This window comes from Lactuca serriola, chromosome 5, assembly GCF_051521515.1.
Source record: "Lactuca serriola cultivar US96UC23 chromosome 5, Lser_US96UC23_V15, whole genome shotgun sequence".
In the NCBI taxonomy this organism is placed as follows: Eukaryota; Viridiplantae; Streptophyta; class Magnoliopsida; order Asterales; family Asteraceae; genus Lactuca; species Lactuca serriola.
The window spans coordinates 312268874-312331111 of record NC_136412.1 but is presented as its reverse complement, the minus strand read 5'-3'; the positions used below and the strand labels follow the sequence as shown (position 1 = coordinate 312331111).

Here is a 62238-nt window from a genome sequence, read left to right as displayed (position 1 = left end):
AACGCTACAGACTGGGCCGAAGGGTCCAACGAGCTATGACCGGACCAGAGGGTCCAACGAGCTACGGGGCTGGAGGATCCCGCTGAGACACATCGACCGGAGGGTCATACTGTAGCCTCGAGTGGCGTATGTGTTGTATGTGGTATTTTGAGGAACTCACTAAGCATTCATGCTTACAGTTGTTGTGTTATGTGTTTCAAGTCCTAGTGATGATCGCGGGAAGGCTCCGACATGATCCATACACACTTGTGGAGTTTATGTTTGAGATTCTGGGATATGTTTTGTGATGATAACATTTGATACATTATGTTTTGACATTATTTTATGAGTAAATGTATGTTTTAAAAATGAAAAATTGTTTTGAAAATTTTACGTTGTTACAAATTATTAGCACATAAGATCACATATACATAGAATAATATAATAGCATAAGTCACAAAGACAGTATGCATGGTAACACATCTCAGTATGAACAGATAAGACTCTCTGATCAATGATGTACTAAGACTCTCCGGTCAATAATGTACTAAGACCCTCCGGTCAATAATGTACAAAGACCCTCTGGTCAATAACACGAATAAGACCCTTCGGTCACACATAAATTACCATACTGGTAAGTATAGTGAAAAGACTCACCTCGCAGAGTAAAAGCAATGTATCCCACACTCGAGCTACTGATCTAGACTCCACCTACACATATCACAATCATCTCTACTTAATAATTTTATGAAATGTTAAGCTAACTCTTCTATTAAATCTCAGAAAGGGTGTAAGATCATTTTACCCCTCCATGTTCTCCAAAGTCCACATCTTGACCCAACCCTAAAAGTCAACGAGAGTCAACACTCAAGTCAACAGTCCAAGTTGACTCAACTCGCTGAGTACAGATCATGAACTCGTCGAGTCCCTCAGAACTCAGTAAATCGCAAAAACCCAAGTCAACTCGCCGAGTTGCTAGCCAACTCGTCGAGTCCATGCATCGTTTAGAAGACCAGGAAAAACCCTAACTACTCGTCGAGTTGTCCCATCAACTCGGCGACTTCACTCTGAATCCAAATATGGGCAAAACCCTCTCAACTTGTCGAGTTGTCTCATTAACTCGCCGAGCCCGTAACACGTCTAGACCATAGGGGTAAAACCTAACCAACTCGTCGAGTTGGTTCACCAACTCGCCGAGTTCCTTCAACCATAACTCTCATTCTGATATCTTTAAGCTAGACTAAGGACCCAACCTCTAGATCTAGCCTCCTAAGGCTGAGATACCACGTAAAGCTGCAAGCTTTACGTCCATGTATGGTCTAGAAGGGCTAAACTCATCAAAACAAGGCTTTACAGGGACATTAGCTCATGTAGGTTGTCTTAAGCTTGGTAAAGCTTGTGTCTTTCGGTCCAAGGGAACTCATATTGACCAGATCTGAAGTCTCATCTCCATATCATGCTCACAATCATAAATGACTCAAGAAGAAGCTAGAAAGGCCATAAATTCATAAATAAGGGGATCTAATGTTAGAGTGATCAAGGTAACGACTTGTTACCTGAAATAGGATGCCAAAATGAAGTAGTTAACAGATCCTCAGCCTCATCCTTGATCCAAGCTTCTGAATCCTCAAGCCTCTTCAAGAATCCCACCAAAATAAGCACCTTAAGCCTCACACACACACTCAAGATAGGGTTTAGCTCACTAGGGTTTGTTCTCTGGACGTGGAGAGTGACGAGGGAGGCGGGTTGGAGGCTTAGAGTCCTTTAAATAGGGTGCAAAACCTGAATAATTAGGGTTTCCTCAAACAGATCCAACTCATCGAGTTGGCCTCTCAAATCATCAAGTTGGTCATAAAACTCACGCGACCAACTCAACCTTTACTCGACGAGTCGGCACCTCCAACTCGTCGAGTCACCCTACTAAAATTGAATATATAAACAATATAATGTGTACCTATAGTTCGGGATGTTACATTATGTAATACAATATACATATAAATAATAACAAAAATAATGTAATTGATATAACTATTAGAATATTAGTAGAAGCATGCATAACGAGTGATTCTTTTAAATGAAAGGTCTTGAGTTCTAGTTTCACTAGAAAACATAAGTAGCATTACATCATGATCAATATTCAATAGTACTTCAATACATATAGGGTTGTAAACGAACCGAATGAACACGAACCAGAATTGTTCATGTTCGTTTGTTTAAGTTAACCGAACAAATGAATGAACACGAACGGTTAAACGAACGTGTTTTCTTGTTCATTTTCGTTCGTTTAACAAATTACATTGTTCATGTTCGTTCGTTTATGTTCATGAACATGCTAAACGAACATAAACAAATGAACAAAGATAAACAAACATATATGAACATATAATATGGTAATGTAATCAAACACAATTAAACATATATGAAAATAAAAGGAACTTATATGAACGAACATAAACAAACGTAAAGGAATAATATAAACAAACGTTCACGAATATAATTGAGTGAACAAGATCATTTTTCATGTTTGTTTGTTTAACTAAACGAACGAGAATTTGTGTTCATGTTCGTTCATTTATTAAATAAACGAACATAAACAAACTTCCGGCCGAACCGTTCACGAATAGTTCGTTGAACGTTCAATTTGTTTACAACCATAAACACATACGTACATACATAAAAGGAATATATATATATATATATATATATATATATATATATATATATATATATATATATATATATATGCATGCATTATTTGTTGATCATTAGCTTCGAAGAGGTGTGAATTATCTATCTAGATAGTAATATTATTGATAATTTTGAAGTGTCTCTTGACTCTAGCATACATGATCACTCATATACAAATTGAGGTGTGTGCCATGATAGGTGTGGTTCATATAAAATCTTTTTTGTAGGCCACACTCTCAAATTATTGAAGGTAATTATGAATGATAGAATGTATGTAAATATACAACATGGCAGATATTTCATCATAGATCGAGCCCATATTGGTGGTCAAGCTTAATCAACTGGAAATAAAGGATAAAATATAGTCGAATGATTGTAATTTATTGAATGACTAAATGATATCAACCGAATGATTTCATTGGTTTACAAATGGTTATTTTCGACTAATTGAATTTGCAAGAGTAAACACTAATAAATAGGGCTAATAATAGAAACAAAGAAAAAATAGCAACATCCCTTTTCCAATGTTCAAGTCTTCCACATGCCTTTTATTTCCTAATTACTTGGTCAACCATTGACTAACATTTATCCCCCTCAATGTTGACCTTCTTCTTCAGATCTTCAACACTAATGAGTGCTCTCATTTCAACAAAGTTTATTCGAGGCATTGCCTTTGTTAATACATCAGCCTTTTGTTGATCCCCACTTACATGCTCCACATGAATCTATTCTCTTTCAACACACATACGAATAAAGTGGTACTTTGTGTCTATGTTGTTACTCCTCCCATGGAAAAACATGTTTCTTATAAGATTAATGGTGGATTAATTTTCTATAAGAAACTTTACCTTTTGTGGTCTCTTCCCAACCAGGTCATACTGAACAAGCATCTTAACCACAGTCCTTGACAAGCAGCTGCAGTTACAGCCATATACTCAGCTTCACACGAGCTTAGGGCTACTATTTTCTGCTTCTATTAAGCCCATGTTATTTAAATTTCCTGAGTAGTAGTAAGCCAATCCTATGGTTCCTCTTCCATCATCTCGATCATTGCTATAGCTGCTATCACTATAGCCTATAAGCTTGCCATCAATGCCCTTATAATACATCAACGCGTATTCAGTCGTTCCCTTCACACATATCCAAGGATGTGTTTTATGGATGCGTAATGGATTTGCTTGGGATGTTGCATACTTGCTCACAACACTAATGCTATAGCTTATGTTAGGTCTTGTGTAAACCATATACCTCAAGCTTCCAACCAGTTTCCTGTAATTTGTTGCATTCATAGGTTCTCCATCTTTGTCCTAGGTTAATTGGAGCTTGGGCTCCATTGGGTACTGTGAACTATTGAAATCCTCTATTACTGTCACCTTCAAAATATTTTCTGCATATCCCTTTTGTGCGAGCTTTATTCCCTCTTTCCCTTGAGACAATTCAATTCCCATGTAATAGGATAGCAATCCCCAATGACTCATGTCGAACACATGTTTCATTTTCTTCTTGAACTCTAGGATTCCATTTTCACTTGAAGCGGTAACTATGAGGTCATCTACATATACACCAACGATGAGGATTATATTAGATTTATGTACCTTATAGACTGCTTGTTCCTGTGCACACCTGGTAAATCCTATCCCTTTAAGTGATTGATCCAACTTCACATTCCAAGATCTTGGTGCTTGTCTTAACCCATATAGTTCCTTGTGTAGACGATAGACCATATCCTTTTTTCCTTTGACTGAGAATCCGATTGACTGTAAGAAATAAACTTCCTCCTTGAGATCTCCATGTAGAAACTTTGACTTGACATCTAAGTGATGTACAAGCCAGATTTCCTTTGTTGCCAATGCAAGAATCAGTCTGATTGTTTCTAATATGGCGACTGGTGCAAAGGCTTCTTCAAATTCAATACCTCTTTCTTGGACATACCCTTTGGCGACTAATCGGGCCTTATATTTGATCATGTTTCCAACTGCATTGAATACCCACTTTATCCTTATTGCCTTACGATTTGGTGACAATTTGGTTAAAGTCCAAGTGTTTTTTCTTTCAATTGACTTCAATTTTGATTCCATGGCTTGCTTCCAATCCTTTTCAATCGACTCTTCAAACGTTAAGGGTTCATCATCAACCAATAACAATTCTTGGTTTCTTTTATACAACTTATGTATCTCTGCATCATCTAATCTTTTTGTGTTCTCGTAAATTTCATTGAGTGATTGAAATCCCTTTGCTGAAGTATCATTGTAAGAGGTTACTGACCGAATTCGTTAATGGTTTTTTGAGGTTTGACTTAGAGGGGTTGATTTTGGGCCGACTCCAGATGTGTGTGACCATGATGAGTCCTCAAGTTGCGAATTACATGTTACACAGTCATTATAAGAATTTCCATTTAACAACGTCAAGGGTTGTTCAATCACGTCGTCTATTGACTCGTGTTCTTGGGATGGTCGTGGTTGGGCTATCATGTTGACCACGACATTTTTCCAATAAGGTGTGGTAGAGGGCTCTCCTACAATTTCTTCATTCCAGAACCATCGTCTTGCTTTGTCAAATACTACATCCCTTGCAATTATAATTTGCCGATTGCTGGGATTGTACAATCGATACCCCTTCCTTCCTTCTTTCCTCCGTTCCTAAGTAGACCATCGCTTCACTTCGATCACTCAACTTGGTTAGCCCTCGCAGCTTCTTGACAAATCCCACACACCCAAAAGCCTTTAGACGTGCAATCGAAGGCTTTGAACCCTTCCATGCTTCATATGGTGTTACATATTTGAGTGCCTTTGTACATGTTCTGTTCAACAAGTAAACAGAGTGTTGCACTGCCTCACCCCATAACGGGTCTGGTATTACCATGGCTTTGAGTAACGACCTTGTCATCTCCAAAATTGTCGTGTTGCGACGTTCCACGACCCCATTTTGCTATGGAGCGTGTGGTGTTATCAATTGTTGTTTAATTCTGGTTCGCTAACAGAATGCCAGGAACTTATTAGAGTTAAATTCATCTTAACGGCCAGTTCTTAGCATCTTGATTTTATAGTTGTTCTCCTTCTCAACCAGTAACTTGAACTTCTGGAACATGCTAAAAAGGCTTCATCTTTGGATTTTCTCAAATACACCCACATGTATCATGAATAGTCATCCATAATTAATAAGAAGTATTGATTGCCTCCCTTGGTTTCTGGTGTAATGGGTCCACACAAGTTTAGGTGTAACAACTGAAGTGGTTCTTTAGCTCTCCACTGGGCCATCTTTGGGAAGCTTTGTCTTGGTTTCTTGGTTATCATACAACCTTCACACACCTGTGATGGATGAGTCAATCGAGGCATACCTGTCACCATTTCCTTACGTGCCATCTCTTCAAGCATTCTGAAATTAGTGTGACCCATACGTGCATGCCATAGCCATGACTCATCATCTATGCTAATGCTTAAGCATACATGCTTCACAAGTGTAAGTCAGATTTTATAAAGCCTATTCTTTGACCTCTGCACCTTCATAATCAAGCCACCTACTTCATCATACATCCTTAGGAAATCTCTATTCATTCCTATGTCATATCCTTCCTCTGTCATCTGTCACAAACTAATTATGTTGATGTGTAGGGCTCGGATGTAATATACATCAGAGATGATGAATTGATCACCATTTTTTCAATCAAACAGTAGTGTGCCTTTCCCTTGATTGGAACCTTAGAGCCATCTCCAAATTGTACCTGTTCAGTCACCATTTCATCAAGTTTTGAAAATAGAACCTTGGAACCGGTCTTATGGTCGTTAGCCCCGTTGTCTAGATACCACATATTCTCATCATCACTTTCTTTTAGCTGGTTCAGATACACCTTTTCCTAATTCAAGAGAACCATTCTTTTATTCTCTTCCCCACATACAATCAACAACAGTGCAAGTCCATCTTCAAATGCAGCCAAATTCACCTCCTGTTCCTGTTGCTTTTTTGCTTTGCATTCAGAAGCAAAGTGGCCAAATTCTTGGCACTCGAAACATCTTATGTGACTCTTGTCACGAGGCTTCCAGCTAGAACTATCTATTTCTTGTCGTGAACCACCACCCCAACATCCACCTCAGCCATGTGTCGACCCCTGACCACACGAGCTTCCTCTTCCACCTCTTTCGTTACTTCCACCTCTACCTCGACCTCTAGTTGTGTTTGGCTTGCTTGGACTTCTATGAGTAGAAGGATTTTTTTGCCTTAGCGAGTAACAGTTCATTATCTGCATGTGTACTTGTCTTCCGGAGTCAAAGTTGATTTTCATATGCATTTAAATGCCCAATTGCTTTTTTGAATGACATGGTTTCCATGTCTGAACTCTGCTCAATTGAGGCCACCAGATTTATGATCTTTTCGGGACAATACCTTGAAACATAATTTGCACCGGTAGCAATGTGCATATAGTAGAAATGTACTTACAATTTCTTACTCATAATAGCAATTACATACTTAGGGGGTGTTTTGATTAGCTTATTAGCTTATTTGTGGTGGGAATAAGCAATAAACAATAAGCGGGGGGAGGGAGGGAGATGCTTATTAAAATTAGTTTATTTAGCTTATTATGGTGAGAATAAACAATAAGCAATAAGCACCTTCTTTTTTCCTATCCAAACACCCCTTTATATTTTTCAGATAATATAATGTGTAATATATTAATATAAGTATAATGCTATTACATTACATAGATATCTTAATGGATAAAAAGCAAAATATATTATTCGAGAATAAAGTACCTTCATATTATTGACAATTTGCCCCGTTTTATATAGTATCATAGTATAGGCTTTTCTTTTTGTCACTTTGGAAAAACCCTCCAGTAGAAGCAATGCATCTATGCACTCCTTTTTTACTCCCACAAAGTGAAAGCGACACACACACACACACCCACCTCTATAAACCCCTTTACCAGTCACACCATCTGCAAACACTTTGCAGAAGCAACAATGGCGAAACCTTCTTATCCTCTCTTCATTCTACTCTGCATGTTCTTACGTTTCTTCATCACTTCATGTAATCTACAACGTCTTCAAATATCTCCATGTATAAAGCGTAATCTTTAGTTGTTTTGCATATGTTTCACTGCTTTTGGTCTTTAATTGCAGATGGAGTTCAGTTGATTCTAGTCAACAACTGCAGGCAAAGCATATGGCCAGGTTTACAAGGCGGCGCAGGCCACCAGAGTCCCAAAGACGGTGGATTCCGATTGGGTGGTGCGGAGGAAGTAGTGGTTGATGTGCCGGATAAATGGTCAGGGAGAATATGGGCAAGGCAAGGTTGTGATTTTGACGGTAACGGTAAAGGCAGATGTGCCACTGGTGATTGTTCCGGGCAGTTACACTGCCAGGGTACAGGCGGTGAGCCACCATCTACGGTGGTGGAAATGACATTAGGGTCTTCAAGCTCCCCCTTACACTTTTATGATGTGAGCTTGGTGGATGGATTTAACATTCCAGTGGCAATGGCGCCTGTTGGTGGTGGCGTAGGGTGTGGCAGGGCGTCATGTGAGGTTGATTTGAACGTGTGTTGTCCATCGGCGCTGGAAGTGAAGGTGGGAGGGCAAGTGGTGGGGTGTAAGAGTGCGTGTTTGGCAATGGCGTCTCCTAAGTATTGTTGTACAGGAGAGTATGCAAATCCAAAGACATGTAAACCTACGCTTTTTGCTAATTTGTTTAAAGCGATATGCCCTAAAGCGTATAGTTATGCTTTTGATGACTCTTCGAGTCTTAATAAGTGTCGGGCTTCACGATATGTGATCACATTTTGCCCACCTAAGTGACTCACTGACTTGTGTCGACTGTCGAATTGGGTGAGTCGTTTAGTTGCGGTTTTTTTCTTTTCCTTAGAGTTAATGATTCATGTGGGTATGTACGTCGTTTAATAGCACATGTACATTGTCCTATTTCAATATGCATTTAAATGAATTAATGAGATTATATGTTATTTATAATGGATCAGAACAATCGTCTAGCAGTATCTGGTGTTGTCCTCCCTCCTTAAGGTTGAGGGTTCGAGTCCCGTTGTGAAATACATTCTCCGATGGTGGTAATTTCTCCTTGTAAGTGTTAGAAGCGGGGCCTAGCAAACACCAAGTTTTCTCTGTGCAAATGTATATGAAGAAAGAAAACTTAGAATTTCGTATATATCTTTATTAAGCTTCAAAATATCGTATTTGCCCAACCTAAAATCTAAATATCATATTTATCCTTCTTAAATTTTAAAATATCGTATTTACCTAAATTTATTTTTTATTTATTTTTAAAACATTTTAGAATCTTATTTTTATATTCTAAAATCCTTATAACTTATTAATAAACAGTTTGACCATATTACCCTTCACTATTATGTCTACTAGATGTTCATAAATCTATGAAAGGATAAATAGCAAACTTATCAAATACAAGAAATTATACATGCGACCAGATAAAGAAGAAGTACTTCAAATGCAATCATTTGCTCCGTAACATTCAATAATATTGCCTAGCTCTTCCATAGTAAAGGGAAATTTCCACTGTGTAATTTTTAGGATTAAAAATCTAACCATTTATTATGGTATAGAATTTGAAATATAAAAATACACATCTATTCCGTAGTAAAGCTTTTATATTTGAAGCAAAAGCATCCAAAAGATTCACATATGATGTTTCTACGATGTGGGTCAAAGGCTGCATACACCCGCGATTCATCCCATTAAAAAAAATAATTAGTTTACAACTATAAAAAAATGCCTCTAAATGTGTGAGACACTTAGAGGACTCCATCCATTAAAAATACTTGTTCCAGTTTTAGGGTTTAAAACATTATAAAATACTAATAAAAGATTTTGACATATGTATTGTCGTTTTTTGCTCACAGGAAGAAAAACAATAATCACTCTTCTTTCAACTAAATTTCAATCAATACTACTAAATCAATGGAATAATCTAGAGTAATTTTTGTGTGGAAAATGATGAAAAATTAAGATGAATTGTTATACATCGTTTAAGAAATTGAATGACAGTCGGAGATGTGGAAGAATTAGAAATAAGGACTTTGAATTGAATTCAAATGGAGAATGATCGATTTATAATAGGGCTAATATTGTCCTTTTATTATTTTTATATTTAAAAAGATTCTAAAACATAAATAGTGATTTTAAAATATAAAAAAGCTAATTAAAAAATAGAATAGGGCAAATATGATATTTTAAAAGCTTACGAAGGGTAAATATGATATTTAGAAATTACGTTGGACAAATATGATATTTTGATGTTTATAAATGGTATATACGAAAGACAATATATTCCTTTTTATTGATCAATTAACCATCGTACATCAAGACACAGATATATATATATATATATATATATATATATATATATATATATATATATATATATATATATATATATATATATACATAGTTTTTGTAACTGCCAGTTACTTGCCAAACGACACAACTATTGACCCACTTTTACGAATATCAGGAATGACGCTTGAAAGACAGTGATTTGAGGTTCCTTGATACAAAGAGTTGTGGTCTTTTAATCATGGGGGAGATAGTATTCGACTCAAAGCATGAATTCTATCCAATTGATTGAAATTCGTCACAACTTCACCATAAGGTCCACAAATCCCGTCGTGAATTAATTGGTTCCTCCGAATCTCATATGCGTCTCAGTTAATTGAAATTCATCACAACTCACTAGGAGACCCACAGCAAGGTTCGATTGGGAATTAATTGAATTTTTAAGGCCCATCTAGGTTTTGATTGAAATAGGTTTGCAGTTAGTTTTATACGATGCTTGAAGAAAAAGATAAAAAAGACGAGTAAAATTCATTTAGGCGTTGTTTGTTTTTTCGAAGCGAAAATGTCTAAAATCTACGGGACCACCTCTGCAACCTTGTGGTAGAAGAGGTGAACCAAAAGGCTGCAACATGTAATAAAAAGTCTGTTTGTTTTTTAACGTCTGCAAACTACTGCAATAAGTTAAAGTAAGGTATGAATATGTTTGAAGCATATGGTCTAGTGTTGCGTCATGTAGCATACGCGCAACAGTTTTTAAGTTAAAAGTCTTCTGAAAAACAAACAGGTGCGAATGGCCAAGTGTTACACTTGTGCGGTTCGGCGCAACAATAAATGATTTTTTTAGAAAAAAAAACAAGCAGCACCTTCGTAACCATCTGTATACAATACCCATAACTTTAGTCTTTCATCTTTTTCGGGTATTCTTGCTAATGAATCAATAGTTAAATTGTCGCTTGATCTAAACACCACTCATTGAATTTTCATGCTTATTTGTTCTAAGTGACGAGGTTGGGGGACAATAGATGGGTCATTGAAGCTATGTAAGCTCAAGAACTTACATAGTTGGACGGACGAAAAAAATAATGCTTGTTATGCAGGCGAACAAGGCTTGTAACAAAAATACAGGGCTAGTGCATGTTATGTGTTTGTCTTGAATATGCGTGCTAAAAGTGTTTATGAGACAATGTTATTGAAGAATGTTAAGGGTTAATGTCGTTAAATAGTGACTAAGTTACAAGATACAACCTAAGTCCTTCAAACTTTGTTCGAAGAGGTTTTACCTTTAAAGATTTTGTTCATTCTTAAGAATTCTTTCTTATTATGAGTTTTATTCTATTGAAATCCATGTATATAAGGGCAAAGTAAATACAACCAATTATATATGTATATACATATATACATAAAGAGAATGCTTGATTTTAGAATATAAATGATTCCATGGAAGGCAGTGACGGCTTCAGGTGGATGTGGGTGGCCCGTGGCCGACAATGTTAGGGAAGGCTCAACACTTCTTCTCAAAACCCTGGCACAGTGTATTTACTTTGGATAATTTTTAGGATCATGATTGCATTCATTTTCCAAAATCTATGATTTTGACCCTTATGCTTGGGGATAATCTAAGAGAGACAATTTAGAGCCAGTTCACTTCCAAATCCGAAACACGAAATTACCTTGTTTTGCGTTCTTGAAAGATAGAGAGAATATGATGATCAAATCCGAGTATATATAGAGAATCTAACCCTTTTCTGGAACATTTCTAAGTTCTTATACAAGGTAGAAAGTAGTTAAATAGTCGTTATATGCACTTTTGCAACAAAATGATGGTTAGAAATATGGTTATAAGACAATCGAATCTTACATAAAAGCGATGTCATAACCGATTTTTGGCAAGAAAATGCATGTCCGGACTCTTTCCTAATATAGAAATCTGTTTACGTTTCGGGGCGTTACCTCGAGCCCCGCAAGCGCTACCCCTTGACCACCGTAGTCCCGAGTTCACATTTATCACTCTAAGTGTGCATCCGTACCTCATGTCTCGGTGAGTAAATGGAGCTCAATTTGTCTCGATATTGATAATAATTATACTAAAACATGTTGATAACACTAAAATCATCAGCATGTGTTGGTTTTCCAGTCAATTACCCAGTTGGAACCGGTAAATGTTCTTATGCAGTTGGTATAAGAAGATAAAGTTTTATGTTGTTAAATGAATGAGTCAATGCTTTAAACCCAAATGATTAGAATAATACCAAATCAACAAACAACTCTAAAATAATCATACTTTAATACTTATTCGACCAATAAAAAATTAATAATCATAATAAAAACTTACAAAGTAATTATTGTAACACAAAAGTTCATAGTTTAATACCAATTCAACTAATAAAAGTAATACGCTTTTTCTGTCTAAAATAAATAAAAAAGATGACAAATTCAACACAATGTTGAGACAAAATAATTCGCTTTGATACCATGTGTTCTCAAGTCTATAGCTCGATTAATATATAACCAAATGAAATGTTTCTATAGCAGGGGCGAACGTAGGATTTCGTAATAAGTGTAGTCGGTGACACATTTTTTTATGTAGTGCACAATAGTAAAAAAACAAAAAATTCTAAAAGTTTTACACTGAGTCCGAAAAAAACATGGGTTGTCGGTGTCACTATGGACACCATAGTAGGGATGAAAGTGGGTCCAAACTCGGACCGGATGGACCTGGAACTGGTTAATGGGATTTTGTAGAACCGGAAACCGGACCGGTATATAGGAATCAGTTCCGGTTCGGTTCCGGGTAAAGTGGGTCTAGAACCAGAAAACCCGGAAACATCAAAGTGGGTAGGTTGGAACCGGATAAAGTATGTTTAGAACCAAAAAACCCGGAAAAACTAGAATTTTTTGGTAATTACTTACTACTTAGTAGGTTGAACTTTGAAAATTTTCATATTGATATCCCGACTTTGGAGAACTGTAATTGAATATGAAACCAAAATTAACAAAATTATAGTCTAAAATCATGAACAAAATCTAAAATAAACTTTGGAAAAAACCGCATGTCAATCCGACTTTAAACGAATGAGATATACATGTGTTAACATTTTCATATAATACAAAGTACAAAAACAAATAGTTGAAAAATTGAAAATTTTCATATCCCGAATTCGGAGGACTGTAAATCATTGAATGTTAAACCAAAAATGACAAAAATATAGTCTAAACTCATGTACAAAATGTAAACTACAAGTTGGAAAAAAAACACATATCAATCCAATATCAAACGAATTAGATATGCATGTTTTAAAACTTTCACCGAATACAAAAAAACTGAAAAACTAAAAAATTCCAGCTTTAATATCTCGACTTTGGGGGGCTGTAAATCAATGAATATAAAACTAAAAATAGCAAATTTATAGTCTAAAATCATGTACAAACTCTAAACTACATGTTGGAAAAAACCGCATGTCGATCGGAGTTGAACGAATGAGATATGCATCTTTTAAACGTTTCAAAAAAACCAGTTCCGGTTCCAAACACTGGTTCCGGTTTTTATACCCGGTTTACCCGGACCCAAAGGACCCAAAGGACCCAAACCCGGATTACCCGGAACCCGGATAAAGCCAATTTTTAAACCCGGAATTAGTTCTATATATTCCGGTTCTAACGGTTCCGGTCCGGTTTTCCGGTTTTAAATCTCATCCCTAGACCATAGTGGATCCGCCCTTGTTCTATAGTCTAAAATGAAATACAACCAGTTTACTACATGTTGAAAAAAAAAAAAACATCATGTTCAATTAGTTTTTAACTATTTTTCCCTGTTTTTATCATGAAAAAGTAGTATTCTATGACAAGGATAAACGGCAACACATGTATATGGGATAGTAATCACAATATCCCATAGTTGCAAACAAGGTAATATCTATGTAATATTATGTTGTTGGAATTCTCTTGAGATACCAACTCAAGCAAAGTGAACACGTTCCAAAATACTATATATATACATCACCAATCTCCAAGACATTTGTGTTGCTAAATTTATTTATTGATTCAAACATCTAACAATCAACAAATCACTTCATATGCCATTCAAACAAAACCACCTCACCTTCACCTTCACCTACCTGTTAACTGTTGAAGTCATTTTTCACCAGCTAATCCATGGTCATCATTCTCCACAAACCCTTCCTTAAACCTATCATAATTCGTAGGTTCACTACTCTGAAAAGGCCGTTGACCAAGTATATGAACCAAATCCTCCTGATGCAACACTTCCTTTTCAAGCAACTGTTCTGCAAGCTGAGCCACTTGCTCTTTATGCTCCTCGATCAGTTGCAGTGTACGTGAGTACGCTTTTGCAACCCATTCTCTCACCTCATTGTCTATTATCGCAGCTGTTTTGCTGCTGTAAGGCTTTGTCACCTCAAAAGCATTATCATTTTGTGGAAAAGATAACAGACCTACTTTCTCACTAAATCCATACACAGCCACTTGCGCATACGTCATCTTTGTTACCTTTTCCAAATCATTCTGAGCTCCCGTTGAAATCTTCCCAATCAAAACCTGCTCAGCTGCTCGGCCACCAAGTGTCATACAAGTCAAATCAAAAAGCTGTTCTTTAGTCATCAATAAGTTCTCATTAGGAACATACTGAGCAAAACCAAGAGCAGCAGTTCCTCGAGGAACAATAGTCACTTTAAGCAACGGTTCAGCATGTTCTAGAAACCATCCAGCAACCGCATGCCCAGACTCATGATACGCAACTGTCCTCCTTTCAAGCTTACTTATCACCTGTCAAAACTCAAAAAAAAAAATAATTCCAATTTTTCATTCAAAAAAAAAAATTTAAAAACATACCCTGTTTTTCTTCTCCAAACCTCCAATAACCCTATCAATAGCCGCCTCAAAATGTTCCATAGTAATGACACCGCTCTCACACCTCGCAGCAATCAACGCGGCTTCATTACATACATTCGCGATATCTGCTCCCGCAAATCCAGGTGTCAGCGCCGCAAGCCTTTTTGAATATTTTTCAGGGTCTTCGTCGAGCTTCAACTTACAAAGATAAATTTTGAAAATTTGTTCGCGCCCTTTAATATCTGGTTTATCAATCGAAATTTGTCGATCAAATCTCCCGGGTCTCAACAAAGCTTTATCCAAAATATCGGGTCTATTTGTTCCCGCAAGTACAACAACTCCTGAAGTCGTACCGAATCCATCCATCTCAACTAATAACTGATTCAATGTGCTTTCGCGTTCATCGTTTCCACCTGAAAACCCACCACGACCACGCGCGCGTCCGATCGCGTCTATCTCATCGATGAAGATTATACTTGGTGCACATTGTCTTGCTTCTTGGAACAAACTGCGGACCCTTGCGGGTCCCACGCCGACAAACATTTCCATGAAGTCGGAACCAGAGATGGATAGGAAAGGTACGTCGGATTCACCCGCGGTTGCTTTAGCGAGAAGGGTTTTCCCGGTTCCAGGTGGGCCCACGAGAAGCGCACCTTTTGGGATTTTCGCTCCTAATTCTTCGTATTTTTTAGGGTTTTTTAGGAAATGGACGAATTCCATGATTTCTTGTTTTGCTTCGTCGCAACCGGCTACGTCTTTGAAGTATACCTTGTTTTTGGAATTTTTATCCAGCTTTGTGACTTGTGCTTTGCCAATGTTGAAAATCCCACGTGCACCTTTTCCACCTGATCCAACATTGATCTGCATTCTTTTTCCCATGAAATATAATGTTCCTAGGAGTAATAATGTTGGAGTAAGCTTAATTAGTTCTTGGATCCAATTTGTTTCTGAAGAATATGTGACAGGAATATAATTATGAGGGTCTATTCCCAATGCCTCCTGAGCTTCCTCGAGTTTCTCTTCGAATGTATCCACACTTCCAATATTGAAATAGTACTTGTAGTGGCTCACATTTCCTCTGGGCCCCACATCGCCACTGTTGGGACCCTGGACACCTTCTTCACTGCTTTGGATTGTATTAGGCAGTGAGGTCTTTACATAAACTTTAGCAACAGATTTGTTGGTGACAACAATGTGGTCTACTAGACCAGGTTCTAGAAGCTTGTTTTTGAACTCCTGAAAACTTATCTGAAAATGAGGGAACACAAATGCAATCAACTAGGTTAACCGTTATTCCCATGTATAAGAAAAGAGAAAACAAAGAGCATATTTTAGAAAGGAAAGTAGTAAGAAAGAGAACCTGTTTTTGTTCCTGAGGAGTTAAAAAGATTGATGATAACACAAAAGCGAAAAACATCAAAGGTGAGATTAAACTCTGATATTGCTTCATGAGGTTCTCTCGATTGTCACTTTTACTAGAGTCCTCTCCTACAGATACCATATTACTTGATGTTAGTAAAAGTAATCTCAAGCCACTTACGAATACCATACTACATGCTTTTAATATAATTACTTTTTTCTAAACAAAGAAAATGCCAAATAACTAGTTTGCAGTTTCTCAAGGTCCAAAAACAACTTGATAAGATGGGGTATTTAACATTGATGTTGTTTGTAGCTAATTGATAATACATATGGCATACCTTTAGAGCCCGATTTTTGTCCTTCTCCCTTTGGCACCTCTCTCTTTCCCTTTGGATAATAGTTTTCATAGTCTACGTGTATTCATCACAAAGATCAAATAGTCATAACCAGAGCAAACAGAAAATGGAGAAATGAAATATCTAACTCAAGAGCTTTTAGACTTCAGTTTTCAGTATCATTATGCATAAATACAAACAGTTGCACCAGAAGGGAAAAAGGTGATAACTCTGATCTTATAAAATGATAAATTTCATGTTAAATGCATATAAACAACATGTCTACTGTTCGATTAAGCACCTAGGAGAAAAACTCTACTCCCTGGAATAAACAAAAAGAAAGGTAAATGAACCATTTTTCTAATAATTTGAAGTGAATGATGTTAACCATATGCTTGAAGTTCTCAAAATTGAAATAAGACTTTTTTTTTCTTTTGTGAGTAGAAAGGTAAATAACCATAAAACAGGAGCAACGATTAATTTGAGGAACAAAATGGTTTTATTTTCCCTTACTTTTCCTCTTTGGTGCCTCGCTGCAGAAGAGCCTTCGTAACCCTAGGTTTTTTGCAAAGAATTGAACTTCAGAAGCATCTATTTTGGGCTTAATAATCTGCCCCTTTGCACAAATTGAGGCCAAGTAGCTCCTTACGAGCCCTGCTCCGCCATCGAAGCGTGCGATGCTCGCATTTGCTGATGGTTCGCTTGAAATCAATCCCCTCACATTCTGCAATGAGGATTCATATAAAAAATTAACAATATTGATTTTTTGTAATAATAGAACTTAATATTATAAACATGGAAGAGAGGATTACACGTTGGAACGTATAGTGAGAGGAACGGGAGATGTATCGTGAAATGCGTGTGAAAATCATTGTCTGGATGGTCTGGACATGGATTGAAACCTTAGAGTCGAAATCTTGGTTGGTTTAAATTCAACCTAAAGCTGAATCGAAAGGGGAAGGATGGATGTTCACCGAGAAGAGAGAAAGAACTGATGAGTATTTCCGTTATCATGGCCAAAATGCCCAAAATCAATTCTCGTTCTGGTTGCTTCCATTGATTCCATTTGTAATTTTTTTTGAAAAATATTTTAAATAAAAATTTAACAAAAACTAATAACTTATTTATCTGTTTTTCTCAGACAAAATGTATGCATCATCTGTCTATAGACCTCTGCAGTAGAAAAGGTCCTGCAGAAGAGATGGACTAAACGTCTGCATTCTGAAAAAATAAGACTGTTTGTTTTTTTTAACATCTACGTCCTACTAAAATAAACTGAAATCTAAATAAAGTGATTTTCTTAAACTTCAAAATAATTTTTTAATATTTTTATGACTTTGTTATAAATAATTAATGAATCTAGATCAACTTTTATGTATTATTGTATAAAAATAAAAATGATATTAATTAACGTATATATTTGATAAAAACCAACAACTTTGGTTGCAATGTTATAACTAAACATTATAATTAGTTATCAATAATTTAATATATAAATGGATGGAAATAAACTTCGATTTTTTCAATTAAATCCATTAAAAACGTACCATAAATATTTTTTTTGAGAAATTGATGATATTGTATTAAATAATGTTTTATAAAAATTTGACAAAAAAAGATAAGAATATATTATGATTTTTTTTTCATATTTATATAAACAACTTCAACGACTATTATTGTAATAAATCTTTATTTATAAATTTGTTAAAAAGATCATGTTTGTATCGTCAAACGTTTTTTTTAAGTTTAGTAATTTTTTTTCAAATTGTTTATCATTAATAAAGTTAGAAAAATTATAAATTAAAAAAAAAAAAAAAAAAAAAAAAAAAAAAAAAACTTAAAAAAATAAAGATATATATGTTTTTTAGGCTAGAAGATGTTAGAAGACCCTGGTCCACATCTGTGCCAAAAAGAGGGCGCGCAGATATTTTTAGGTCTGTAGTATTCAAAAAAACAAACAGTCTGCGAAGGATAATGTATGCGCGTGGTCTGCGCAGCGCAGACAGAAGAGGTCACGCAGATCTGCAGACAGAAAACAAACACTACCTTAGTGTTAGACCCAGTGTATTAGTCGGGTTGGTCAAAAGAAAGTTAAATAACAAGATATAAACATTCAGGATTTTTCAAATAAATTGTAGAAACTAAATATATTTGATCCATAACATACAAGTATTTTACGGTAAAACTGAAAATAGGTAAAGCATCCAACTTTTGTTCCAAGGTTCAAGTAACCACCACACTTTCCAAACAAATATTATTACGCACATAAATGAAACAACATTTATATGATCATGAGAAAAATAGAAAGCTATAAATAAAAGTATAATGTTGTAATAAAAATAAATGTAATTACCATACTATACTATGTAGATTCTCTAAAGTATAATATGTCAAAAAAAAAAAAAAAAAACCTATAATGCTATAATTGAATATTTCAACAATTTGGATTATTTGAACTCATTTGGATTACATCCAAAGTTATTTAAAATGATTTTAACTCATTTGGAGTACAAACACTAAATATTATATAGACGTTTTCTAGCTTTCTTATACTTAATTACTTTGATTAATTTAAAAACTGTAGAGTAATCAATAACAAAATAGTTTCATTTGGTTTGTATCTTTATAAAAACATCATTCAGTTCCTTACTACTTAATTTTAAAAATTCATTCAGAAAGTAATTTATGAGTCATTTATGAAGAAATTGATGAATTTTAAAAAATAAAAATAAAAAGTTCAAACCAATTTTATTTAGACTATAAAATGGTAGTTTGACTTTGTGTATAACCAAATCAAACATCAATTGAGCCATTTTCCTTATCTCTTGTTCTTTAGGAACCTAACAAAAAAACATGTCTTATTAGCATAGTATCACATCGTTTTGCACACTTTATGAGCTTTCGTCACTCAACCATCATGACTCCTCTCTGCTGACTTCTCTTCACCGCCATCATAAGGATCTTCTCGACCTTTATTTTTATCAACATATGTAAAACCAGCTACGATGCCTACATTCCTTCTTTCCATCTCCTTTGTCTTTCTTTGGTGACATCGTATCTCACTACCGACTATTTCCCTCTTCGCCACCAGTGTAACGTCCCAAAATAATGACACAAAATCTCTGTTTTTAGATTAATAAATCGTTAATGCATAACAACTCATAAAACCAAGGTAGACAATACTTGGCAAAAACATCATTAAATCAGAGTACTTCTCGAAATGTGGTACATGTGGCGTGTGCTCTGCAATCATCTCGAGCCCTTCCAAATTGAAAATCGAAGTACCTGAAACATAAACTGAAAATCGTAAGCACAAAGCTTAGTGAGTTCCCCAAGATACCATATATCACACTACATAAATCACATACAGGGCCCCCGACCTCCATCGGGCCTCGCCCGATCTCGAGTCCCACTCAGTCTCAAGCCCCACAATACATCGAGCCCCGCTCGGCATCAAGCCCCACTCGGATTACAGATCTGTTATTCTCAGGCCTCGCCTCTCACTGGGCCTCGCCCACTATACACATACAATATATCACATAATCATGTTAACACATAAAATGATCATAAACACTAGCATATGCTCCAGTCATCGAGCCTCGACTGACATCAAGCCCCACCCGATACACACATAACCATATAATCATATAATGAAACATCCCAAAAATGCAGTCTAAAAATTTTGTTTTAATTTAATAATAAAACCATAGTCATCAAACATCATATAAAAATCATAAACAGTGTATCTCAAAATATCATAACAATTGTCAAAAATATCAAAGTATAAACATCCCAGGCTGAACAGATATTGTGTGCACTGCAATCATCTCGAGCTCCTCTTTTGACAACCGAAGTAGCTGAAACCAAAACTGAAAACCGTAAGCACGAAGCTTAGTGAGTCTCCCCAAACTACCACATACCATACACAAAATCATGTTACTGAGAGATACGGGCCCCGCCCACACTTCGCTAACTAGGAGATATGGGCCCCGCCTACACTCTGCTAACTAGGAGATATATGCCCCGCCCACACTCTACTGATTAGGAGATACGGGCCTCGCCCACGCTCCGCTGACTAGGAGATACGGGCCCTGCCCACACTCAACCAATCATGAGATAGGGGCCCTACCCCCACTCGAATAATAAAGAGATACGGGCCCCGCCCACACTCACATACATAAACAAACACATACAAGTATCACACAGATAACAAATACACAACCTACCATTATACCAATATCCATATTTAAATAATAATGAGACACGTGCCTCGCCCACACTCAGCTAATAATGAGATACGGGCCCCACCCACACTCGAATAATAATGAGATACGGGCCCCACCCGCACTCACATATATAAACAAACACATACAAGTATCACAAAGACAACAAGTATAGCAATCCAACAATCTGACTGATATCTATACTCTGGTAATAATGAGATACAGGCACCGCCCACACTCAGCTACTAACATATCATATATACAGGTTTCCCTTGGTGCCTTAGACTCCTTCCTATTGAAGGAGAACTCACCTCGCACTGCTGGAGTGAGGTGAATAAATCTCTGGCTGTTAGCTGATAGATCCCCAGACTATCAACATCAAAATAAAACCCAATTAACCATTTGGGTTTCCAATGCATAACTCTAAAATACACATTTGGGTTTCCCAACTCATACTCTGTAGGCCCAAAATACCAATAGCCAACCAAGGCCCAATTATGGCCCATTTTTTCCAAATTGGGCCTAAACCTCTACATGGTCTTGCCTTAAGGCCCAACCATTTATTCTTGGTCCAACACTTGCATTCTGATGGTCGAATATCTCATAATCATCAATGCCCAGTTATGGCCCATCTATGGCCAAATTTTCCAAATTGGGCACAAACCTTTCCAATGGGCCTTATCCTAAAGCTCAATTCAGTATTCTAGTCCATACTTGTTCTTGGATGGCCCATCAATAGTGCAAACATCTAGGCCCAACAGAAAAGGACCAACTCAACACCCAATAAAATTAGGGTTTCCACATGAAATGTCATGGTTAAGTGTTCTTACTTAACCCATTAAGTCCATTATTCCACTAAGACATCATACAACGGAATCGACATAGGTCATAACTCTAGTCTACTGGTCCAAAAGTGGGTCCCGGCAATCCAAAACTAACATTTTCTAAAATTAAGGTTTTCTAAACCCTAATTAGGGTTTCTAACCCAAACACAAACCAACTAAGTCCAATTCAAGCTAGTGGGTCAATTAGGGTTCCACTAGCCCAGTAGGGTTTTATTAGGTCAAACACCACCCATCACCACCTTGGGCGGTGGTGGTCGGCGACGACATACAGTGGCAGCCACCACCTCACGGTGGTGGTGGTTCTTTTCCTTGAATCCATACAAAGCAAAACATAAACTTTTCTCTTCATAAAATACACTCACACATAGCCACCCTTCATGCTGGTTGGTGGCGGCAGAAAACGGTGGCAGGGGCAGCAACCATCATGGTTGGTTGCCATGGTGGTTGCTTGCGATTTCTGACAGCTAAAATACACACACATTCGACTATACATTGTTCCTTCGCCACTCCAAGCTGAGTATGCACCTAACACACCATGACACGCACTACGCCGCCACCCATACGGCGGAAGATGGTAGCCTAAGGACTCACGAAAAGAAGATTGTCCGGAGCAACGATGGCGACCGGGCTCGAGAAAATGACGACAGAAAAAAAAGAGAATACCTTACCGGTGGAGCGAGATGCAGCAGCGACACGAACTCGCTGGTCTTCACAGCCACCGACAGTGGCAATGTGCGAGGTTTAGCTCCGAGTCCCGACTTCTCACTACGTCTCCAACAGCAAAGTATGTTGTGGCGCTTCGGTGGCGGGGTGGCTGCTTGGCTGCTTGTCTGATCGAGAAAACAAACGAATAAGAAAGATGGCGGCTGGGGAGTCACAAGGTGGTGGCGCCTGCTAAAAGATAAGGTTTAGGGTTTGCTCGTCCAAACACATGAGGGAAAGAATGCACCGATTTATCCCGTGAACTCCATACAACTGTAACGTACACGTTTTGAAATCGTGTATTGTAAATTATAAAAGAGAATAATATTATGTGAAATTGAGTGTTGAGTTCTAACTGATAGTTTTTACTAGAAATAAAGTAAAACTATGTTTAGAATCACTCAGAAAATATTGGAAGTCTTATGAGATTCCAATCAAATGCCAAATGGTAAAATTTAACAAAAATATAAATTTTGGACTAATTAAAACTTTATTATTGAAAATTGTAAATAATCTCGTTAGAAATTTATAGGCGAAAACCTCGTCGAAATCCGAGTTATAACGAAGAAGTTATGACCAATCGAAGATTCACAACAAAACCGACACGGCGCCGAATGACGTAAAAAGTGAGTTTTTGATAAACTAATTTTTAGCTTTAGTGATCTAAATGAAAGACGTAGTATTCATTAAACCTAGAAGTTCGATAAAAAGAACGCCAAAATCTGAATTTGTATAAGGAAGTTATGATTTTTCTAAGTTTCGGATTAGTAGTAGACAGCTAAAAAAAACTCGAATTTTAGATCGAGTGATTTTTAGCCGATACAACCTAAACTAAAATTGAAGATCTCGTCAATAGCAGTACAACGGTAAAAAGTCTGACGAAAACGGATGTCAGATAAAGAAGTTATAAATTTTTAACGGATTATCCTGTCCCGGTCTCTTAAAAATAAAATAATAAAAATAAAGTCAAAATTAGCTGACGGAGTCTAAACGAAAGTTGTAGAGCATATTCCCGCCTACGCGTGCATATAAAGAACGTCAAAAACGGAGTTCGTACGAAAAATATATGAAAATTTTGAAGTTATTAAATAAAAATAAATGGAAAATCCGAAGCCTTATCCAAAGGGGTACGCCCAGCGTTCGCATGGAGGGTCTCGTACCAGCCACGTCGCCCTTATCTTCACTCAGATGACACGAATCGCACCCGTTTGACACGTCTGAAGCCCAGTTGATGACTCTTCGCTGGTACGCCCAGCGTACGAAGGCTACGCCCCGCGTAGATGGCCGCCTCGGAGTACGCCCAACGTACCGAGGACTTACACTTAGCGTAATGCGAGCCTCGGTCCCCTATAAATAGAATGCGAAGGCAGCCGGGTTTTGTTTAGAATTCTTACACTTTTTCACCTTATACTCTCTTCAAATTTACCGTAACACCCCCATAAGTCCCGGTATCAATCCCAACACCCGAAGTAAGTCCCGACGCCCCGAAGATCCCGAGAAAATTATATTTTTAAGTCGAAAATCTGCCCGTGTAAGGCCGGTTTTCAAAGAATATCCCCGGTTTCGTCGTAGAAAGTCATATTTGGAGCCGAAGTGCTGCCCAAATTAATATTTTAACCCCGGTTATTTCAAAGTGAGTTCGATATATAGGAACAATTGTATGTTATGTGTTATATGTGCTATATGCTTTTCAGTGTTATTATTCTGGGTTATTTTCCTGTGTTATTTTATTCGCTATTTTTAATAGCAAAGAAATACCTTTGACCATGTGATAAGTGAAAAGACTTAGATTCACGTTGGTACTGGTATGTAGCCTCTGGCCATGTAGAGCATGTTCCACGTAAGTGAATGACTTATATGACATTGGCAGAAGATTAAACAGGGCGTGAAAACCTGAAATCTACCGAAATGCTAAACAGGGCGTGAAAACCTATAATCTATCAGTTTGATAATCAGAATTTTGTATGTCTTCTGTGCCATTTGGGCCGATGTTTTATTGATGTATATCAAGTATTGAAATCGTTATGTCTCATTGATCGTAATCTTAGAATCAAATCTTGAGTTGATATTGAAAGTCTGACATATGATATGCATATGCTATTGATGTTCTTGTTCCTTTTTGCTTCTATCATATTAGTATATATAAGGCATAAGATTATATTGTATCTATTTATTGAATTCACTAAGCGTTATCGCTTATCCCTCTCAATGTTTAACAAATTTGCAGGTGATGAGTATCCAATATAGTTTTATACTGCTGAAAGATTTAGAATAGTTAATACTATTTCTCTGTATTTAATGTTCATGTATGTATATGAATAATAGATTCCTGGGTAGATATGTAATGTAATAAAACTTAGTCGGTTTGTATCCAATCTTTTGTAATCACTTTATCAATATAAAATATTGTTTTATAAATATGCATGTAGCATGTTTTGAGAAAGTAACTTAAGAATAATGTTGGAATAGTATGAAAGTTTGAGTCTTTCAGAAATACGAAAGTTGGGGTCTTTCAACAACTAATAACGAAATTAGTAGAATCGGTCCCTCCCTACTAAATTATTTTCAACATAAATCCCAAAAGTTACCCTTTAGTCCCTGATTCCATAAATTCATTTCATTTTAGTTCCAAAACTTACCAAACAGCCCCTTAGCCTCCAAAATCCCTTCAAATTAAGTCCCAATAATTTACCAAGCAGTCCCTGCCTTCATAAATATTTACAACCCACTCCGGAAGTTACACTTTTAACCCCCAACTTCTAAAATTGTAACAATTAACTCCTTGAGCCCAACACCTTGCTAAATTATTATTGATTTTAGGGCTATTAATCATTCAATAATTTGTTTATATTTATTTACTAACCGGGGTGTTACAACTCTTCCCCACTTAAATTAGATTTCGTCCTCGAAATCATTTTTACCATTCCTTACCCGTCATCAATATCAGGTGAGTCTCCTCACTTATTCTTACCCGTGTGGTAGAATAGTTGTATATGTATGTGACGACCAGTTGGGTCTATGTGTTATAATAGTGGTTGTTTTGTTTATACGTGTTGAGACTTTGGGTAGTCTCTGTGACAACCTGAAAATTTTTGCTTTAAAAGCCAATCAAAGTTAGACTATTTTGCTATCTTTTAGCATGGATTAGGGTCAATTTTGGTGTTCTAAACCAAGTATAATCAAGGTAGGAGCCTAGAAATGGGTTAAATCAAGTCAAAGGAAGCAAATTCGGGCCAAACACTCCAACATGTGGAGTGTGCGGCCGCACACATGAGTGTGCGGCCGCACACATGAGTGTGCGGCCACACACACATGAGTGTGCGGCCAGGGGCGGAGCCAGGATTTAAGAATAAGGGGGGATGATAGCCTTACATCATAATAATATATTAAAATATAATGTTATATCCGAATAAAGTAATATGTCTAAAATTTTAAAATAAAAATGACAAAGAATTAAATACTTGTCTCCATTAACCTCAATCTTCAATTCAACTAACTATAAGTATCGACTCATATTCATCCATTAACCTGCGAGTATTAAAATAATTAGTTAGAACATATATACATATGGATCATTTTAGAATATTAGAATATATATATAAGCATAAAAAATAGTACCTTATGCACTTTAAGTTGTGCTCGTCTTTGTTTCATGGAATAAAAATCATCTATAATCTCATCCGTAGGAAATGTATCGGCAATCTCTCTCTCAATGTTAACAAGCAAACAACTTTTAAGAAAATCATCACTCATGGTATTTCGGAGTCGTGTTTTCAAAAGTTTCATTGCCGAAAATGCTCTTTCAGATGTCGTGGTAGAAACAGGGAGAGTCAATATAAGACGAATCAACTTATCAAGCAAGGGATAAGTACTCGACTTTCTTTTTTCATGTAGGCCTCTACACAACTCAGAAATTGTAGAAGAATTTTTCAGTTGTGGGTGATTTTGCACATCTATTTCATAATGTTTTAACTCAAGTTTCAACAAACTCCTTTCGTGCTCCGTAAAGTCCATAGGGTAATATGATGTTGCCAATTTACATATATCCTCAACGTTTAAGGACTTTCTTGGATCTAGCATAACACTGAGACGGAGAAGCTCTGTTGCAGACTCATTAAATCTGGAATTCAGCTCTTGTAACTGACTATCAATAGCAACAATGAATAGTTCAACTCGGTAGTGATGCTCTGTGGTTATATTGTCTTTCTCACGGCGTTGGCGAATTATATATCTATAAGCTTCATTCATGTTAGGGACAGGAATGTTATTTTTCTCACAAAAACAAACCACTTGATCCAATAGAGATTGCCAACCTTCATCTCTCAACTTTTGAATCAATATTTTTGTTGTAGATACCAAGGCCAAAGCATTAACAATATCTATAGATTTTTGTTGTAAGGTTTGGCAAAGCTTGTCAGTTATCCCCATTATTTCTTTCATCATGTGCATAACAATGACAAAATCGAATGATAATGCATGTGTAAGTGCATATGCCGCTTCACCTCTTTGAGAAGATGTAGAACCTTTTAAAGCAATGTCATTCAATACTGCACAAGATGGACCAAACAATCTTATCAAACTGCATATTGCTTTGAAATGAGAACTTCACCTAGTATCTCCAGGCCTTTGCAGTGTTCGTATTTGATTTGTACCTTTTCCACTCTCAAGCTCTCCGACCTCGGTTAAATGAGAAATTTCAGCAATTTGAGCATCTTGCAGTTGATCATTACGTTTGGAAGAAGAAGATATGACATTAACTACAAAATTTAAAGTCTTGAAGAAGTTATGTACCTCAGACACATCTTTCGACGCTGCAACTAGAGCCAATTGCAGTTGATGGGATAAACAATGTATATAATAAGCATATGGACATTCCTTTAATAATAAAGCTTGGAACCCATTCCATTCTCCACGCATGTTACTAGCCCCATCATATCCTTGACCTCGGATATCTTGAACACTAAGTTTATGATAAGATAAAGAACATAATATCTCATTTTTCAAGGTCAATGAAGTTGTATCTTTAACATGAATTAAGTCCAAAAATCTTTCTTTAACATTTCCATCTTGGTCGACAAATCTCACAACAATAGCCATTTGCTCTTTCTTAGATTCATCTTGAGACTCGTCAACTATTAAACAAAACTTTGACATCCCGATTTCATCACGAATTGTTTTTTGTACATTTGTAGCTAAAACACTTAAGATTTCTTTTTGGATATCTGGTGATGTGTATTTTGCATTTTGAGGAGCATTTTCTAGCACAACATCAGCAACAGTCTTGTTATAAGAAGCAAGGAACTTTATCAATTCAAGAAAATTCCCTTGATTTCTTGAGTTAGGTCGTTCATCATGACCTCTTAAAGCACATCCTTGAAACGTGAGCCATTTAATGGCCTCAATAGAAACTTTAAGGCGTAGTCTATTATCCATAACTTGTTGGGTCGTTTGCTTCTCTATCACATTCTCTATGTGACATAACTGGTTTTTTAAATCTTCATAACATCTAACAGAAAAATTATGTGCTGAGGCTGGTGTTTTACCTTCATGTACGATGAAAGCACAATCTTTGCCACAATTTACCTTTTTCCATCTATTAAACCCCGATACGGTAAATGTATCTGACCCGACTTTGCCAATAGGTTTTTTATTAAAAAGAAAGCAAGGAAAACAAAATGCAACATCCTTTTTCTCAGAATATTCTAACCACCAAAAATTCTTGAACCAAGCTTGTTGAAAACTACGCATAGACCCGCTACGACCACTTGGACTGAATGGATACTTTGATTTTTGAAGTTGGTATGGTCCAAGTTTAATGTATAATCGTCTAATCTCATCACGTTGGTTACTTGGATAGCTCAAGATTGAAGGTCGTTCTCCTGGATCACGAATTAAAAAAATTTAATTTTACCTCTCCTAAAGCTGACATATCATTTTTTTCTGGTTCAATATTATTGGGCTCTTCAATGTTACTATTTCCATCATGTTGTGGGTGTGTATTATGATCATCTTCTTTGGTATTATCACTAACCGAATGCAATTGTGGATCACATACATCTTCTATTCGTTTGAAAAAAGAATCGATGGTTCTTTTCCTGCTCATAATATATCCTATAAATTTATAATTGTAATAGACCAAATTAGCAAAACCATATCATGTAACTACTTGTCTGGTTATCTACTTACGATTTACCCATTTACAAATTGACAATATTATCAATTGCAAATTGCTAGAAAAACTAAATGTAATGAGAAAGAAAAATTACCTGATTAATTGGTGTAGCAGGAGGCAGAAACAAAAACAAGAAAATGTATTTCGTATTCGAAGTCGTCGTTTAATTGAAAAAGGATATGTAATTTATGGGTTTGTGTGGCTAGGTTTAATATTAAAAGCCAATCCTACCAATTAAATTAAAGACGAGTATTAATTGGGCTTTTCTAGCTTGTAGTCCATGTGTTTCTAGGTAATTAGGACCCACTGACCAAGACACCGTTTCAAAACAAAAAATAAATAAATAAATGAAACATGTGGTTCTAAATTGATTGTCTAACAATCTTAAAGTTAAAGGGGGCTAACTGATACATATATATTTTATATTATTATATGAACTTTTAAATACTTCATGGGCTTCTACTACATTTAACATTCTAATATTTGTATGGGGGGGGGGGGGGGGGCTACGCATCCGGCAGCCCCTCCATTCCCTCCGCCGCTGTGTGCGGCTACACACCCATTCAGCCACACACTCCTTCTTATTTAAAGAACACTTAGTTTTTGAATCACTTTTTCCACTCCTTCAAGTCAAGAACTCATTTTCTCTCAAGTATCATACCGATTTTCACTTCAATCTTCAATCAAGTAAGTGATTCATCTTTTGATTAGCTAATACATGACCTTAACTAGCCTTCTTCCCTACTTTGATCCATGAAAACACGTTTTTGGTGTTAGATCTTCAAAAACACCAAGAACACATACTAAACTTTTTGGAGTTTAACCATACTTCTAAGTCTCTAGATCGTGTAAACACTTATCATAGCTTGTTATATGCCAAGAACACTTGAAGATATGCAGGAAAAACGCCATTTCTCATGATCTTCAGGAGTGTACGGCCGCACACACCATGTGCAACCATACACACCCCTTTTTATGTCCTAAAATGGCAATGAACTCCATATAAAGCTAGGGCATGAAGTAGAAACCTTCCTAGATGAGTCCTAAGGCCTTGAACATACGTTTTGGCACACTTCATGGAGAGTGTGCGGCCGTACACACACCATGGCCGCACACACACACAAATGGTGTATCTTGACCATATACTCCCTTGTATAGCCATATACCCCTTATATACAATCATTTATTGTTGTAACACTTCAATATAAGTGTTTACTAGTCCCTGAGGTGGTCCCAATTCAATAATTAGTTGTTAGAAACACTGATTGTATACATACATATGTCATTATATGGTTAATAGGATTCGTTTGTGCTCAAGTCCGCAATTGACACTCAACCTCCTAAACTGATCCTACCGTCGCATCACTCACCACATGTGAGTTCATAACTCTACATTTTGTCACTTTTCACTGTTTTAAGGGGGAATACAAGTCTAAACACAAGAAATTGTGTTTATAGTAAATAAAACTCTTCAAATGTTATAAATGACATCAAGTCATCAAAATGATTTTAAATATAAATAAACTCTTTAAATATTGGAAAAAGCTTTTAAATGGTTGTTAAACTCTTTTAATATTAGAGAATGCTTTTAAATGTTTTAGAAAATCTTTTAACTTATATTGTGAATAATTGATGTCTATATGGATATAGTTAAACAAGTAATGTTTAAAGGACTTAGGACTGACTACCAGCTCTAATCCCTTTTCCTTGTTTGGATGTGGGTTTAGAGTAAGGTTGTTTGTCCGAATGTTGTTTAAATATTAATTGTATATCATGTATATGTATGTAGATATAAAAGTTCTAGAAGTCAGTTTGATACCTTGGGTATCAATGGTATTCTTTCAGTTCAGTTCAGTCAGTCAGATACAAAGAACTTACTAGTAAACTATAAGGAGTATAGTTAGAGAGTCAATGCTCATTACTTGGTAGATCAATACTTTTCACTTGGTAGTTCATAAAAGTCATAGCAATACATAGAGATATAATACTTGTTAGTTATCTATTCAGAAAGTACGAACAATAATACGGACTAAATATAAGGAGCTAAAAAAGGTACATCTTTCAATGTACCACACGTATAAAAGGGTTACCCGGGCACGGTACCGTACCTTCAGTTAACATGGGTATGCGAGCATTGTACCACGACACCAATCATAGGTAGGTACACGCGCATAGTACCAACACCCAAACATAAAATGAACATAGGTAGTAGTTCTGTGATTGCCTAGTATATACCCAAAAGTTATGTAGAATGAGAAACTGATAGACGGTTGAATATGCGAACTCTGTTTTACTTTCCTTTTCCTTGTTTGGATGTGGGGGTCCGACAGGATCACACAATCAATTGTCCGTCCGTTTCTGATTATGTATAATAAGTATGTACTATGTGAATCACGAGACAGTCTTTTCAAAGTGTATTCAGAGTACTATTCAGAAAAACATAACGATTGTACTATAGTCTTTTCATAGTATATTTATTATACTACGAACTGAGACTGAACTTGCCATTTTAATAGCATAATATCCAACATAAGAATGGTTTTATGAGATATAAAACTAAGTATACTACTCCATAGTATACTTATACATTCGTTAAGTCATACTTTTGGAGAGTTACAAGTTAACTATTCCATATCACAGTACGCCAACCTTCAGTATAACGATTTTCGGTGATAAAACCACAATTCAATAACAGTTAGGGAATATGGGTTTTCCTAGGTTCAATGGTAACATTTTCTAGGTATACTAGTAACATTTACTAGGAATTCTAGTTCATTAAAAAGGATTCTTAAGAAGGTTATTATCATGATTTCCTCGCTTATACATTCCCGAGTTATATATAACGAAGATCTGGTAGACAATAGAATGTGAGATTTCTAACTTAGATTCTTTTCCTTGTTTGGATGTGAAACTAGGGTAGAACCACACATTTTATTATCCGCCCAATCTTGATTATATCATAACGTGTATAAGTTAAGTTTTCATGGATACTAACTCATCTCTTAGTCAGAATCAGTATAACATAGATTACTTTTAATTATAACTATAATAATTCAGTTTATACGAAAGATTATATATAATGAAGACTAGATAGATTGGAGATTGTGTGAACCCAGTTTTGCTTTTCTTTTTCCTTATTTGGATGTGGGGGTACGACCGAATCACACAACCGACTATTCGTCTCGTATCGATTATATGCAATTAGTATAAACTAAATGATTATAGAAGAAAATTGTTTCAATATTACTTTACTTTTAAGGAAACATAAGGTTTTCTTGTCAGTCTTTCAAACTTGTTCAATTGTCAAGAAGTTTCTTACTTTAAACTAAATCTTATGCACTCACCAGCTTTATAGTTGATACTCGCTTTCAAAATACTTGTATTCTTAAACATATATTAAGACAGGTATCCAACCGGAGTTCGTGAAGACGGAGCAGTAGTTTCTCGTCTTATCTTTTGATACTATTATACTATAACAACATGTAATGTTTTGAACTCGATGTAAACACTTTTACATATATATTAAAGAATGTTGTTGCTTTGATTACTATTATTTAATTGTTGTGATACTACATATGACGTCCTTCACCCCGAACGTTTCCGTCATTCCGGTTTTGGGGTGTGACAGTCTCCAGGGTTGCTGATAACCCATAATTGATATGACGTCCTCCACCCCGAACATTTCCACCATTCCGGTTTTGGGGTGTGACAGTCTCCAGGGTTGCTGATAACCCATAATTGTTTTATGTGTTGTGATGTATGTGTTATTTTGGGGAACCCAATAAGCTTTGTGCTTACGGTTGTTGATTAAATGTGTTTCAGGTACTTATGAGGATTGCGAGAAGACGAATGCTTAAGTGTACACATTTTTCAAGAGATTTTGTTTGGATATTTTGGAACACTTTGATATTTTGATGTGAAATTGTATTTGACATTATGAATTTTCTTGGGTTGGTTTTTATGAAAACTAATTTTCTATGATTTTAAAAATGAAAATTTTGGTTTGAAAACTTGAATGTTACAAATTCTTTAAAGCGCATTCTTTGTACCCTTGCGTGTGCGTGTTGTAGGACGATACCATGTTGGAGATTTGAGGTTGGAGAGGAGAATTGACTTGACCTAGTTAATAATTGACCTCCAACGTTCGTATTTTACTATGTAACCTATTGAAACCGGTGCCTTTCCTCATAATTTCATTAAAATATTTTATGCAAAGTCAACTAAAAATTAAATTAAGACTTTTATCAATTTAATGGTATATAATTGAATTTTTTTTTATGATATTAGTCATTTTTTATGTATTGGTCATTTTATAATCAATCAACTGTGCATTTGAACAAATGAAGGGTCGACTGCGTTCAGCGGTTCTAAGTAGCTTCCAGAATCATCTTTAGCACTCTACATCTCTATATAAATCAACGATCGATACCGTTAAGTCTTCTCTCATATTCCGATTCCGATTGTAGTTGATTAACTTATACAAAACCGATCAGAGTTTGTAATTAGGGTTTACGTTTTGTTGATATGGCGAAAGAGGGACCTAACTGGGATGGCTTGCTTAAATGGAGCATTGCTCATTCCGATGGCACTGGAACGGCGAGAAAGTTAAGGTACGCTAACCCCGTTTCAATTTGTTTATCCGCTTTCAATGAGTTGAGTTATTTCTTGTTTGCTTCAAATTGGGATTTTGATTTCTTTTTATTGTTTACGATTAACAATCATGTTTGGAAAAAAGTGTTTATCTACTTGTTCTATTTGCTATTCATCCCAGACTAAATAACTTGCGTTAAGAATCAAAAGGTCACGTTGACTGTTGTTTGTAGGCCGTGGTTCATTGTCTTGTTTCCTTTGTTTTGTTTTCTAGGTGTTTAGGTGTTTCATATGTTATTCTGTTTAGGTTTTCATATAAACCCAAGAATGGTTAAATCTATACAATTCTTTTCAAGGATTCATGGTAGACTTTTCAAATGGAATATTGATACTACATAAATCAGTAGTTATGCTGTGGATGCAATATTTGTACTATATACATGTAATAATTTCTCTTTTTTTTAATATTGTATAGTGAGGATGATCGGAAATGGTTCATGGAAGCTATGCAAGCTCAGACTATTGATGTGGTCAAACGAATGAAAGAGATAACTCTTGTTATGCAAACTCCTGATAATATCCTGGAGGAACAAGGAGTAACATCAACAGATCTTGAAGGTATATGAGAAATACTTCAAACTTTTATATTCAATCAGTCAATCTACATTTTAAACCATACCAAGGTGTTTACAATGCTATGTTTCTTTCTTTGAAGGTATGCTTGATGAACTTCAGGACCATGTCGAATCCATTGATATGGCCAATGGTAAGCTTTTCCTTCCATTTTTTTTCACATACTATTCATCACAGAATCCAAGTTCTCTAATGTGGTTAATCGATGCACTCTATGCCAGATCTTCACTCCATAGGTGGTTTGACCCCTTTGCTCAACTATCTTAAAAGCTCCCATGCTAATATCAGAGCCAAGGCTGCAGAGGTTGTAAGTACAATTGTTCAAAACAATCCAAAAAGTCAACAATTAGTCATGGATGCAAATGGCATGGAACCTTTACTTTCAAATTTCACTTCTGATGATGATGTCACCAGTCGCACCAAGGCACTTGGTGCAATTTCCTGTGAGTAGTCCTTCAATACTCATATATGATATACCTCTTTTTTTTGTGCTTTTCATTTTATAAATTGTAACACATTTCCCAATGGTTAATTCCAGCTTTGATCAGACACAACAAGCCAGGGATTCAAGCATTCCGCCTTTCAAATGGTTATGCTGCTCTGAGAGATGCTTTAAGCTCTGAAAGTGTCAGATTCCAGAGGTATCTTTCTGCTTTTAACTTAAGTTAAGTCAAATAGAAACATATTATTTATTTTGTGTTGATTGAAATGCAGGAAAGCACTGAACTTGATTCAGTATCTGCTTCAAGAAAACCCAAGCGACTGCAGTGTTGTTACAGAACTTGGGTTTCCACGAATCTTGAGACATCTGGCAGGAAGTGAAGATGCAGAAGTAAGAGAAGGGGCATTGAGTGGTCTTCATGAGCTTGCAAAGGTTGAATCATCAGTAGTAGAGAAAGATGATGAGAAATTCAAAAAAGTACTTGAAGATAGGATTAATGACATCAGCATGATGTCATTAGAGGATCTTGCTGCTGTTAGAGAAGAAAGACAGCTTGTTGACTCTCTTTGGACTGCTTATTACAATGAGCCATCTTTGCTTAGAGAGAAGGGGCTTGTTGTTCTTCCAGAGGATGAAGATGATGCTCAAAAACGACCCCTAGATGTCGCGTCTAAAGTATTCAAGTCTCCTCTTAGACCTCCACAGAGAGCTCCGTCAAGTAATGATGAAAAGTCAAAATCTGATAAGAAAGATACCCCTTTGTTACTTGGACCTTGATTCTCAAATCACAGGTTGCAATGTTACTTTGTAATTCCCATGTTTTGCTTTTTTCTTGTTGAATATTGTTTTTGTTGCTACATTTTAATAGTATTTTTTCTTTATGTGTAAAATGCATTTTGGAGGAAATTTGTTTGAATTATGAGTTTCTTTTGTTAGTATTGTTTTACATATGTTTGATCATGTGGAGGCTTGTAGTAGTTATTCAGTGGTCTAGTATGAAGAACAGAGTTATAACTAGCGGTCACTATAGTTGATCTCAAGTCTGATAAAGAAAGTTACCGATGAATTTAGGAATCATAATGTTTGTAATCTGAAGTTCTAAACAATCTACTTTCGTGTTTTTCAAATGTAACTTCTTTTCTGTCTCTAATAACTGCATAGAAAACTTTTTAGCCTCATTAGTTTCATCAAAAGATACTAATTCAGAATTATAAGCATGCACTGGAATATTAAAAGATTCAAGAATGTTAACGTACCTTTGTTGTCATTGGAGATTTGTCTGCAGCCTTTGATACGAAGCATCTTCCTTTTACTTCGTATTCTTCCTCATCAGATTCCTCCTCCATCTTCACAAACATTGCTCCATGCGTTGGATTTCACATCTCCTCATCATCTGATACAGATGACCAGACTTGATAAGTTCCATCATCTTCTTGTTCTCCCATGACAACCAATGACAAGTTTTTCGTCTTCACACGAACCTCTTCCAGTCTTTCAGCATAATAAGCTTCATCTTTTACCTTATTCTTCTTTTCATTTTTCTTCCTCAACATGCAATCATTGGCTAAATGATTGACACCGTTACAGTAATGACAGTCTACTCCAACATCCCCCTTCAACTTCTTCTTAATCTTTCCCTTAAAAAGCTTCGCATCCTTCTTCTCATCACTTGCAGTTTTATTCACAAAACTTCCTTTTATCTCAGTTGACTTGATCTTCGAATTGAATGGCTTTTTGAAGAACTTTTTGACACGATTGTTTGAATAAAATGCTATCGCTTCATCATCAGAATTCATGATGAATCCCTCTTATCCATCAGAATCACTTTTCTCATGAACTTCTTTCTCAGTCATTTTTGAAACCAAAGCCAATGGACCTCCCAAACTAGCCTTCGTTTCTTCAACAATTTCATTCACTTCATTTTCGTGTGATTTTAAATGATTGTACACATCATTTAAAGTTGACGTATCAAAGCTCTGTTGATTTTTGACCATCATGTTTACATTTCGCCACTTCTTTCTCAGACCCATAACAAAGATAAGATTGAACTCCATGACTGATCTGGTGATTCCATATCGGTTGCATCGATAAATCAATTCATTCAGATGATCGTAATACGCCTTAATAGTTTCACTTTCTTTCTGTTTGAAGTCTTTCAATTCAACCAAACATTGTTTCACAGAATTAACTCTTGTCTTCTCACTTCCTTGAAATTTCTCCTTTAGATTGTTCCAGATTTCCTTTGCAGTTTTACAACTCCTCACATAGTTGTAAACAACTGGAGGCAAAGCTCCTCGCAGCTCTCTCATACATTTCTTCTTCAGCTTTTTCATACGTTCAGTTTGATTCTCTACAGAAGACGCTCCAAGTGATTGAACATTGGATGGAGGATTGAGATTACCAGAAATACAAGTCCATAGTTCTTCATCTAAACCATTGAGATAATCCTCCATACGATCAGCCCACTGATCGTAATACTCAGGGATTAACATTGGAATTTTTGTAGAAGATCCTAACAAATGAGAGAATGAAGTCATGGAATTAAGATTGAATGACGCCATTGTTGTACGGAAGAAAAACTTTGAGAATTTAGAAGAAAACTTGAGATTTGTAACAACAAACTAGTTGATTCAAATTGAAACAACTAGGAGAACACTCGATTCAGCAATTCAAGTGCAGAATCGAATCACAGACTTAGATCTAATGAACTTTTCACTTTTCAAAAAGTGCGGAAACTTTTAAACCAAAATAATTGATTTAAAAACTTTTGAAAGGATGAAAATCAGATCAGAGATATGATTCCTGCTCTGATACCAACTGATGAATTTAGGAATCGAGTTTGAATGTAAATCAGAGTTTGAATCAGAAATGTAAGTAAGATTGAACACCGATGTAAATAAGATCTTGATTCAGCTCTATATTACGCTTTAGGTTTACAGAGTGCAAAAGTAGACAAGACTGTAAAAACCTTATCTAACTCTAGTAAAGACTCCTATTTTTAGGAGAGTAAAAACGTACAAAAAATATACTAGCTAAGGACTAGACATCTAAGCTTCGAATAATATGCCTTAGTAAAATAGATAACATAACATACGAAGAGACATATAAGACTTCGACTCTTTACAGCCAAACAACCCTTACACTTACACTCCATCATTCCTCGACACAAAAGTTTCTTCAACATAATTCAATGTTCACCTTTTTTGGTCATCACATCCATCAACAAGACAACAATCCTGAAATCATGATATGCATCAGCATTTAGCCATTTGATGCCTTTAAACATGTATACAAAAGGAACAAATAAATGTATCCTCAGTTCGAATTAATTTGAAGACTATAAATAAACATGTATAAAAGAGGAACAAACAAATGTATGAGTTCCAATTATGATATATTTTAGTAATGATCAAGTCCTATTAACATTGTACACCATATTGTTAATTAATGAAAAAGAAATATTTGTTGCTGATAATTTGAACCCGTAGGTAAGAGATGAAGCTGTCAAAAGAGGGTTTGGTTGTTGGAATTAGGGGTGGGCAATTGGACCAATTGAACTGAACTGGGACCCATTATCATATTGTGGGCCTGGTATCAGCTCTTAAGATTGATCATTTTCGGTATTGGGTTTTAGATGGTTCGGTGCCATCAGTTTCGGCTATAGAACTGGACCAACCTAGAGGGACATGAAATGTTCGGTTATGCCCAAAGCCGATTTTTTTGTGCGATAATGCCTCAAATACCGGATAAATTGTGCAACTTTTCCCCTCAACCGGGTTTTACCTTCTAGGGCTGGTTAAAGAGGGTGAGTAGCCACGTTAGTGTTGCTTCACTAATGGGAAAAACCCAAAGCTTCAAACGGGTTTTACCTTCTAGGGCCGGTTAAAGAGGGTATGTAGCCACGTCAGCGTTGGTTAATGAGGGTGAGTAGCCACGTCACCGTAGCTTCATTGATGGGAAAAACCCAAAGCTAAAACGAAGTGCTGCTGCCAAGAAGAATCAAACCCAGGTCTCGCAAACAAAGGGTAAGGGTTTCTTCCACCAAGCTGCATTGACTTTTGTGTTACATATCATAACTTTATATATTTAATGTGTATTTTCGTGGAATAATTAAATAATAAATATTATAATTATTATAATTATTATAATAATAATAATAATAATAATTATTATTATTATTATTATTATTATTATTGCTGAATTAATTATTATTATTATTATTATTATTATTATTATTATTTTATGAATTTATACATGCGTCTTTATACGAATAAAATTTATATTTATATATTTAAAAATGTATTTATATCTATAAAAATATATAAAGACACTTATAATATATAAACAAGTTTGTAAAGGTATATAAATATAAGTATATGCATTTATTCATTTTAAAGTTGTATGAATACATATTTGTACATTTTTATTTATTTATTTTTACATCGAATGTTTTTAATACAAAATTATACGCATAAAAACGTTATATATGTTTTATATGTATTTATGCGCATAAGTGATTTATAAAAATATATAAAGACACTTATAATATATAAAAAAGTTTGTAAATATATATAAATATAAGTATATGCATTTATTCATTTTAAAGTTGTGTGTATACATATTTTTACATTTTATTTATTTATACATCAAATGTTTTTACACGAAATTCACACATAAAAACGTTATATATGTGTTTATACGCATAAATGAGTTTTTATACGTATTCATATGTAAATATATTTTTATTAATATTTATATATAAATGTCTTTTTATAAATAATAATAATAATAATAATAATAATAATAATAATAATAATAATAATAATATATTCTTCCAGAATACTATAGGTTAAATACATTTATTAAGGGGTGAATACACAAAATTCCTTAGGGAGGAGGGAATCGTAGAGGGTTGGAGTGAGCGGGTTTGACCAAGCAGGAGGAGAGGGATGAGTGGGAGGAGAGCAAGAGAGAAAGAGAGGGTATTGAGGGTCCATTCTTGATGCTTGTTTGTGCATTGCTCTTACATTTTCTTTTTCTATTTTATGCCGCAAAGTTGTTCTTTAGACAAAATATGCAACGTAACCAATTACATGTAACCAATGTATTAAAAATCGGTTTTTTAGTTGAACATGTATGGTGATCGGTTCCTGGTTCAACCGGTTTAATCGGTTCGATCGATGGTTCAACCGATTTCTATAATTTTCATATTTTTTCTTATTTTCCTACACACATAGACATCCACACGTTTAATCATTAAAAATACATATAAATACAAGTCGTAAATCAATCAAAATACATTAAAAAACACATAACCAGAAATTTTATATTAATCCACATACATAAAAAATAATTAAAGTATAATACGGAAACAAAATATAGTTTTAAATGAATACAAACGTATTAAAAAACGTCTAACATTTACCATATGTTTTTATTTAAAGAAATCTAAATTGACGTGAAAAAACGACAAAGTTTGTTATGCAAAATAACAAATTTCCATGTTTTTTTATTTAATTTAACTGGTTAAACCGAGTTTTTGTAAAAACTAACTAGTTCATTTCAGTTAAAAAATAAACATAAAACCAGTGCTAATTGAACTGCTTATTTCTTAGGGTCCCGATCCAACTGGTTTTTAAAACACTGCATGTACCATGTTTAACCGGTTTTAACCTAATTGCATAATTTATGTCAACCACATAAAATGATTAAAAAAAATGGATAATGTTACTTAAATGTCTAAAAAAAATTATAATATTGTTACATAAATTTGGTAAATGATAAAACATTGTTGCATAAAGTGGCATCAACCTTGCATAGTTTTTATAAGAGTAAATTACACGTATGGTACTTATGATTTATGATAATTTATGTGTTTGGTTCCTAACTTATTTTTTTAACTCGGAAGGTCCCTACTGATTGTTTTTGTTACACGCTTGGTCCCTGTCTTACCTAAAATAACTATTTTGTCATTGATTTTTTAATTTATATAAATAAACACACCCACAATCTCACTCTCCCCACCTTACCTTACCTACTCATCATTTTCTCCTATTTAAATAATAGTCTTTTTAGGTAAGATATGAACCAAACACGTAACAAAAACAAACAGTAGGAACAAAACGTGTAACAAAAACAAACAGTGGGGACTTTCCGCATTAAAAAAATAAGTTAAGGGTCAAGTACACAAATTACCCCAAACCAAAGGGACTATTCACGTAATTTACTCTTTTTATAAACCAAGAAAAAGTTAAACTTAGCTGCATAAAAAATTAACTTTAGTCTTTATAACATAACAACAACTATAATGGTACAAAAATGAATCATTTTTTCCCAATCAATGAGAAGAACCTCGGTTAAAAGTTAAAACCCTTAGTTGAAATGTAAACCGAAACCAATAATGCTATAAGGAATTCAATTCATTCATAGAAACATCTCTTACAGCAGTCAAAACCAAAAAACAAAAAGATCACAAAAACAAAATACGGCATATATTGATATCAATTTATGCTTGGCATAACTATTTCAACAATTGAAGTCAATTGTAAAAAAGAAGACGAAAAAAATTGTAGCATAAACCTGCCTGCCGAAGCCCGTACTCTTGATGAAAATCTTATCCGTAGACAATATAAGAAAATAGAATTTCCGAACCCCAAAAGGCCACAATTAAAAAAATAACTATTTTTCTTCTTGCAATTAGAAACATTTCCTGTGGACAATAGAGGGTCCAGACTCATCATATTCAGCCTTCGCAATCCACATCTGCAATAAAAAAAAAAAAAAATTATTTTTTCCGAAAATCGTTACACTGACCGACCCGACCCGTAATATAATATTAGAACTGACCTGCTGGAAGGTGCTGAGAGATGCCAAAATGGAGCCTCCGATCCAGACACTGTATTTCCTTTCGGGTGGAGCTACGACCTTAATCTTCATGCTGCTAGGGGCAAGGGCAGTAATTTCCTTACTCATTCGATCAGCAATGCCGGGGAACATAGTAGTACCACCACTAAGTACGATGTTTCCATACAAATCCTTCCTAATATCCACGTCACACTTCATTATAGAGTTATAAGTCGTCTCATGAATACCCGCAGCTTCCATTCCGATCATCGATGGCTGGAAAAGGACTTCCGGGCACCTGAACCGCTCTGCCCCAATAGTGATCACCTGCCCGTCGGGCAGCTCGAAGCTCTTTTCAACTGAAGAGCTAGTTTTCGAAGTCTCCAGTTCCTGTTCAAAATCAAGCGCGATATATGCCAATTTCTCTTTCATGTCTCTCACAATTTCTCGTTCAGCAGACGTGGTGAACGAGTAACCTCTTTCAGTCAGAATTTTCATCAGGGCGTCGGTGAGGTCACGTCCGGCGAGATCCAAACGGAGGATGGCGTGTGGGAGTGCGTAACCTTCGTAGATCGGAACAGTATGACTCACACCATCACCGGAGTCCAACACAATACCTGCAAAATAAACCGGCGAATTGACGTTAACCGATCACCGGAACCCTAGGAGAGAGATAGAGAGGGAAAGAGAGAAACAAGAGAAAGTTACCAGTTGTACGACCACTAGCATACAATGAGAGAACAGCTTGAATTGCGACATACATAGCAGGGGAATTGAAGGTTTCGAACATGATTTGTGTCATCTTTTCACGATTGGCTTTTGGATTAAGAGGAGCTTCTGTAAGGAGAACGGGGTGTTCTTCTGGAGCGACACGGAGTTCATTGTAGAAAGTGTGATGCCAGATCTTTTCCATGTCATCCCAGTTATTGACAATACCATGCTCGATTGGGTATTTCAAAGTAAGAATACCTCTTTTTGATTGAGCTTCGTCTCCTACATAAGCATCCTTTTGTCCCATGCCAACCATCACTCCTGTGTGACGTGGACGCCCAACAATGCTAGGGAAAACTGCTCTTGGGGCATCATCTCCAGCGAATCCAGCCTTAACATACAAACAATGGAATGGAATCGTGAAAGAATGGAATGGAATCGCGAAATGGAATAACAAATAGCAAAGTAAATTTTATACCTTAACCATTCCAGTTCCATTGTCGCAGACAAGAGGCTGGATATCTTCACCGTCTGCCATCTTCTAGTAACTACATTCACGCATGCAGGAGAATAATTACATACATACATGCATAAATGTGTATGTTCATCATTAGATTGAAAAACAGGAAGTGGAAAACAATGGAGATCAAGAACTTTCATCTACAAATCACATGCTGGCTACTTAATTACTATTCAATTCAACTTTTGAAAACGACTTTTGTCGTTAAGCACAAAAAAACAAGAGATCAATTGATATGAAGGTTATCGTCTATGTCAAAGGATCCATATGTTACAAATTACATGCTTCTTGACTATCCAATCTATCGTTTTGGAAAAATAACTTTTATCATTAAACGCAAAACACAGGAGATAAATCGATATGCGGTTATCATCTATTTCCAAGGATCCATGTTAATTATCTCTACATAGTACTGATTAAATGATGGAGATCGACTCAGCTACAAAAGCTGATAAAGGAAAAAACAAAATATAATCGATTTAAATGCCGATGAGTTCACGGATGATGAAAAATTAGGTCGACGTATTCGTTTTTGAGAACAAAAACACAAAGATCCACCAGTAATCCGCACAAAATGAAAGAAAGATGTGCGAACGAACCATAGGAAGCACTCATGCAATGAAGGAACAGGAATTGAACAAAAATGAGATGATATTTGATGAATAATAGAAGAGAAAATTTTACCTTGTAAATTGGATTGTGGAAGTTGATTGGTGTAATTTGAAATTGGAATGAAGTAAAACAAGGGCTGATGAAATGCGGGGTTAAATGATAAATGTAGATGAAAGATGGCCGATTTCCACGATAATCTGTTGGTAGAGATGGATGGTGTGACGCTTCATCAGGAAATCTCGTGAATCCCATTTCAGTTCTTCCGTTCGTTTACCAGGTTTATTCTCCCCCTTCTTTTTTGTCCTTTTTCAAGGTTCTGTTACAATAAATCATATATTTTGGATTTTTATCACAATTTGACACAAAAAAAACTTATAACTAATAACATAACAGAGGACGATTAATTTCAAAAAATCAAAACTTATATGACAAATTAAGCGGATCTAAAATTTAATTCTTACGCACAACAAAAATGATATTTAAAAATAGGATGAGGTTATGATTGTGAGTGTCAAAAATTATGAAGATCAACAAGGAAACTTATAATCTTATATACGGAAAACCAACCAACATATATAAACAATCTATTAAGGCTAAAAGTAATTCTTAGGACCTACTTAAAATTTTAGTTTTATATATAGCAAAAAAAAAAAAAAAAAAAACTAGAAACCACATTACAAAAAGTAGAAGACCTATCTTGAATTTTTATTTTTAAAAAATGTTTTAAAAAACCATTTCAAATCGAGAAAAAGATAAGTTGATCGGGGCAATTTGTTATTTTAAATTATGGATTTCATGATAAAAAATCATTATTAATCAACATTCTCAAAATATCAATAAATAAATAAATTGTTTTAATAAAAACAAGCTCTGGCCTCAACTCCTCTAGATTCTTTAATTTTCAAAAATCTTTATCCAACAATAAAACAGATTAACATTCAACTAGTATTTCATTAAATTGTACGGTTTTTCAATTATATTTCAATCGACTTTTTTTTAAAACCTTAAATCATTGGTGCTTGATCGGTTTTAACCAGCAAAACTGGTTGGTTTGATTTTTTTAAGGTACCCGAATCGACCCACCCACAAGTATTGTTATTTTTTATCGGTTTAACTTAATTACGGAACCACATGATTTCTTGCCCTAGATTCGTCAATGCAGCAACATGTTACCAACCGAAACAAAAATATCGGTAACCAATATGTTTAGTTAATAGTACCATATCAACCAATTCAATATATATATATATATATATATATATATATATATATATATATATATATATATATATATATATATAAAAGATCAATGTAGAACCACTCTTAACTTATAGAACCATAAAACTAACATCATAACTTTAAGATTATTATATCAATAAATTAAATTAAAAAGATACATAATAATATTATACACCTTTGTCCACAGAATCACATACTAATGAGGGAATAATGGGGATTAAAAAATCATAATCCATGTAAATTAGCTAATTTGATTGTATTCATTTTGGCTGTCAGTAATCCGCAAAGTCGTTGGAGCAGGTGCTACAACTGGTCCACCTATTTCCAAACTCGGGCAATTGTCCTTCTTATGGCCCCTCTAATTGCAATGGAAACAAATTAGATTAGATACCTAGGTGGTGGTAGCAACAATGCAATCTCTGCTGAAATGATCTGTCTTATCACACTTGAAGCAGCCATAACCACCCACCCTGCATCCCCATCATGCGTCTTACCGTACTTGCCGTAACGTCCCCAACCATGTTGGCCCCTCGATCTTGAGTCAAAAACCTTGAGTATCTTGCCCAAACCCTATGAACTCTGAACCTGACCCGACTTCCTCTTCCTCTCCATCTCCAAGTCAATCTCCCTCTCTCTGGCTCACATTATCATATCCTCCAATTTCTTGCAACTGGATTGGCTCACAAACTGCCTGATATGGCTACTCAACATCTCGTGGTATCTCGCCTTATTTATCTCCTCATCCGCCACATACTACATAACCAATAACGCCCTCTCACGGAACATAGCAGTGATCTCTGTTACCGTCTCAGTAGTCTGGTGAAGGTCTTGAACTCCCTTGCCAACTATTGGACCTCAATCACAGGTGCAAACTCAACCCGAAACCTCGACACAAATCCTCCCAAGTCACCGACTTAATAGCCTCGCCTCCCAAGGTGTGTCCAACCTCCTCCTACCAGTCTTGAGCTTTGTCTTTCAAAAGACAGGACGCATGTAACACCGTAAATTTTCAAAATAATTTTTTTATTTTCAAAATCACATAATGTATCACGTCACAAATTAAAAGCCATAATCAATTCTGTTTTCAAAAACAAATCCCAAGATCTCTACATAGAAAAATCTCCATCAGTGTGTGTGTACGTGTCAAGCCGTCTCCTTCCCACGGTCCTCGCTGGTACCTGAGACATCAAACATAACAACTGTAAGCATAAATGCTTAGTGAGTTCCCCAAAATACCACATACTACAAATACGCCACTCGAGGCTAACCCGACCCTCTGGTCAAGATGTCTCAGCGGGACCCTCCAGTCCCACAGCTCGTTGGACCCTCTGGTCCAGTCATAGCTCATTGGGCCCTCTGGCCCGATCTGAATCGTTGGACCCTCCGGTCCGGTCTATATAGTCATACAACATACATATAACACATAGCATACAATCTCATAAATAGCACATAATCTCATACATAACACATAAGACCTTCTGGTCAACTCATAATACCACTCGAGGTAACGTATAGTGAGAAGACTCACCTCGCGTGTCTCGGTAACTCGTAAAGCTCTCAACCACTAGTGCTCGATCTCCCGAGCTATCGTCCTCCTACAACACAGGTGTATTTTTACTTAATACTACTTGACTCTGGCTGACTAATACCACGAAGTCAAACCAGTCAACGGTCAACGGTCAACCCGACTCGCCGAGTCTGGCGTGGACTCGCCAAGTCCCTACGGGAACCCGATTCCCTCTGAATCTCTTCCAACTTACCGAGTCACTCACCCGACTCGGTTACTCAGTCCCTGGTCCATAGTCCCTGAACAACCCGCACCAACTCGCCGAGTCTAGGATTGGACTCGACGAGTGCACTCCATGCACAACCTCAAACGACCTTCTAAGGTCAGATCCACTCTAGTAACTCATAGATCCAGTCCCCTTAAGCTTATTGATCACGTAAAGTCCGAGTCTTGGTGCTCATTAAGCATCAAATAGCTCATTAATGGAGGTTTAGCCTCAAATACATAGATCCCAATCTAAAACCTCCATGGATGCACATAAAGCTTGGGCAAGGAGGTGCTCTGGACCTCTATGGGTCTAGATTCAGAGCCATAACTCGTCAAGGGACCATGGTGATGCTAGATCTAGCCACAAATGGGTTCAAAAACCCTAAATCTATATGAACATCACAATAACAAAGAAGGATTCGAATGGTACCTCAGATGTGATGTCCTGGACCTTAGCTCTTCAAGAATCCACCCCTCTTTTGCTTCCTCTTGGCTCGATCTTCTCTTCCCTTGCTAGACAATAACTCCAAGAATCAACAATGGATCCTTCCCTCACTTGAATCACTCAAATGCTCTAGGGTTTCACTCTAGGGACTAATGAGCGCAAATGACGGCCATAAGGCCCTTTAAATAGGCCTCAAACCCAAGAAATTAGGGTTTCATTAAACGACGCAGACTCGCCGAGTCCGAGCATCAATCCGGATGAGAACCCGCGTCTTAACTCGGCGAGTCTACGCACTAACTCGCCGAGTCCCATCTCAAAACTCAAAATAAAAAGATTAATTAATATACCTGAAATCCCGGATGTTACAATTCTCCCCCACTAGAATCTGACTTCGCCCTCGAAGTCTTATTCCTGAAATAACTCTGGATGCTGCTCCCGCATCTTCCGCTCCGGTTCCCAGGTCAACTCGGATCCCTTCCGATGCTGCCACTGAACCTGTACCAGAGGCACTTCCTTGTTCCTCAGAACCTTGATCTTTCGATCCACAATCGCAACTGGTCTCTCTGCGTAGTTCAGGCTCGCATCCACCTGAATATCCTCCAATGGCACCACTGCCGACTCGTCGGCAATACATTTCCTCAACTGCGAGACATGAAAGGTATCATGGATCTGCCCCAACTCAGCAGGTAGGTCCAACCGGTAGGCTACCCTGCCTACCCTAGCAATTACCCTGAAGGGTCCAATGTACCGGAGTCCCAACTTGCCCCTCTTCCTGAATTGTATCACTCCTTTCCAAGGAGAGACCTTTAGGAGCACAAGATCACCGACCTGAAACTCGAGCTCGGACCGACGCCTGTCCGCATAACTCTTCTAGCGACTCTGCGCGGTCAACAACCTCTGCCTGACCTGCTGAATCTGCTCGGTCGTTTGGAGTACAATCTCTGTGCTACCCATCACCCGCTGCCCCACCTCTCCCTAGTAGATGGGGGTGCGACACCTCTGCCCATACAACAGCTCAAAGGGTGGCATACCAATGCTCGAATGATGGCTGTTGTTATACGAAAACTCTGCTAAGGGTAGGTAGGTGTCCCAGCTCCCTCCAAAATCCAGAACACATGCTCGGAGCATATCCTCAAGCGTTTGAATCGTTCGCTCGCTCTGTCCGTTCGTCTGTGGGTGGTATGCGGTACTGAAATGCAATCTCGTACCCAATTCCTCATGAAACTTCTTCCAAAACCTGGAAGTAAAGCGCACATCCCGGTCTGAAACAATCAACATCGGAACCCCATGCCGCGATACCACCTCTCTCACATATAATTCCGCCAATTTCTCCGCAGAAGAGCTATCGCTGATGGCTAGAAAATGAGCGCTCTTCGTCAATCTATCCACGATCACCCAAATCGCATCAACTCCTCTCACAGTCCTTGGCAATTTGGTGAAAAAATCCATGGTAATTTGTTCCCACTTCCACTCGGGAATCTCCAACGGTTGCAACTTACCATGCGGGCGCTGGTGCTCGGCCTTAACTTGGCAACAAGTTAGGCACCTCTCGACGAACCAAGCAACATCCCTCTTCATACAGGTCCACCAATACTCCTTCTTTAGGTCCAAATACATCTTGGTAGCCCCAGGATGGATCGAGAACTTCGATCGATGTGCCTCCTCCATCAAAATGGTACGCGTCCCGCCCACAAACGGTACCCAAATATGACCCTGAAACGTCATAAGTCCTCGACCATCGGTAACAAATTCCGATACCTGACCAACCACCCGCTCCCTCTTTTGATTTTCTGATCTCGCAGCCTCAGCCTGAGCCCCTCGGATGGTGTCCAAAATCGGAGTCGTCACCGTTAACCTCAAACAGATGTCTCGCAATGGGGCACTCTCTACCCTACGACTCAGGGCGTCGGCTACCACATTAGCCTTGCCCAGGTGGTACAGGATCTCGCAATCATAATCCTTTACCACATCCAACCATCTCCTCTGCCGCATATTTAGATTTGGCTGATCCATCAAGTACTTCAAACTCTTGTGGTCCGTGTATATCGTACACCAAACCCCATACAGATAGTGACGCCAGATCTTGAGGGTGAACACCACAGCCCCCAACTCCAGATCGTGGATGGGATATCTCGTCTCATGACGCTTTAACTGCCTCGATGCATACGCGATCACATGCCCTCTTTGGATCAACACCGCTCCCAACCCCGATATCGATGCATCACAGTACTCCACAAAATCCTCCATCCCTTCCGGCAATGCAAGCACGGGAGCTTCGCACAATCTCTGGCGAAGAGTCTCAAATGAGGTCTGCTGCTCTGGACCCCATGAGAAAGTAACACCCTTCTGGGTTAACTTGGTAAGTGGCACAACAATTTTGCAGAAGTCCCTGATAAATCTCCGATAGTAGCCTGCCAGCCCCAAGAAACTCCGGATCTCCGCAGGTGACCTCGGCGCTTCCCAACTCATCACGGCCTCGATCTTGGCCGGGTCAACCAATATCCCATTCTGGTTAACGAGATGCCCTAAGAACTAGACCTCCCGTAACCAAAAATCGCACTTGGAGAATTTGGCGAATAGCCTCTCCGACCTCAGAACCCCGAGGAGCTCCCTCAAATGCTCCCCATGCTGCTCTCTGGTCCTCGAATACACCAGGATATCATCAATGAATATAATGACTGAACGATCCAACATCGGCCTACACACCTTGTTCATGAGATCCATGAATGCCGCTGGTGCATTGGTGAGCCCGAATGGCATCACCACGAACTCGTAATGCCCGTAACGAGTCCTAAACGCTGTCTTCTGGATATCCTCATCCCGAACTCTCATTTGGTGATATCCCGATCTCAAGTCAATCTTGGAGAACCAAGACGCCCCCTGCAACTGATCGAATAGATCGTCGATCCTCGGCAACGGAAAACGGTTCTTGACCGTCAACTTGTTCAACTCCCGGTAATCAATGCACATCCGGTGTGAACCATCCTTTTTCTTGACAAAAAGGATCGGCGCTCCCCAGGGAGAGCTACTGGGATGGATGAACCCTTTCCCCAACAGCTCTTGCAGCTGTGAGGATAACTCCTGCATCTCTAGCGGTGCCAGCCGATATGGCGCCTTAGCGATAGGCGCAGCCCCGGGAATCAAATCGATACCAAACTCCACTTGCCTCTCGGGAGGTACGCCCGGCAACTCCTCAGGGAACACGTCCCGGAACTCACGTACTATCGGCACATCATCCACTGAACTTGGCCTCCCAACGGCCTCTCGTACATCCGTCACATAGGTCACGAATCCCTTGCAGCCCTGCTGCAAACTCCGCCTCGCTCTGGCAGCCGAACAGAATACCGAACCACCACGAGTCCCCTCGCCATAAACTGTCAGCACTCCCCCACTAGGATCTCGGATCGTCACCAACTGACGCTCGCAATCTATGACAGCCCCGAAACGGCTCAACCAATCCATGCCTACTATGACACATACATCCCCCATAGCAATCGGAATCAAATCAATCGGAAACTCCACCCCGAAGATCTCCAGCACGCATCCACGTATCACCTTGGTAGCACATACCTCAAATCAATCGGAAACTGGCCGAGTCCCTACGGGAACCCGATTCCCTCTGAATCTCTTCCAACTCACCGAGTCACTCACCCGACTCGGTTACTCAGTCCCTGGTCCGTAGTCCCTGAACAACCCGCACCAACTCGCCGAGTCTAGGATTGGACTCGACGAGTGCACTCCATGCACAACCTCAAATGACCTTCTAAGGTCAGATCCACTCTAGTAACTCATAGATCCAGTCCCCTTAAGCTTATTGATCACGTAAAGTCCGAGTCTTGGTGCTCATTAAGCATCAAATAGCTCATTAATGGAGGTTTAGCCTCAAATACATAGATCCCAATCTAAAACCTCCATGGATGCACATAAAGCTTGGGCAAGGAGGTGCTCTGGACCTCTATGGGTCTTGATTCAGAGCCATAACTCGTCAATGGACCATGATGATGCTAGATCTAGCCACAAATGGGTTCAAAAACCCTAAATCTATATGAACATCACAATAACAAAGAAGGATTCGAATGGTACCTCAGATGTGATGTCCTGGACCTTATCTCTTCAAGAATCCATCCCTCTTTTGCTTCCTCTTGGCTAGATCTTCTCTTCCCTTGCTAGACAATAACTCCAAGAATCAACAATGGCTCCTTCCCTCACTTGAATCACTCAAATGCTCTAGGGTTTCACTCTGGGGACTAATGAGCGCAAATGACGGCCACAAGGCCCTTTAAATAGGCCTCAAACCCGAGAAATTAGGGTTTCATTAAACGAAACAGACTCGCCGAGTCCGAGCATCAATCTGGATGAGAACCCGCGTCTTAACTCGGCGAGTCTACGCACCAACTCGCCGAGTCCCATCTCAAAACTCAAAATAAAAAGATTAATTTATATACCTGAAATCCCGGATGTTACAACGCAAATCTGACCTTCGCCTCTTCAAGACAAAGGATAGAGCGGAAGGCGTTCTCGACGTCTGCCAACGAACGCTTACTCGCAATTGGGTCCTTCTTCCCGAAGAACTTCGGGACTCTACATGCCCGGAACTCACGGAAGGTCAAAGTGCGAGCTCCCATCATCACCACCATATCAGAAAGAAAAGCGCCTAATCGCTCATCCCGAATATCCAGAATACCCTCCTTGACCGTGCCAAAGATAATAGGAGTCTGCTCAAGAATACTACGGGTGATCTTTGCTGACATGAACTACCGCATCTGATCATCCATAAACCCGACCCCAGAGCCCAAACCTGAACCATCACCGCCACCAGCACCGGCACCTCTATCTACACTAGAGCCTCCTCAAGTGACCAGCATACTGAAACATAAACCATATAAACCATCATAATAAACATGAAGAAAATCCCATACTCTACGAGCTCCCTGGTATCATTGTGACTTTCCTTGACTCAAGTACGAATCCTATGCTTCCATTAGTACGAGCCCAAACTACCTTCCAGATCTATCCGTACGTTCCTCAAGGATCACCTCGAGTGCTCCAAGTCACTCTTTTACCAATCCAAATAAACCTCAACAAGACAAGGCTCTCGACACCGAATCATCTCCTAGGTTTTCCTGGGGAAACCACCACACCACCCTATGCCATCAGCTGCAGAAGGAACTACCCCTAACACCCTCTAACTAGCTCATGAATACAAATACATATCACTGACACCAGATAATTCTTGGGATGAAAGGTCTCACGCTACAACGGTTGGACTCAAACAAGAGTTGCGCAATAGAGTTAAAACCTAACCTTTTAAAATTATCTAGTCTTAATAATATGTAACTTAACATATTCACTTACTAGTTGGTTGATGTTAATGGGAACTCCTAAAAAGCACAAATTAAGCAATATTCAAGCATCAAGTAATAGAAATCAAGTATAACCTAAAAAAGCCATCCTGTCACCGACTAATCAGTACTAGCATGCAAGTCTAAAAGCTCATACAACAGGAATACAAAGGCATCTCTCTTATCACTCTATAATGTAATCCTGAGCAGATCCTTAGCCCTAATCTAGCATGCAATTCACAGATTCACAATTCAAAGCATGACATATACATGTACGGGTATTTTGGGAAAACTTACTTGATCTCGATTGATTACATGCACCACATGACACATCCCAAAATTCTAGGCCAAAAATTTCATTTTAAACCATTTAATAAACCACGGTTATCAAAACATTTCATCAAAATATAAGTCAAAGTATTTCAAAACATTATTAGAGTGTCATATCAAATCATCAGAGTAAACGTGCCATGCTAAATCATCGTGTTGTGTGCAATGCAGTCATCCCAAGCTCTTTCCCCTGCTACTAGAAGTACCTGAAACCAAAACTGAAAACCGTAAGCACGAAGCTTAGTGAGTCTCCCCAAACTACCACATACCATACACATAATCACATAACCACATGCATTGGGCCTAGCCCGCTACATAGGGCCCCGCCTGACATTGGACGAATCCGACATCAGGCCCCGATTGGCATCGAGTCCCGCTCGGTATACAAATCTGTTTCTACCAGTGTAACACCCAAAATCAGGAAGGCCAAGAAAGGAAAGAAAACCCTAAGTCAAAGGGTCAAATCGTCGAGTCCAGAGAGGAACTCGACGAGTCGGAGCGGGATCCGGGGGATCGATTAAGTAACCGACTCGGCGAGTCGGCTAAGGGGACTCGGCGAGTCTGTTTTGAACAAGGAAAACCCTAATCCTGGGAGTTGTATCCTATATAAAGGGTGTTATGTCCCTTCCTCAGCTTCCATATCATCCTAGAGAGCCTGTAAACCCTAGATTTCGTGTGAGCTTCCATCATTTGAGAGAAATAACTTTGGAGGAGGGAACCTTTAAAAGGAACTTGAAGATCAAGAGGGTTGCTTCAAAGGAGAGGTGTAGATCCGAGATCTACTTCAGTTTGTGTTCATCTTGGAGGTAATAAGCTACTATCTTCCCTCCTTTGCATCTAGATCTATTTTGTTATGAGATTTGGGGGTTTTATGGTTGTTTGAGACCTAATTCGGGTTTGGGGCTTAGATATGTGGTTGCCACTTCAGATCTAGTGTTGGGATGGTCCAATATGTCGTAAAGCATCAGATATTGAGTAGTTGGTGAAGCCCTTTTGTCCTAAAACCTAGCCCTAGAGTGTTTTGAGCCTAGATCTCTTTAGTTATACGTAAAGTTTGCAACTTTACGTAAGGATTGAGCTTTGGAAGTATGGATCTATGATTTAGAGCCCCTACATGGCTTGAAAAGCCACTGAATGGATTAAGAACTGGAGTGACTCGGCGAGTCACATGGGTGGACTCGGCGAGTTGGATGAAGTTGGGCAGGAACTCGGCGAGTTGGAAGAACAACTCAGCGAGTCTGTTGAAGATTGCCTTGGACTCGGCGAGTCTGTTCTTGGACTCAGAAAAACCCCAAACCCTTCGAGTTAAGACTCGGATTAGTGAGTCGAGTGGGGACTCAGTGAGTTGGACAGGTCAGGACTCGGAAATCGGTAGACTCGGCGAGTCAGGGGCTGAGTCGGCGAGTCGAGTCGCGAATGAAAGGATTATGAGCTAATGAACTCGGCGAGTCAGTAGGCAGACTCGACGAGTAGGGTTGACCTGGAAGGTTGACTTTGACCAATACTTTGACTTTGACCAGAGTTGACTTTGGGAGATCAGTTAAGCTAAGTGATATATGTTTTAATATTGGTAGCTCGGGGAGCTAGTGGAGCAGCGGTTCAGGGAATTGTCAGTCAGCATCCAGAGGAGTAGAAGACCCGGGGGTTAGCCCTAGGCACAGTATGCTAGAATGATATTCAGGACGAGGTCCAATGATAGTGGGCGGGTGCCCAAGGAAGGGTTTATGTGATTGTTTATACTTGTTGTCTGTGTGATACTTGTATGTGCCTTGTAGGTGATGGGTTTTAGCCATAAGAACTTTCCTATGTGCGCATGCAAAACCCTAATGCTTGGATCTAGGCTTTCTAATTAAACATGATTTGAATCCAAGACTTCTAATGGCTAATTAGGTTAAATAACAACATTGAAACAGATCTAGAACCATACCTTTGAATTCCTTGTTGATCTTGTAGTCTTGGAGCTTCTAGAGTCACAAATGTCACTCCTCTAATGGCTTACAAACACCAATAGCAAGGAAGATGATTTAGGAGAGAGGAGAGGGGAGGAAATCGGCCAGGGTTCTCTTACTTTAGATGAGGTGCCGATTTCCCTTGCCCATGGGATCTATTTATACTTGTAGACTCCTTAAGGGTTACAACCTAAACCCTAATTGGATAATCTTCTCTTAAGTCTATCCAAATCCTTTCCTTAGATAAGTCATTGGACGATTTTGAAGCTATCCTAGCTTCTAGAATCCATCCACTATATATCTATAAGGATTTATAGTCTAAAACTTAACTATCAAACAATTGACAGTTTATACCCCTTTATTTAATTAACCTCTTTAAGTCACCAAATTAATTCCAATTAATTCTATGACTTATATTAATCAAATAATCAATATATTATTCTTTATATTATTCCCATAATAGTAATAATATTTACTCTCTCTCAATAAATCATCCTATCAAGTTGCTATGGTGAAGGCAACCCAAAAGGACCATGCACAATCGGGTCAAATACTTGCCTAATATAGTTGCAGCCTTAGACACTATTCCAACAGTCTCCCACTTGGATAAGTCTAGTAACTATATGCACAAGTACAATTTGGTTTGCAATCGTAGCTCTCAAAGACACTGTCAAACTCTGATCTAATCAACCTTGTCCTTTAGATAAGTGATCGTACAGTCCTCTGTTAGATATCATGCTGACAATCCTATGGAATGGTTAGTCAAGCATTTAGGTTTCTCGATCTCTGATTTATTCGACATAAAACTTAATCGAACACATCAATTCAATTCTGACCGGGCCCGGCACATAAGTCAAATCAAATCGTCGAGCGGCCGAGATATCGCTTTTACCTTCTTAGATAAAAGTTACAGATAAACGTCGACTTATATGCATTTACTTATTCATTAACCAACTATACACAACAATGCGTTTTATAACACCGAGTTACTGATGCGTTTTCGCATTATCAATGTACAATCAATTAACAAATAACAAACCATATATCTAGGTTTTAAGACTATATGATATTATCGTCTTGCGATCACCCTTTAATATCATATTCCATAAGGTGATTCCAGCAAGCGCGGGTTTGTTCCAATGCTCAAAACTAGTTCATAAGCACTCATGAACGTTGCAGCAACCCTTTTTCTATGTCTAAAACCATTTAGACAATCTACACACCAATTCATGACAATCTTCATTCATATCTACTTCCAACATATGAACGATTGTGGACAATTTGAACAATTCGATTATTCCTAATAAACTCAATTATTCTGGAAGTCAAAACATGCAAAGTGAAACAATAGTTAAACAATTAACATAAGATAGTAACATTACTCATAAATAAAACTCCTTTATTTAATCATCAAATGTTAATTACATTTATCTATTACACGTTTCTAATACTATCTAATCTATGCTAATATCATCCTTCAGCCCAATACTCCTAGCATGCTGCAAGTGCTTAACCCTACTCAGTCCCTTCGTAAGCGGATCTGCTGGGTTATCTTCTGATGATATCCTCTTCACTACGAGTTGTCCTTCTTCTACACGATGTCTAATGAAATGATATTTTCTGTTGATATGTCTTGATCTACCATGATCCCTCGGTTCCTTGGTCAAGGCAACCGCTCCTTCGTTATCACAGAAAATCTCCATGGGCTCCTTTATGGCAGGTACAACTCCAAGATCACCGATGAAGTTCTTCAGCCATATTGCCTCCTTCGACGCTTCGCTCGCTGCGATGTACTCTGATTCGCACGTTGAATCAGCTACGGTTTCCTGCTTGGAACTCTTCCATGTTACTGCTCCTCCATTTAGGGTAAAGACCTAGCCCGACTGCGAACGATAGTTGTCCCTGTCGGTCTGAAAACTGGCGTCACTGTACCCTCGCACCTTCAAGTCATCACTCCCTCCGAGGACTAAGAACCATTCCTTCGTCCTCCGAAGGTACTTAAGGATATTCTTCACTGCAATCCAATGTGCTCTACCAGGGTTCCCTTGATATCTACTAACCATGCTCAAAGCGAAGGCTACATCAGGGTGAGTACAAGTCATAGCGTACATGATTGAGCCAACTGCGGAAGCGTATGGTACTCGGCTCATTTCTGCTATCTCAGCTTCGGTACTCGGACTTTGAGTCTTACTCAACTTGGCATTACTTTGTATCGGTAATTCTCCCTTCTTTGAGTTTTCCATACTAAAACGTTTTAGTACCTTCTCTAAGTAAGTATTTTGACTAAGTCCAATTAGTCTCTTACTTCTTTCTCTTACTATCCTTATTCCCAAAATGAAAGAAGCCTCTCCGAGGTCCTTCATAGCGAAGCACTTCCCGAGCAAGGACTTAACTTCCTGAAAAGTCGGGATGTCGTTTCCTATGAGTAATATGTCATCGACATATAGAACGAGGAAGCTAACTATACTCCCACTAGCTTTGACATATACACATGATTCATCTTCGCTTCGTACAAATCCAAACTCTTTGACTTTCTCATCGAAGCAAAGATTCCATCTGCGAGACGCTTGCTTAAGTCCATAAATGGACTTCTCAAGCCTACACACTCTATTCGGATGCTTCGGATCTACAAACCCCTCTGGCTGAGCCATGTAAACATCCTCAGCCAACTTTCCGTTTAGGAAAGCGGTCTTGACATCCATTTGCCAAATCTCATAATCATGAAATGTGGAAATCGCTAGCATCACTCTAATAGATTTTATCTTCGCAACTGGTGAGAAGGTCTCATCATAGTCAACTCCGGGAGTTTGAGTAAAGCACTTCGCAACCAATCGCGCTTTATACGTGTGTACGTTTCCATCCACGTCGGTCTTCTTCTTGAAGATCCATTTGCACCCAACGGTCTTACGTCCGGGCACATTATCAACCAAATTCCAAACTTGGTTATCATACATGGATTGGATCTCGCTATCTGTTGCCTCTTTCCATTTCACAGACACCGGGCCTGCCATGGCTTCCTTATAGCTATTAGGTTCATCAAGATTTATTAGTGTACCATCACTAATATACGTGTCCCCTTCGGTAGTAATATGAAAACCATAAAACTGGGGATGAACTCTAACTCTATTGGAACGTCTAAGAGGTAAGGATTCGTCAATCGATTCAACCGGAGTTTCCTCATCGGGTTGAGTGCCAGCGGTAAAGGTCCCTTCATCTATCGACTCTTGAATCTCTTCAAGTTCGATTTGCCTCCCACTGTCTCCTTGGCTTATGAGTTCTCGCTCTCGGAAAACTCCTCTCCTCGCAACGAAGGCAACATTGTCCTTCGGTCTATAGAAGAGATATCCAAAGGATGTCTGCGGGTAGCCGATGAAAATACATCGCTCACTTCGAGGTTCGAGCTTGTCGTGAGTATCTCGTCTTACGAAAGCCTCGCAACCCCAAACCTTGATATGTGCCAACGAGGGAGCTTTCCCTGTCCACATCTCGTGAGGTGTTTTGGCAACCTTCTTAGTAGGGACTTAGTTAAGGATATGGGCGGCAGTCTCTAAGGCATACCCCTAAAAAGAGATAGGTAGTGAAGCACGACTCATCATAGAGCGAACCATATCCAATAAGGTTCGATTACGCCTTTCTGCCACACCATTCAACTGTGGTGTCCTAGGAGGCGTCAATTGCGAAACTATTCCACACTCCTTGAAATAATCGTGGAATTCAAGACTTAGGTACTCTCCTCCTCGATCGGATCGAAGCATCTTGATTTTCCTGCCAAATTGATTCTCCACTTTATTCTTGAACTCTTTGAACCTTTCAAAGGTTTCTGACTTTTGCTTGATTAAATAGATATACACATATCTACTATAATCATTGGTAAAGGTCATGTAGAAGCGGTTTCCATCCTTCGTGGTTGATCTAAACGGTCCACATACATCGGTATGTATTAGGTCCAATAGACCCTCACCCCTTTCACACGTACTCGTGAAGGGTGATTTAGTCATCTTTCCAAGTAAACAAGACTCGCATGTGTCATCTTCCCTAAGGTCGAATGACTCCAACACTCCATCCTTTTGGAGTTGGGCTATGCGTTTCTTGTTGACATGTCGAAGACGACAATGCCACAAGGATGCTTTATCCATACTAGTGGAAGAATCTATATTCAAAACGTCATTTCCTAAGTTATCAACAATCATAACAGTTTCATATATTCCATTACATGGTATAACTTCAAAGTAAAAGACACCATTTAGATAAGCCAAAATAGAACCATTCTCATTATTAAAAGAAAATCTAAATCCTTGTCTATATAAACCATGAAATGAAATGATGTTTCTAGCCATTTCTGGCGAATAGCAACAATTGTTCAAATCTAAACACAAATTATTCCTAAGCACTAAAGAATACACTCCAATCTTGGTCACAGGCGACGATCTTCTGTTCCCCATGATTAGATTGATCATTCCTTGCTCCACATCCCTACTTCTTCTTAGTCCCTGCACATTAGAACAAATGTGGTAACCACAACCGGTATCAAGAACCCAAGAAATAGCATGATTAGAATCGTTAGATTTAATTGTGTATATACCTACGAAAGATGGCTTGATCTTTCCTTCTTTGATTGCTTGCAGGTACTCTGGGCAGCTTCTCTTCCAATGTCCTATCTTGTGGCAGTGGTGACACTCTGCCTCCTTCGGGTTAGGACAGGGCTTAGCGGGATCAACTTTGGTCCCACTAGAAGAGGCACCATCTCGGGCTTTAACCTTGCGATAGTTCTTCGATGAAGCCTTCCTCTTCTTTCCCTTTCCTTGACCAATAGCCAAGACAGGAGCAGGAGGCGGATTGGGAGTTGGCGCAACAGACTTGTCTTTGAAGTTGCTCTCAGCAACCCTCAAGAGACCTTGGAGCTTGCTTAGGGCGACCTCTTCTTTGTTCATGTGGTAGGTCATCCTAAATTGGTTGTACATCGGAGGCAAAGAATGAAGCACCATGTCGATCGCCAAGTCTTCTCCAAAGTCAACATTTAACTTACGAAGGCGGTCGACATACCTTTGCATCTTTTGCAGGTGCACGGTAAGAGATTCTCCATGACCCATCTTCTCGGAAATCATGTTGGTGAAAATCTCATAACGCTCTTGTCTCGCGTTCTGGTGGTATCTCTCCAATAAGTCTTGGTGCATCTCGTACGGGTACATGTCCTTGTAGGACTTTTGGAATTCGGAGTTCATGGTGGCAATCATGATGCAATGTGCCTTTGTTGCATCTCGCTCATGAGTCTCAAAGGCGGTGATTTCGGCCGGAGTAGCGATTTCAGGGTTGATTTTCTCGAGCTTCTCATCGAGGACATACTCCTTATCCTCATAGCGAGCAATGGTGCGAATGTATCTTATCCATTCGCTAAAGTTCGTTCCATCGAAGGTGACCTTTTGGCAAAGGCTCATCAACGTGAAAGAACTAGCAGCAGCGTTGTTTGCGTTCGACATCTACAAAAGAAAAAGGACAAAGATAGATTAGAATAAGAATCCCTAATTATCACCCAATAAGAAAAATTAGGGCTAGGATCTAACAATAACATTTGCATACTAGAAAAGGGATGCCGTAATCTAACATGCAAATAAATTGAAGGTAAGTGAATGACGATTCACTAATTCTCCATCACAAAACTTAACTATTAGTCCTAAGTGTATTGAGAATTCCTAGGTTCGAATGAGATTCATTGAAACTATTCAATGGCATGTTTAAATCTCGATATGCCCCTCTTGTTTGTGACTGGGATACCGAGGATCACAAAGCGGGTGTGAATTACCATGCAAATTCACATGTTGCCTTCATTGTAACGATCACCTATTCGATGTGCCGGTAAACCACACACGCTCCATTGAACTATGATAAACAATGAATCACCCTTTGCCACCTTTGCTTAGAACCAATTAGTGTGCCGGTAAACCACACACGCTCCACTAACTTCTTGGCAAGGGTGCAAAGTGTAATTTCATGGGATTGCATCAATTCACTTTTCTTAAAGTAACTAAGATTGGGAAATTTTAAAAAAATATGTAGTTACTCTGTATTTCTTATTATACTTTTATTGAAAGGATGAGGTTGCCCTATCATACCCGTTCGGCTAACGACCCTCCACCAATCAAGCAAGCGGTGGGTGTGACTGTACACCCATTAAGCGCCATTTTATAGGCCGCAACCTTATACCCACCATATAGATTGGCTTCGTGAATGAGGCCTACTAACGGTAAGACTAGCATTTAGTGATACACACACACACACACACACACACACATATATATATATATATATATATATATATATATATATATATATTATTCTAGTAATATCATATTAGTATAGGGTTGTATTTTAAACCTTTTAAAATCTAGGGTTTGAAATTTAAGTCGTCTAAATTAAAACTTTTAATCACAAATATAAATTTCAAAACTTGAGGGCAAGTTTTAAACATTTAAAACATAGAGGATCAAATAACAAATAATTCCAATTAACAATTAATATCCTAATTATCTATATTTGATTTTATTCAAGATTTCTTTGAAAGATAATTACCAAAATAATTAAAATAATTAATTAATTATCATATAAGGAAATTAAATATTTTATTAGTTGATAAATACCTTTAACTAGATCAAGATAATAGCCATATATATCAAAAAATTGGATTTAGGTTGATCTATTATGATTAAGGTAAATTTCCATAAGATAATTATGAAAAAAAATCCCGAATCTGGCCACTCCTGACGCCTGGACTTGCCGAGTGCACAAAGGGACTCGCCGAGTCAGGCCTACTCGCCGAGTCCACTTTGGAACTCGCCGAGTCCATGAATCAGAAACCAAAAAATCGAATTTTGCAGGTTTGTTTAAGTTAATCAAGCAACAATTTAAAGAAAACCAAGCTAGGCTCTGATACCACTGATGGGTTTTAGCCATAAGAACTTTCCTATGTGCGCATGCAAAACCCTAATGCTTGGATCTAGGCTTTCTAATTAAACATGCTTTGAATCCAAGACTTCTAATGGCTAATTAGGTTAAATAACAACATTGAAACAGATCTAGAACCATACCTTTGAATTCCTTGTTGATCTTGTAGTCTTGGAGCTTCTAGAGTCACAAATGTCACTCCTCTAATGGCTTACAAACACCAATAACAAGGAAGATGGTTTAGGAGAGAGGAGAGGGGAGGAAATCGGCCAGGGTTCTCTTACTTTAGGTGAGGTGTCGATTTCCCTTGCCCATGGGATCTATTTATACTTGTAGACTCCTTAAGGGTTACAACCTAAACCCTAATTGGATAATCTTCTCTTAAGCCTATCCAAATCCTTTCCTTAGATAAGTCATTGGACGATTTTGAAGCTATCCTAGCTTCTAGAATCCGTCCACTATATATCTATAAGGATTTATAGTCTAAAGCTTAACTATCAAACAATTGACAGTTTATACCCCTTTATTTAATTAACCTCTTTAAGTCACCAAATTAATTCCAATTAATTCTATGACTTATATTAATCAAATAATCAATATATTATTCTTTATATTATTCCCATAATATATTAATAATATTTACTCTCTCTCAATAAATCATCCTATCAAGTTGCTATGGTGAAGGCAACCAAAAAGGACCATGCACAACCGGGTCAAATACTTGCCTAATATAGTTGCAGCCTTAGACACTATTCCAACAGTAGGGAGGTGAGTGTGGGCGAGGTCCCGTATCTCACCAATAGCAGAGTATGGATTGTGTTCCACATCTCATTAGCAGCAGATCAGGGGCGAGGCCCAAGTTAGGGAAAGAGTGAGTGTGGGCTGGGCCCGAATCTCACAACCAGTTGGAGCATGGACGGGGTCCATGACTCATCAGTAACAGGACAAGGGCGAGGCCCAGGATAGGCGAGGCCTTAGGGCAGAATCCATTAGTATATGTTTAGCTTATGTGTTGTGATATGTTTATGTGCTATTATATGTTAGCGGGCGAGGCCCTGTGACAGGCGAGGCCTATGTAAAACAGATCTGTGTCCAAGCGGGGCTCGAAGCCAGGCGGGGCCTAGAGCGGCAGGGCCGTTGTAGCGGGCGAGGCCCAGAATAGCAGGCGTGGCCCAGTATGTGCAGTTTGTGGTTATGCATGGTGTGTGGTAGGTTGGGGAACTCACTAAGCTTTGTACTTACGGTTTTTAGTTTTGGTTTCAGGTACTTCCGGTAGCGGAGGGAAGAGCTCGGGGTGATCGCGTGGCACACACCATAGATTAGACAGCCTGTGAATGTTTTACTTTGATAATGAACATATGTTTTGGAAATTAATACTTTGATTTTGGGACGTTACAACCAGGCCCCACCTGTCT

General features: G+C 37.9%; 5 protein-coding genes across 5 annotated transcripts; 2 read left to right on the top strand and 3 right to left on the bottom strand.

The window, feature by feature from the left end:
- The first annotated feature begins 7553 nt into the window (after positions 1–7553).
- LOC145054960 (Pathogenesis-related thaumatin superfamily protein) lies at positions 7554–8629 on the top strand. The gene is made up of 2 exons (XM_079003229.1): positions 7554–7692; positions 7785–8629. The coding sequence occupies exons 1-2, from the start codon at positions 7626–7628 to the stop codon at positions 8456–8458; spliced, it is 741 nt and encodes a 246-aa protein (XP_078859355.1). The 5' UTR covers positions 7554–7625; the 3' UTR covers positions 8459–8629.
- A 5230-nt stretch (positions 8630–13859) lies between these two features.
- On the bottom strand, positions 13860–17542 carry LOC145054959 (ATP-dependent zinc metalloprotease FTSH 8, mitochondrial-like). The gene is made up of 6 exons (XM_079003227.1): positions 17325–17542; positions 17026–17236; positions 16516–16587; positions 16176–16303; positions 14816–16063; positions 13860–14749 (listed from the first exon to the last, which is right to left on the bottom strand). The coding sequence occupies exons 1-6, from the start codon at positions 17382–17384 to the stop codon at positions 14099–14101; spliced, it is 2370 nt and encodes a 789-aa protein (XP_078859353.1). The 5' UTR covers positions 17385–17542; the 3' UTR covers positions 13860–14098.
- Positions 17543–25798: 8256 nt separating this feature from the next.
- Positions 25799–28479, bottom strand: LOC145050770 (uncharacterized). Its single transcript, XM_078998966.1, has 5 exons — positions 28469–28479; positions 28256–28377; positions 26935–28161; positions 25901–26829; positions 25799–25810 (listed from the first exon to the last, which is right to left on the bottom strand). Exons 1-5 carry the CDS (start codon positions 28477–28479, stop codon positions 25799–25801), a joined length of 2301 nt encoding a protein of 766 aa, XP_078855092.1.
- A 4366-nt stretch (positions 28480–32845) lies between these two features.
- On the top strand, positions 32846–35054 carry LOC145054958 (hsp70 nucleotide exchange factor fes1-like). The gene is made up of 6 exons (XM_079003226.1): positions 32846–33064; positions 33520–33662; positions 33760–33810; positions 33899–34120; positions 34216–34318; positions 34392–35054. The coding sequence occupies exons 1-6, from the start codon at positions 32979–32981 to the stop codon at positions 34894–34896; spliced, it is 1110 nt and encodes a 369-aa protein (XP_078859352.1). The 5' UTR covers positions 32846–32978; the 3' UTR covers positions 34897–35054.
- A 5481-nt stretch (positions 35055–40535) lies between these two features.
- LOC145054957 (actin-like) lies at positions 40536–42992 on the bottom strand. Its single transcript, XM_079003225.1, has 5 exons — positions 42878–42992; positions 42152–42221; positions 41671–42064; positions 40966–41579; positions 40536–40881 (listed from the first exon to the last, which is right to left on the bottom strand). Exons 2-5 carry the CDS (start codon positions 42209–42211, stop codon positions 40816–40818), a joined length of 1134 nt encoding a protein of 377 aa, XP_078859351.1. The 5' UTR covers positions 42212–42221; positions 42878–42992; the 3' UTR covers positions 40536–40815.
- Between the last annotated feature and the right edge of the window lie 19246 nt (positions 42993–62238).

Bases quoted from the DNA above. Each gene is read 5' to 3' on its own strand.
- LOC145054960 (XM_079003229.1), top strand. From the start codon at position 7,626: ATGGCGAAACCTTCTTATCCTCTCTTCATTCTACTCTGCATGTTCTTA. The intron at 7,693-7,784 runs GTAATCTACAAC...CTTTAATTGCAG, and splicing joins ACGTTTCTTCATCACTTCAT to ATGGAGTTCAGTTGATTCTA.
- LOC145054959 (XM_079003227.1), bottom strand. From the start codon at position 17,384: ATGATTTTCACACGCATTTCACGATACATCTCCCGTTCCTCTCACTAT. The intron at 17,237-17,324 runs GTAATCCTCTCT...TCCTCATTGCAG, and splicing joins CTCACTATACGTTCCAACGT to AATGTGAGGGGATTGATTTC. The intron at 14,750-14,815 runs GTATGTTTTTAA...GAGTTTTGACAG, and splicing joins GTTTGGAGAAGAAAAACAGG to GTGATAAGTAAGCTTGAAAG.
- LOC145050770 (XM_078998966.1), bottom strand. The intron at 28,162-28,255 runs GTAACATTGAAG...TTCGTGATCCAG, and splicing joins CCCACAACATGATGGAAATA to GAGAACGACCTTCAATCTTG. The intron at 26,830-26,934 runs GTACAAATCAAA...CATCTTGTGCAG, and splicing joins AGAGCTTGAGAGTGGAAAAG to TATTGAATGACATTGCTTTA.
- LOC145054958 (XM_079003226.1), top strand. From the start codon at position 32,979: ATGGCGAAAGAGGGACCTAACTGGGATGGCTTGCTTAAATGGAGCATT. The intron at 33,663-33,759 runs GTATATGAGAAA...CTTTCTTTGAAG, and splicing joins AACATCAACAGATCTTGAAG to GTATGCTTGATGAACTTCAG. The intron at 34,121-34,215 runs GTGAGTAGTCCT...GGTTAATTCCAG, and splicing joins GGCACTTGGTGCAATTTCCT to CTTTGATCAGACACAACAAG.
- LOC145054957 (XM_079003225.1), bottom strand. From the start codon at position 42,211: ATGGCAGACGGTGAAGATATCCAGCCTCTTGTCTGCGACAATGGAACT. The intron at 41,580-41,670 runs GTAACTTTCTCT...TTTATTTTGCAG, and splicing joins TGCTAGTGGTCGTACAACTG to GTATTGTGTTGGACTCCGGT. The intron at 40,882-40,965 runs GTCAGTTCTAAT...TTTTTATTGCAG, and splicing joins CTCTCAGCACCTTCCAGCAG to ATGTGGATTGCGAAGGCTGA.